The 72,089-nt window shown below is 42.1% G+C and overlaps 2 protein-coding genes across 8 annotated transcripts; both read right to left on the bottom strand.

Annotated features, from left to right (window-relative positions):
* Positions 1–2,526: 2,526 nt before the first annotated feature.
* On the bottom strand, positions 2,527–15,945 carry LOC112247068 (RNA-binding protein 5-like). 5 transcript variants are annotated; one of them, XM_024415726.2, is made up of 22 exons: positions 15,864–15,945; positions 15,090–15,158; positions 13,204–14,905; positions 12,954–13,043; positions 12,738–12,807; positions 11,602–11,675; positions 9,029–9,103; positions 8,478–8,793; positions 7,971–8,128; positions 7,727–7,827; positions 7,553–7,622; positions 7,400–7,463; positions 7,118–7,197; positions 6,856–6,985; positions 6,600–6,697; positions 6,101–6,469; positions 5,858–6,013; positions 5,697–5,759; positions 5,250–5,552; positions 4,939–5,073; positions 4,420–4,474; positions 3,433–3,567 (listed from the first exon to the last, which is right to left on the bottom strand). In XM_024415726.2, the coding sequence occupies exons 2-21, from the start codon at positions 15,137–15,139 to the stop codon at positions 4,454–4,456; spliced, it is 4,125 nt and encodes a 1,374-aa protein (XP_024271494.1). In that variant the 5' UTR covers positions 15,140–15,158; positions 15,864–15,945; the 3' UTR covers positions 3,433–3,567; positions 4,420–4,453. The 5 variants fall into 5 exon arrangements, with proteins under 5 accessions (XP_024271491.1, XP_024271492.1, XP_024271493.1 ...); XM_024415723.2 differs by lacking the exon at positions 4,420–4,474 and having other exon boundaries at positions 2,527–3,567; XM_024415724.2 differs by lacking the exon at positions 4,420–4,474 and having other exon boundaries at positions 2,527–3,567; positions 5,250–5,549.
* A 3,935-nt stretch (positions 15,946–19,880) lies between these two features.
* On the bottom strand, positions 19,881–56,412 carry LOC112247075 (caM kinase-like vesicle-associated protein). Of its 3 annotated transcripts, none has more exons than XM_024415733.2 (11): positions 56,143–56,412; positions 28,590–28,725; positions 28,322–28,453; positions 24,526–24,600; positions 24,079–24,217; positions 22,661–22,781; positions 22,420–22,495; positions 22,168–22,304; positions 21,716–21,794; positions 21,522–21,609; positions 19,881–21,339 (listed from the first exon to the last, which is right to left on the bottom strand). In XM_024415733.2, the coding sequence occupies exons 2-11, from the start codon at positions 28,682–28,684 to the stop codon at positions 21,022–21,024; spliced, it is 1,260 nt and encodes a 419-aa protein (XP_024271501.1). In that variant the 5' UTR covers positions 28,685–28,725; positions 56,143–56,412; the 3' UTR covers positions 19,881–21,021. The 3 variants fall into 3 exon arrangements, with proteins under 3 accessions (XP_024271501.1, XP_024271503.1, XP_024271502.1); XM_024415735.2 differs by having other exon boundaries at positions 28,590–28,697; XM_024415734.2 differs by lacking the exon at positions 56,143–56,412 and adding an exon at positions 45,122–45,267.
* Positions 56,413–72,089: the final 15,677 nt, after the last annotated feature.

Raw genomic sequence — 72,089 nt, 5'->3', positions numbered from 1 at the left:
TCTCCATCTATATGCAAATAAAGATAATGTATTAGAAGAGTACATGTGCAGCATTGAAAATATTCATTTGATCAGTGCCACTGGCTATATAACAAATGACTCTGAAGGGAAATGCAGATTGCTAAATGGGGGAATCTGCAGGGATGAGCAACCTGGGTGAATCAAAGAACCTGACCTTGAGAAGAACACAAACCTCCCTTAATAGAGAAATAACACGAGGACACCTCAGTATAATCCTTTTAATGTCCATGATGTATACGTGGTCAGTGGCGCTTTGGTGAGCATGAACATTACAGTTCAGTTAAACTAAGGATACATGCAGAGACATGCTCCACGGTGGTGTGCATCCATCATTTGACGAAGGAGAACTAATAAAGTACTGCACTCTTAGAAAACAAGGTGCTATTTGGAACCTAAAAGGGTTCTTCGGCTGTCCCCATACGAAGACCCTTTGAAGAACCCTTTTGGGTTCCCTTTCCCCAGAGGGTCCGACCCGGAACTAAAACGGGTTATTCTATGGGGACAGCTGAATGACCCTTTTGGAACCCTTTTTTCTTATGTTGTGTACTGAATAACTGACAGCCTATACGGACTCAAAATCACAACATTCGTTTTTTTTTTTACTGTAGGCCTACAGATGTTACACTGAATGTGCACTGACGGTGTCGATATCAGAGGGGAAACGGAACGGTTTCATGTATGTCTCCCTTCCTCTGTACTGCTGCAAAGGGCTATACTTGACACAGCACAGATCTCACTATTACAACGGGAGAAAAACCAGAACGATAAGAACAATGCTGTAACACTGTCTCACATCTAATTAAAATAGAAGTGTCAGCTCCCAAAAACCATATTTATAGACTAGTTTGTTGTGTAAGGAAAAGTTGAGTGCTTTGATTCAACAGACTGTGAATGTTGAACAGCACTCGGTGTTGGGCCCAACCGACCAACACTCAAGCATGAGCAGAAAACAGTCATGTAGCCGTCCCCTTTTCACAAAGCAGAGCATGGAGAGGGGGGTTCTCTGGTACAGAGGTTGATGAGAGAGCCATGGCAGGCCAGAGGACAGTGATTTATGATCAGCCTATGGTGGTGCAATGCTGGGATCACTCTGCAGCTCTGACTCCTGACAATGCCTACCATGGTGGGTTACCAATGATTGAGTATCTGTTGACCCAGCATGGCATCACCAATCATACCTTACCACCTCTACTTCAAACCAGCCACCAGAGGGGTATGGATTCTGTTCTGGCATCAGCACTGACATAATCAAACGCTTGGCTCGCCGTGAAAAAATAAATAATACTAAGGGATAAGAGCTGCAATTGGAAGTATGAAATTGCTGAATTACTGAACCATAGCACATTTAGGACACCAAAAACAAAAGTTGGATAGCAAGTCATGTGATTTCAAGCTGGTTTTTCTCCAAAACACATGCCCTTTAACCTGCCATTGTTGGTGGTAATGCTATGCACTTGCCTTGTTTCCCTGCCAAGACAGGCTTTCCACTGAGTTGTGCTGCTTCCTGGCCATGTGTCTGTCTCCAGACTTAAAGACTCCCCTCACTGAGAATGCCTCTGGTTAGAAACTGCATTAACCACTCTGTGTTGGATGCTTGAAAATAAAGGAGCAGGTTGGATGGGAGACAGCAAAGTTTGAGTCAAAGGTAACCTGCTGATGTGAACTAAAATCACAAATCAATGGGTCCATTTTCCCTTGAGTGGAGTCTTGTAAATGTAGAGTAAGACACAGCAACGTAAGGCTGTTCTGTTCTACATTGACTGACTGAAGGCCGGGGTCAAGAATCCATGGACACAGCGACTTCAGATATGACTCGAGGGTTAATTAGAGCAAGCTACACAACTTCAGGGGACAAATCAAATAAAAAGGAGCCATAAGCAGAGAGCTGGCATGTGGCTTGGAACCATTGACATTAACATCTGATATTTAGTCCCAGAGCAATAGCATCCGGTATCACAAGGTAATCCAATTACAGTCTCACAGCCGCTTTGCCCACTGTGTTCTGGCTCTGGCACAACCCATGTTTCTGGACCAATCAGATGGCCCCGAATGTGTTGGCATTCAGTGTAGGGTCAGGGGGGTACTCAGATCCAGACTTATTGCTGAGAAGAAACTAAGGGCTGTGGGCGTGGCAAGGAGTCTGGGTAGCCATGGCAATGCCAATGGACAGACAAGTCAGTTTTACAGCATCCTATTTCTCATCACTGTCAACAATACCCAAGACCAATGAGCAAAGACCATTGTGCAAATTCCATTAAAAATTATTATTTTTTTTAAATAAATGTTAAAAATCATAGGCGTATTCCAGTTCATTGCATTATCTGAATGGGTAACTATGTAACATTTCAGGTTCAGTGACTGTACATATCTCAAAAGAACACTGCTGCCACCCAATGGAGAGTTGCTGAACATCATTTGTCTGACAGAAACAGTCCATTATTGCACACCTTTCCAAACTAATATCACACACATTTCACAGAAATAAACCCCAGACTCAATTTCAAGTAGATTTGATATTTTACTTAAAAAAAGGTGCGCACACAATACAGAGTATAAATCAAACAAGGAAAGGAATAAGTCCATGTAAAAAGGCTGTGTTAAAATAAATGACAGTGTGTAGCTGAAACCGCCCAGTGGCGTACAACAAGTATTCTACAACGCCAGATCTGGCTGCAATAACACTACACATCAGCCACACACAACACATGGCAAAACAAAAAGCTACATCCCATAAAAGGATTGATTAGGAGGTCAAAGACAGCTTGCTATTTGGGTTGAGTCTGTAGAGCAACTTAGCACCAACTCCACTGCTTCTTCTCCCACTCACCTGCCATCTTGCTCACATTAATCCAGTCTCTCAGATCATCTGGCTCTGTCAGTACTGTGGGGTTGGGGGGTGGGTGAATGGCCCACCCAACAAGCATAGAGAACACTGCAGAAATGTGGAGGCCCTAACGGTCTCCCTACAGCTCCATTGTCTCAACAGCTACGGCTACGGACAGATTGCATTGCTGGTAGTACAGTGAGGTGGGCCCACAGATACAGTAAGGGGTGGGCTCAGTCCAAAAGATCCGCTAGGGTTTGGCAGGCACATTAATTCGAAAAATGTTCCCCATACATACAAACACTGGGACACAGTTGGGATTGGGTGATGTGGGGTGTGTTAAGCAGAACAGAACGATGTGCAACGTTTGATTCAAAGGAAACAGTGCTGCTATTAAGAATGTTGAGTATGGTGGTACGGAGGGCAATTGTGTATGGTGCACTGCATTAGTTTACCGATTTCAAAAGGTCACGCCAATATTGATCAGGTCACACCCACCAACAGCAAACAAAGCTCAAAGGCGGTTGAAGAACGTTGTGCACCGTTTGGGTAAATGTGTCACTCTGTACAAGTCTTCAGTGACTCATCCAATTTAGCAAAATGTTTAATAAACTGAAAAGGAGGAAAGGTCAGTCCAGTTCTTTGAAGCGTGCGAACATGGCCTTGCGCACCGCTTGTTTATAGGTGGCATGATTCCAGACAACAGACTCCTTTTTCTTCCTCTGTGGGAGATAAGATAGGAAGCACAAAGGGTTAAAATCAACAACAAGCTTTAAATAAGAAAAACGGGTTAAAATCACCAACTAGCTTTAAATAAGAAAAACGGGTTAAAATCACCAACTAGCTTTAAATAAGAAAAACGGGTTAAAATCACCAACTAGCTTTAAATAAGAAAAACGGGTTAAAATCACCAACTAGCTTTAAATAAGAAAAACGGGTTAAAATCACCAACTAGCTTTAAATAAGAAAAACGGGTTAAAATCACCAACTAGCTTTAAATAAGAAAAACAGGTTAAAATCACCAACTAGCTTTAAATAAGAAAAACGGGTTAAAATCACCAACTAGTTTTAATAGAACCTCGTTACGGTCGGACCCTTTTCTCTCTCCAATTTTTGCCTAAAAGGACATACCCAAATCTAACTGCCTGTAGCCCAGGACCTGAAGCAAGGATATGCATATTCTTGATACCATTTCAAATAAAACACTTTGAAGTTGGTGGAAATGTGAAATTAATGAAAGAGAACGTTAGATCTGGTAAACGATAATACAAAAGAAAAAAAACATGCACTCCCCCATCAACTTTGAAATGCTAGAGAAAGGCCATTTTATCACTTACGAGTCTTGGCACAATTTAGCAGTGCATGTGCAAAGTTTTAGACGGATCCAATGATCCATTGCATTACAGTTAAAAATGTTGTATTAAGTCTGCCCAAATGGTGAACTGATACATTTTCAAGTTCATAACTATAGAGAACACACAAAAATGATGTGGAAATAAAAAAAATCAGTTTACATAATCCCAGGAATGTCATAAATGATGGATAATTAGCTTCCCTACAGAAAAGACACTAACCTTCATACATCTAGATGGGGGACACAGCAGGGGTTCAAACTGTAGAACCCACCTCCTACATTTGAATATAAAAATGGATTTTATCAAACAAAACTATGCTACATTTTATCTCTGGGACCCTCAGGATGACAAATCAGAGCAAATTACTGAAGCACATTATTTAAACTTTAGAGGTATCAAACCAGTTGCCGTGATAAAAGTTGTTGTTGTGCACTCTCCAACAATAGCATGGTGTTTTTTTCACTGTAATAGTTAAATTGGACAGTGCAGTTAGATTAACAAAAATTTAAGCTTTCTGCCCATATAAGACATGTCTTTGTCCTGGGAAATTTTCCAGTTACTTACAAAATCATGCTAATCACATTAGCACACGTTAGCTCAACCCGTAGAGGTAAAAAAAAAAAAAAAACTGGGGTTAAAATGACCACCAAGATTTAAATAAAACCAAAAAACAACTGAAGTTAAAATCACCAAAAACCCCAACTTGAGAACAGACTGAAAAAAAATATGTTATAGTACCTCAACAGGCTCAGAACCTAACCCCGGCCTCTCGCTGCCTTTATGCATGTCCCTGGAGCCACCGACCCAGCTATTCTGGTGTTGATGTTTCCTTCTCTTCTGTTCAGGGGAGCCGTTGGACTCCCTAGCACTCAGCTATGGAACAGATTACAGACATCAATACATCGTTCATATAACATTTCAACAATACTTCCTGAACATAGCTGAATCGGAGGTTAGAGAGAGATTAAGGGAACTAAAATTAAACTTTTCACGACTATTGAACTGCTTTACGACTACTTATCAAATGTGTAAATCTAGCCTCCACTGACCTCTTTCTCCTGGTTCTCCAAAGCCTCCAGCTCTTTCTTTGATCTCTTGATCTTCATGTGGATCTCCATGTTTTGCTTGTGGAGGTCTGAGAGCTGCTGGTGGCGCACCAGGCCGTCCTTATTGGGGAACTGTCTCCTACACAGCAGGCACGCCATCTTCTTCCAGTCTGTCAGCTTGTCTTCCTTCTCCTGAGACTGACTCCTAGAGGCCTGAGGATCCTCATGCTGCACCACCTCCTCCTCCTCATCACTGCCTGTTGCTGCGTAGTCTGACGCTAGCAGGCCCAGAGAGCCAATGGACTGCTGGGAAGGGCGGGGAGCAGTTCAGAAACAACGTCACCGGGGAGGGAGGAAGGCACCCCACAGACATAATGGATTGGAATCAAATTCATCCCTTCTTTCCCCCTGATCATACACAACAGAACATTGTAGACCAATCAATCTCACCTTTGAGCCCTTCCCCTCTTTCTTGGGAGGAGCCATAGGCTTCTTGAAGAGGTCGTCTCCACCCTGTTCAGGGAAACAGAAGAGGGACAGTGAAAAAACTGATTTAATTCCACACCATTGCATTAAAGTGCATGAATGTCACAGAGTACCCCGGTACCCACCTTCCTCTCGAAGATGGTGAAGGCTGCATCAGCTGCCTTGGAGGACTTCCTGTCGTCCAGCCCGCCACCGGAGGTCTTGAGTACAGGGGACGGAACACGGACGCTGTCCTTCTGACGGTTCTGGATCTTAGCCCAGCGCTCCATATCCTTCATGATCTGAGACAGACATGCGTGTTAACCATCTATAAAAGGTGGTGTATTGTTCCTATAGCTTCATTATACTTGACTATATTGTAGGTTAACCTTGAAAGCAGCTAGGCTCCTGGGTTTCTCCTCTTTCTCTCCTGGTTTGTCTTTGTTGTCTTTCTTGTCTATGCGAGGTGCAGTGTCCTCCTCCTCTCTCCTCTCGGGGGAAGGGTTGGGGTTGGGGGCAGGAGTGGGGTTCAGGAGCTGGGGAGGGTCGAAGTGAGGGGTTGGCTCTGGTCTCTTCATGTCCAGCGGAGCGTCTGCTGCTGGATTAGCCAGAATGGCCTGTACGTCTGGTGCCAAGGCAACACCAGACTGGGCAATGGGGAGCTGGGTGTCTGTAGAGTGTCCTCCGGGAACGGGGATGTACGTCTTGGACACACTGTCCCAGTACAGGTACTCCTGGGTCTGGGCATTGTAGAAATACTGCACACACATGCGCGCGCACACACACACACACACACACGTTGGACATGAAGGACATAGAGTAGAACAGACACACCAAGGTAATTTGAAGAAAATGTATCACATATGAGCTACTGTGTAGAACTCTTACCCTAGAGGCAGGGTCATAGTACAGGGTAGTCTGGGGATCATAGTAGAACCCAGACGTGGCATCATACAGGTAGTTCGTCATGTCTGGAGTTTCAGTAGCTGGACAAATAAAAAAAACAGCTGTTACAAGAGTATGACAAGATGACAATAATTCATTTCCTGTCTATTCACATACTTTCCACAGATTCACAAGAGCGTCTGAAGCGGCATATTCCCCGATGTCTGAGGGGTGCACTTGGCCTACTGTTTGGCCTTACCATAGCTGTAGCCATCAGTGCCATGATCTCCTGTTGCTGCCACCCCCCCTGCTGCTGCAGCAGAGGAGACCTGGGGGTCCAGAGCCTGGTGGTAGGGATCAACTGGTGGAGGTTCAGCATAGCCACCTCCCTAGGATGTGGAAGAGAGAAGCATTGGTTAGAAGGGCATTTCACACTCACTCATGCATTTCCTCTGCTTAAACTGTCAATGTTTCTTTACTTTTGGATAAAGTGGTCTTATAATAGTCTGATGGTGTCTTACTGAAGTCATGCTGGAGTTCAAGTGCGAAACAGATGAATTGGAGAGAGGGTCTGAGCTTATCGGTCCACCCATATGATCGCCTAGGTAAAAATACAAATAATTTTCTTCCTGCTCATCCTCTACTCAACATGACCTGACAATTGAAGCATGCTGAGCTGAAAGACAGACAACCACAGCCCGACGCAATATTTGTTGTCTCTTCATGTACAGATCCTGGAGGGCATACATTTTCAGGGAGAAAAGTGTTTGAATGGGGATACTGACTAATGAGAGAGGTCTCACCTTGCATGTTAGGTGGGGGGCCTCCTGGTGGTTGGTTGGGAGGTTGGGATGAATAGTACTGCTGCTGCGATTAGAGTACAAAACAACACATTAGTTTTCTAACCAACACATTATCTCAACAAAACCAAAAATGATACCAAACACCTAACGTACCTCCGTCATACTGGCCTCAGGTGGGTACCCCAGGAGAGAAGTGTTTGATTTATCAAACTCTTTTCTGTAGCTGCCAGGAGAATAGAAAACATCAAATCATCAGTGGTAAAAAAAGAAATAACATCACCGGTCTTACACTGAAGAGCTTGGTTACATGATATAAGTGTCCCTCACTTTTGGTTCTTCAGTGGCTTAGCAACCTCAGCGTAAACCCTGACCCCGTCGATAGAGAGAGGCCTGGGCTTGGTGAGGAGCTCTACCAGACGGGTCACTTGCTAGGATGGAAGAAAGGCCACGTCATGACATCCAGACATAACATCCATTAAGCAGGGTACAACTCTCAGACATTCATACACATGGGAGTGCAATAAACCATGACAAAGTGGCCAACTGACATGTAATGGCAGCTATGTGATACCTCATGGGAGTCCATGTCTACGAAGCAAAAGCATTTGGCTCCCGGGGGTTTTCCTCTGACCAGACGAACGTTCCTCTCATCAAGGTAGGCGAAGGGGTCCAGGGATTTCAGAATGGTCTCCACTGTAGTGGTGGGCTTCACATTCTTTATGATCATGGCTGTGAGGAAACACGAACAATCACACTGATCTTGAAACAAACAAATGTTTTAAATAAACAATCACACCATCAACTCCTTACTAGGGTTCCCTACTCCCCAAAGATTCCATTTCTAAATACCCTACTCCCCAACTATTCCAATTCTAAATGCCATATTCCCTAACTATTCCAATTCTAAATTCCCCCCCATTCTAAATTCCCTAACGATTCCCAGTCTAAATTCCCTATTCCCCAACAATTCCCATTCTAAATTCCCTACTCCCCGACTATTCCAATTCTAAATTCCCTACTCCCCGACTATTCCAATTCTAAATTCCCAACTATTGCAATATTGCCCCAGCTCACTCACTCTTGCTCTCCTTAAAGATGGGGTCCATCTGATGTGGGCCAGGGCCTTGGCGGGGGGGGTTGCGGCTGGCCCAGGACTCTGCCTGCTGCTCAGCCTCCTGCTGTCTAAGTTGCTGGTCCACCTGCTGCTGCCAGGCCTCTGGGGTAAGGTCCGAGCTGCGCTGCCATGAGCCCTGCTGGGACAGTGGGTCAACTGGTGTCTTGGCTTGGGAGACATCCTGGCTGTGGTGCTCATTCTTGGCCTTGTCGACCAGGAGCTGGCCTGGGCATGGCAGTAGGGGTTCCTGGGTCGGGGGGCCTGCCTTGTGCCCTGGTTCCTGAAGCAGCAAGAGAAGGCATATCAGTTATTTAGTGGTGGTTGTCTCAACAATCTATGGCTTAACATAAGGAGCACAGGCAAATCAAGTCCAGCATGCATACAAATCTTGGGGTGGACATTACCAATAAGAAAAAATAACTATGCTACTAGCATGCTTAAAACAAGAACAAAAGGTAAAGGGAATAAATCACTTCCAACTACAAAAGGCCCTAACTGTGATATCCAACACTTACTAGAGCTTCCTTGCCAATTCTGTCCGGCTGGACGTATCGCATCAGAGCTGTTTTAGTGCCAACCTTCAGGGATCCCTGAAAAACAGGAAGAGAGTGAGCTAGATTCAAACTGAGGAATCTGCTTCCTTGCCAACCAAGTGACTCACAATTCTAAATGTTCCAAGAGAATAAGACTCCCATCATGCACTGTGGCAGGTTTAGTCCTCCTCTGTGGTGAGGGTAAAGGGGACGACCATTATAGTTCTGACAGGGAAATGGAACTTAGATCGACCAATACCTTCCAAGGTATTTCCTCCATGCTATAGCATTACTGTTTGCCAGGAGGTGGAAATTCTAGCTTTTCTCATGTACAGTACTTTGGAGAGGAGATTATGAATTTCATATTAGTGGTCTTACTAGATAAAGCTAGAAAGCTATATTCTTTGACAGTATAGGGCTCAAATATGTACTTAAAATGTGTACTTAATCCAACATGAAATTCAATATACCATTGTGTCGGCAGTGCTCTGTAAATGTATATGACACTAATCTGCATAAAGGCATGACTGCATGATTTGACATGCAAGCTGTAGGTTGGTAGACTCAAAATCTCCAGTTGAACTAAAATGGTGAGTGGCAGTTATATCTACAATAACCCATACTTGCTGAGTTCAGTATCGTTAACAGGGTTAGGATTGTAAGACCCAGGAACCAAGACGAGTGTATTTGAAACTTTTTATGTAATCGTTGATGGGTAAAGATACAGCTGACTACATGAAACAATTGTGAGGAAGCGCATGTTTCTAGAATCAATATCTTAGGTAACTAAATCATAACCATTGGATGGTAGACCCAAAACCATTGTAGCAACCAGCTACCCAATGGGGTAAATTAACATAGAAGACACATCAAAGGAACATGTAACACCTGTCACTGGTTCTGCTTCTTTCCAGCCTTGAGCAGAGCCAGATATGGCTGGCCTAGATGATGTTCTGTTGCTTAAGAATGTAGTGCATCACGATTCCCTCAATATGGGAACCAGAATAGGCCAATATGGTTGGGAGAATATCAGTTATCTATACCCTAAATCTATACCCATGGCGTGCACCACTGACATTCACCTGTGCTACCATGGCTAAACTTTACATGGCTCTATACCAATGGGACCAATAGAAAGGTCTCACAACAAAAGGAGAATGTGAGCCAAGAACGGTGGTCAAGAGAAAAGATTCCTCTGCTGTCAAGTGGATGGGCATCAAGAAGATGTATGCTTGTATTTAGCAGGTAAGAATAGATCTGATGTGGAGGATGCATTTAGAGATGGAGTCTATCCATTCAGCAATGCAAAGGAATAAAGTTACTATGATTGATGCACAGCTCTCTCTGTGTAGAGAAAGATGAATGAAATCGAACATTGTCCACTTGTTGAGATCAACGAATGAGTAAAACCCTCAAGCAAAACAGTCACAGAGTATTCTAGAACATATCTAGTAAGTACCCCCAAGACACAGGTAAAGTTGGCCTTGTGGATAGCCAAATGTGATGGCAGGATATTGCCAAGAAGGAATAAGTCAAAGGAAAAAGGATCACAGCAAACTGTAAACAGATCAACTTTCCAAAATTGCCACCAAAGGACCGTTGAAAGGATAATGGCCACCACCAAAATTAAAAGCAACTGTGTACGTTTAAAGTCTGTGTAAAGTTGAAAGGAAAAAAAACAAACTAATACGGACTTGAACGCCAGCTCAGAAATGGCTGCCTTACTCGTGTAAGCACAACCTATCCCAGAACAGCAGTCATTTTTTTTTTTTTATCTATTGAGCTTCAAGTTCCATAAATAACTTTATAACGGAATATGTAAATGATATTATATCTAAACTGAGTAGTCTGTGATCTGGAAAAGACCTTAGGATCCTTAATATATTATTCTGCAGGTAATAACCATAACACCAGTAACACCATAACACCTACTATTCCCAGCCTGATAAAAACAAAGTTAAAATGACGCAAGAAAACTAAAACATGAAGGATCTGACATTGCTATCTAAAAATGAACAGATATCACTGTAAAGAAAAGTATCCAACTAAGACCTGGATGGACAGAGGACCAAGAATCCAGGAACAAGACCCATTATGATAATATGCCTATGGGCTTAGACATACAACGTACCTTATTTCTTATTCCATGTATCCAAACATTTACCTCATTTATTGTTTTGAGACTACGTTATTTTTTTCTTTGTTTTCATTTCTAAATTCCTTCCGATTTAAGAGGATTATATTACAGCAAACAAATCTGGAGAATGTTGTTCGAAGTGGTTTCTCTTTTTCTTTCCTTTTCAATGCCAAGTGCATCACCAGAAGCACGCCTCCTCTTTGACCTCATTATTAAGCTATTGTTGTGCGAAGTCCCCTTGAACATACGCCAACGATGTCAATTCACACACCCACAGGTAGGGAGTAACTCCCATAAATTATCCCAAACCATAACCAACCCTGCTCCCACCTCTCCCCCTTCTAAAATGCCCGCCCCCAGCCCAAGCCTTCTTCCTGCCCGAAGGCACAGCCGATGTAGAGAGATGAGGATGGGCCACCTGGTTGGATTCCATGAAGTGGACTGCATCCTCGAGGTTTAAAAACTCCACATAGGCCGTATCGTAGCTGTAACCTGGGGACAGCATTTGAAATACAGATGGATTTGCGTTAGTCAATTCCAGTAAGGAAAGCAGTTCACGAAAGGAGATCACATTCAGCATTTTTGTGGTGATGGTGTAGCATTTCGATGAATACATTGGGGGAAATTGAACATTGTCCTAATTCTTCATTTTTTGACATGTATGCCAATCTCTCCATACCTTTGCAGCACAAAATGCATTCTAGTCATTTATCTTTAATATTTGAGTTGGCAATGTTGTCCTTAATTAAAAGCCAGTACCAACATCTTTTCCAGATTCAACTATGGATTGAATGTTGTCTGTAAACATACTCCCAAGTACACCAACTACAGCTTACTTAAAATGTCCCTCTTAAGGTAAATTCCTGCAAGCATAGCATAACCTAAGTGCTACTAAGGCATATGTGTACTGTGTACGATTTAAGTGCTACTAAGGCACAGGCCTACTTTGTATGAAAGAAAGTACAGATTGTCTTGCTGCATTTTAAACCTGCCATAATAGTTTGTCACTCAGAAACTTGGTATTGTAGCTTCTCAGGGATCCAAAATGTAACGTAGATGGCTGATGCAGTCCTACAATCAAATCATTGAGAAAACTTTAGTCTAAGCTGAGTGACGAGAAAAGCAACACCAAGAACCTGAAGTACTTACATAGTCTAATATAAACTTGCTGCCTATATTCTATCGTAATCAAATAGTTTTTTGTTTCAATAAAATAGAAAATGGTGTATAAGGAAAAGGTGTGAACAACATAAGAGATTGCGTGTCATAACAACTTTTGTGACTGATAGTCACTGTCAAAGACTGCTGCAATAAGGATGTTTGGACAGTCTTCCTACATTGTCAGGAATGAAAAACACTAATGGCTACATACTTAGAAAACTTGGCTGTAGAACTGATGAGCGATTGCATCAAGACCGAGAACATCGGAGGCAACAAAGACACTTTGAAAAGAATATGAGCGTATGATTCGAATAGCGAAACAGCGAAACAATTCGTAGGAGATTCGAGATATCGTTCGAGTTGAGCATGTCCACACGGGGACTTTTGTCTCACCTGGCACAACATTCTTGATTTTCATGCCCTGCATTGGAACACCATCGCGGACTGCAAAGGCACCAAGGATCTAAAAGATAATTAAATATTATTAGGCTCTATCCTTAACACACACACCTATAGGTAAAAACTAAACTTCTATCACCTAACTGCATGATTTTGTGCAATCAGAAAAGTATCAAGTCAAACGCTAAATGTCTGTGTTTTGATTCCTACCTGCTCCATTGTGGCCGTCTTAGGAATTCCAGTGATGCAAATTGTATGAGTAACCTTGTCCTTCACAGATGCACTCCGGTAATCCTGATCCTTTAGTTGACAATTTAAATAACAGGTTAAAGCAATTGAAATTCATATAAATTATAAAATGGACCACCAACAGATGTACAATAACATTTGTATGGAATTTGTATTTAAATAAATAAAAAACATTTACAATGGGTTTAGTCTAAATATTTGCTTTACTAACCTGGGAACCAGAGTCACTGAATTTTGGAGCCGGGACTGCTTTGGATTCTTTTAGAACTTTGTCAGGTCCTGGCAGCTCCTCATGTTTGTAGTCAAAGACTATCCCTGGACCTGTTCTGTAATCAATGTCCCTGTAGTCCTGGTCTTTGCCTTGGAAGTCTGGCCCTGGAACCAGCTTAACACTCCCTGGGCCTTGTTCAAGCAATGCATCCTTCGGCCCTTTAAATCGAGTTTTATCGTTTGGCCCATGGCCCAGTGGAGTTGGTGGAGTCTTCTCTAGGATGTATGGGGGTCTGTCCTTCTCCAAGAGGTATGGGGGCCTGTCAACTCGATTTGGTGCATTTTGATTCTGCTTGGGATCCCCATGTTCGGGCCAGCGCTTGCCGTCATTCTCTCTGTTCGGCATGTTTGGCAGGAGCCCAGGACCCATGGGTGGAAAGGCAGGGTCCTGAAGACTTCTACGCCCAAAAGGTGGCAGATCCATGCCAGGGATATCTGTGGGTGGCTTTTTATCCCAGTTCTGGGAACGTGGAGCTTCTCTGTTGGGGCGAGGGAAGTCAAAAGGAGGCCCATCTTTTTTCCCAGGGAATTCTGTAGATGGCATGTTCCTTTCTTTAAAGTTTGCCGGCTCTCCAAGAAGACTGCCTTCTCTGGACACTGGAGGGAATCGCTGTCCCTGAATCTCTTTGGAGAAAGGAGGAAGACCTCTGGTCATAGGGGATGGATGAGAGTCCTTCTCCTTCTTACGGTTCTTCCACTCCTCTGCAAGCGACACCTCTTCCATTTCTGGGAATTCTCTGTCTCTTAGGGTGCCTTCTGGATCTGTACCCACAAACTTGGGTCTGTTTGGGCCAACAAGATCTGGAGGGCCGCCAGGCCTTCCCCTGACATCCATTAGAGCCCCATCATTGTCGGCAAATCTTACGGGAGATCTATCCCTACCTCTGAATTCAGCTGGAGGTCCAACGCGGTTTCTGAAGTCTGTATCAGACTCAAATCTTTTCCTTGGATTCAATGGAGGAGCACCCCTCCTGTCAAAGTCCATCATTCCCCTGTCTCGATCTCGGTCTCGTGGAGGCATGTCCATATTAAACCCATCAATGTCATCCATGCCCATCGGGGGCCTGTCTATGGGTGGCCTGTCCCTATCACGCATGTCTCTGAACCCCTCATTTCTACCCATAGGCTCCATGGGAAATCCTCCTCGCCTTCCATCCATGTCTGGATTGTTGAAGCCTGGCATATCCTTGCGGAACATATCCCTGTCTCTCATGTCAATAAATCTGTCATTTGGCTCTCGTAGATCTCGTGGAGGCATGCCTCTCCCTCCCATGCCTCTCCCCCTCACATCTCTCCCCCCCATTCCTCTCCCTCCCATGCCTGGCCCAGGCCCCATGAAACCACCACCAGCAGCTGCATTAAGCAGCTTGTCCCTGATTGACATTTCATACTGCCTTCTGAGGCTGAAGTCTGGCTCTTCTCCAGGTCTCCCCAGGAAATCCCTAGGTGGTTCTCCTCTCCCTCGTATGTCATGTGGTTCCATATCACGGTCCCTCATATCAGGTGGACAGTCCATCCTCCTCATGTCCATAGGAGGCCCCCGATCCTGTGGTCCCCTGGGACCCATGTTCATTCCGTCTCTACCCCTGAAATCAGACATAGGGCCATCTCGGCCCCCAAACATTTCTCCACGATTGTCCCCACTGGAACAAAAAAAGTCAGAATTCATTCTTTGGGCTCTAAACATTTTTAAATTAAGTAGCTCTCAAATCAAGTAACCACCATAAGAATGTAAAATCATGAACTTTCTCTTGCAAGATAGTTTTTCTATTTCTCTTGCGAGATAGTTTTTCTATTTGCATACAGCAATTGCCACCATCTGCTTACCGAAAGGGTGGGCCCCCTTGTGGTCCTCTCCTGGGTCCGTCCCACATCATTTTCAAATAGCCAGCTTATCTGACAGAGCAAAAATATGTCATGTCAAATCCCAGACAGTAGTATAACTCCGATGCATTTTTTCCTTCACAGTATAAATACCCCTTCTGTAGGGAGATCGATAAGCATAATATTTAAGTAAACAAAAACAGTGTAGCTACTACAAAGCGAGATGGTATTGATACCATAGTCTGCATCAACCACCATCTTTATTTAGCCTCGTATGTTGTGCCAATGTATAGAGTCGTTAGCAAGCTAGATATGTGACATGGGTATTAAGATAGGGCTAATACTTGTGCTACTAACGTTAGCTAGCTAAATTGAGTAAGATAGTAGCTAGCTCCATTCAGTCAATATTTACCACACCATTTGTTGATCAGTTGAAACTAGCTAACATTAGCTTACTGTCTGGCTAGCTATCAAGTATGTTGATGAAAAACAAGCAAGGTATACGATGGCGTGCATTGCCAGTTAATGACGACGTTTCATCTAGCTAACTAACGTTATCCGTGCTGGCAACCATGTCTAGCTAGCTACAGTAACGCCAACGTTAAACTGCCTCCATCGGCTTTGTATTCCAAGCCACGAGCGAGCTCATACACTGGCAGGTACCCATCTGTTTTCAAAGAATACGCGATATGTTTTTATTTTACGCCAGATGTTGATATGAGCGTTACATAATCATATTTCATTAATTTCTACGTATTTTTCATAGGGGAGACTCACCTTGATATTTCTTCTGAGAAACAATCGGGGAATAAATGGAGACCGGAAATTTTAAGGAACCGATATTTCCGGGGAGCGTAACTTTTAAGTGGGAATTGTAGTCCTCTGACAGCGTGGGAACTACAGTATCCACTGATGGCAGCAAGTATACTAAGAAACGCCTTTTGACGTGTCAAATAATGGGCAGGCATAAGCTATGGACAACGAACACAATTGCATTTTTATCGATGGCAATTTGAATGCACAGAAATACTGTGATGAGATCCTGAGCACCATTGTTTTGCCATTCTGTACATAATTCCTGGAAGTTGAAAATGTCACAGTTCTTACATGGCCTGCATACTCACTAGACATTTCACAGGACAGCGTGTTCCAATTCCCACCAATATCAGGCTCCTGAGTGGTGCAGCGGTGTAAGGCATTGCATCAGAGTGCAAGAGGTGTCACTACAGACCCTGGTTTGATCCTGGGCTGTATCACAACCAGCTGTGACCGGCACTCCCATAGGGCGCTGCACAATTGCCCCAGAGTCATTTGGCTGGGGTAGGCCATCATTGTAAATAGGGTTTGGCTGGGGTAGGCCATCATTGTAAATAAGAATTTGTTCTTAACTGACTTGCCTGGTTAAATAAAAAAATATCCAGCAACTTCATACAGTCATTGAAGAGTAGACAATATTCCACAGGCCACAATAAACAGCCTGATCAACTCTATGTGATGGAGAGGTGTCGTGCTGCATGAGGCAAATGGTGGTCACACCAGCTACTGACTAGTTTTCTGATCCATGCCCCTACCTTTTTCTTAAGGTATCTGTGACCAACAGATGCATATCTGTATTCCCAGTCATGTGACATCCATACATTAGGGCCTAATGAATTTATTTTAATTGACTGAATTCTTTATATGAACTGTAACTCAGTAAAATCTTTGAAATTGTTGCATGTTGAGTGTATATATTTGTTCAGTATAATAAATAAATCCACACATAAAAAAGGTAAAGTACTCACTCAAATGAATGTATTTTCTCGACATATCTGTATGTTTTTAATTATGTATGTTTCATTTAATTATTCAAACTTTCATTAATTTTATTCATTTATATATTTATTAATGTATTTCTTTATCCCATATGGAAATGAGGGGGTGTCAAACGTCCATGGCTGGTATCTAACACACCATTGGTTGATCAATATTCAGGAAACAGCAGAGGGAACACCCCCCTATCCACATCGATGGAACAGTAGTGGAGAGGGTAGCAAGTTTTAAGTTCCTCGGCATACACATCTCAGACAAACTGAATTGGTCCACTCACACAGACAGCATCGTGAAGAAGGCGCAGCAGCGCCTCTTCAACCTCAGGAGGCTGAAGAAATTCGGCTTGTCACCAAAAGCACTCACAAACTTCTACAGATGCACAATCGAGAGCATCCTGTCGGGCTGTATCACCGCCTGGTACGGCAACTGCTCCGCCCACAACCGTAAGGCTCTCCAGAGGGTAGTGAGGTCTGCACAACGCATCACCGGGGGCAAACTACCTACCCTCCAGGACACCTACACCACCCGATGTTACAGGAAGGCCATAAAGATCATCAAGGACATCAACCACCCGAGCCACTGCCTGTTCACCCCGCTATCATCCAGAAGGCGAGGTCAGTACAGGTGCATCAAAGCTGGGACCGAGAGACTGAAAAACAGCTTCTATCTCAAGGCCATCAGACTGTTAAACAGCCACCACTAACATTGAGTGGCTGCTGCCAACACACTGACACTGACTCAACTCCAGCCACTTTAATAATGGGAATTGATGGGAAATGATGTAAATATATCACTAGCCACTTTAAACAATGCTACCTTATATAATGTTACTTACCCTACATTATTCATCTCATAGGCATACGTACATACTGTACTCTATATCATCGACTGCATCCTTATGTAATACATGTATCACTAGCCACTTTAACTATGCCACTTTGTTTACATACTCATCTCATATGTATATACTGTACTCGATACCATCTACTGTATCTTGCCTATGCTGCTCTGTACCATCACTCATTCATATATCCTTATGTACATATTCTTTATCCCCTTACATTGTGTATAAGACAGTAGTTTTGGAATTGTTAGTTAGATTACTTGTTGGTTATTACTGCATTGTCGGAACTAGAAGCACAAGCATTTCGCTACACTCGCATTAACATCTGCTAACCATGTGTATGTGACAAAATTTGATTTGATTTGAATAGCACGCCTTGACTGCATGACACCAAAGCAATTCTGAAGTTTAATACATCCACAGAGCAATTACAGCAAATTTGTATTTATTGGTAAATTAATTCATCATTGACTTCTGTTGATTTACTACAAATAGTCAAATCATGCCATATTTGGACTAGAATTAACAAGTTTGGAATGTTGTTATATAAATTGAACAAAACACAATTATTTAATTTTACCAAAAAAATAACAATCCGTTGAAATCGCACTGTGAATGTATTGGCTATGGTCCGTGAAATGTTCACACAAATATTGGCAACGTAGCTCTAATTGCAGGACTTTAACTGTGTTGAAATCAAGTCATTATTCAGCCTATTGTGTTTAATGACCATTCATATCTATGGATCTTACCTATGGATCTTGGGTCCATAAATCCAGAATCCAACTGTGAAGAGTTTAGAGAAATATTAGCATCATAGCGCAGGACTTTCAGACCACTGTGAAATGAGTAACATTTTATAATATTTATCAGTTAAGAACAAATTCTTATTTTCAATGACGGCCTAGGAACAGTGGGTTAACTGCCGATTCAGGGGCAGAAGGACAGATTTGTACCTTGTCAGCTCAGGGAACCTTCCAGTTGCAAGTCTACCGCTCTAACCACTGGGCTACCTGCCGCCCCGTCTAGTGTATATATAAATTATTGGTCAAAACCATAAACATAAATGCTAGAATTGATAAGTATATCAGTGCACTGGAAAACGGATTAAATTAACTTTACTCAAAAAACAATGCGCTAGATAAACTCAAGAAATGTTAACTTTTCTTGGATAAACTCGCTCGGCAAAGGTGTTCGAACGACGCAAGCTCTCGAGTGAGAACAGAGCAGGTAAAGTTAGTTGGCGCCATTTGACATTAGTTGCTGTTCCTTTCTACTAATCGGATGCTTGCAAACAAGGATGGAATTTAAGGGTTTTAGGTACTTGCCAGTTGGGCATTTGGAGACTGCAATTTCTACGAGGCCAGTAACATTCGGGTTGAAAATCTGTGCCATGGGATGTATGAAAAGATACAATTTCACTAGTTTTGCACTTTTTCTAATTGTCCAGTCAAAATAGTAGCCTTAGGCTAACAGGCTAGATTAATTTCCATCCCTGCTCGCAAGTTTCTGTAACAATCTAGATAGCAAGCCAACCAAAACTATTTTACCCTGTGGAGAAAGGGGCACTTGGATGAAGTGGAGCAGGAGGCCAGAAAAGAAATCTAATTCTACGAGTAAATGGAAACAACAACAAAAAGACTCATCGTTGTTACCAGCAACTTGCCAACTTGCAGCCAGGCTAACCCACCAGCCTCAGCATATCATGTTTTGTGACAAACCTGTAACCTTAGATAGCTAATGTAACAACCAAACACCACAGATGAATATGATTATATTAACATATGGAAAACGGTTTAAATTGGTTAGGGGCTCGTAAGCAAGCATTTCACTGTAAGGGCTACACCAGCTGTATTCGCCGCATGTGACTAATGCAATTTGATATATCTTATAACTTATGTTATATATTAAGTTAGTTATGTCTCAAAATTAAGTATATCAAACGTTAGTCAACTTTCTCAGTGCATCCAGTAAAGACAACCACATAACTCGCTTGCTAACTAGCTACATAGGCAATAAAATTCACTTTTTTTGTGTGTAATTTCAGCATCCCCGATGCAGGATGTGATGACAGGATTACTTTTCTGGAATGAAATGAGGATGATACATTGGTATACATTGTCCATCAAAAATATAACTTGTGAATCACCATTCATTTTATTATAGATTTCAGTCAAGGAATACAGAGACAAAATATGAGGGACGTTACTCAAAATACAAGAAAATGTTGTCGTTAAATGAACACATACTAATAGCATACATTAACCTTGTAGCACACTTGTAAATGTGTGAGGCTTGATAAAATCATTGCTTTGTTCTGTCACATACTTATGTGGTGGCTCCCATGATATGAAAAAGTGAATTAAGAATATATTTTTCAGCTTTACATGTATTCATGGGAAAAGAGGAAAAAAAACAATGTGTCAAGTGTATAAATCTGTAAATTACAAATATGTTCTACTGTCCCTAGCTGGTCATGGCATATGGGAGAAAAAACTCATACTGATCAGTCACAATTAAAGTGATTCAAAAAAGTCTGTTTTATACAGCAATACCAATATTGCTCAATTGATAGATTTACATAATACTTTGGCAACCCTTCAGCTAAAAGATGCTTAAAACATAGATACCACACCGTGTAACAGGCTTGACACTACCTTAAACTAATTACATACAACATGAGCTACTATTTGCTAAATCTTAATAAAAGCCTGTACATTACTTTATTGGGACCATGAATCAACCACACAGACGTTCTCACAGGTTTCTTTCGTCTTTTCATAAACGGGAGTATAAAGACAAAATATGCAGTTATTAGTTGCTTTGAGGATAATTTCTCACTAACATATCGACTAGGGTACAGTAGCAAACAGATTTAGAAATTGCCTCTCTAAGAGATGGAACCAAGGAGGCAGGACATTACAAACATATACTGTAGGTGTCTAAGAACTGCACTAAAAGGTGTGATTCAGATTCAAACAGATACATTTATAGAATTGAGATTTCCATGAAATTAAAAGTAATTAATTGAAGAGAAAGTTTGAGACTGAGACATTTCCTAGACCTGCTCAAAATAATTAGTATTCCTCACACACTTTGAACCATTTTCAAAAGGATGAGTATCCTTAAAACAATGCTTAATATAGACAGACCATCTCAAACAATCACAGATATAACAGACCGAGTGAGATGTTGCTGCACTAATGCTGCAAGAAGGAGGGTGGGGCGGAGTGTTATTGACAGGGTGTGTGTGGTGGGGTTGTACTGGTGCTGCTCTGTCTAGCCATTCTGATCGTCCTGTGTTTGTGGGGGTGTTTGGAGGGGCACTGCGGCGTCCCCGTTACACCGTTGCAGGGGATCTGCCTCTGGCTCATCAGGAGTGATGATGGCGGCTAAATTCTGTGAGTCAGGGACCTGGAGGGTGACCGAGGCCTCTGTGCTGACAGGGGTGCCCTCAGGAGCATCAGCTGAGGGTACTGGAGTGTTGCTGGAGGTGACAGGGCATGTAGAGCCCCCTGGAACCGGGCTGGAGGCCCCTGAGTCCCTCTGTTCTGGAGCTCGAAGCCTCTTCATCATTGTTGTGACCCGTACAGCTTTCTGTGGAAGAGGAAGACCATAGAAAGATATTTTTAGAATGCTATCATCTAAGTGAAGAATCTGCGCAGTGAATGAATAGAACTTCATATGCACAACATTCATACATTATGCAGTGCAGCCAAGTTACACAATGATTGTAAAAAGTACCAAAAAAAGGTTTGTTTGACAGAAAGGAAGAATACCTTCCACTTGGCTTTGGCAAAGTTCTTTTCAATTTGCCCACACACTCCATCCCTGATGTTCTTATTGGACGCTGCATTCCCAGAAATCCTGAAACAAGGGACAGGTAAACAGAAAACCAATCAAAACACATACACACACTGCAAACTTAAGAAGGAAAAATTGTTATGTATTTTAATCTTGGATCGATCCATACCATTCATGGTTGATGGCCTCCTGTGCAGTCAGTCTTTGATCCTGCTCCACTTCCATCAGACTTGCCACCAGGCTTTTCGCTGTACAACAAATAAAAAAATGGAATACAATTTTATTTGTCAAGTGCTGAAAACAACAAGTGTAGACCTTACTGTGATATGCTTACTTACAAGACCTTAACTAGCAATGGAGTTAAGAAACATATTTACTAAATAAACTAAAGTAAAAAAATAAAAGAGTAACAATAACGAGGCTATATACAGGGGGTACCGGTACCGAGTCACTCTGTGGGGGTACAGGTTAGTCAAGGTATTTGTACACATCTTCTCTTTCTCTCTTCTGGTGCAACAGAAGTAGACACTCCTAAAAACCTTCCTTTTCCCATCTACTGGTTCCTAAATGTGCTACGTAGTACTGCATTTTGATTTGATCTCGAATTATAGTGTTTTATACCTGAGTCAGAGATATCATCCCAGTACGGTGAGTCAAACTCATAGTCTCCTGACAGAATCTTGAGGAAAAGATTCTTGTCGTGATTATCATAGTCGTCATCTTCCATTTCGTCATAGAAAGGGGGGTTTCCAGACAGGCTGGAGAAAGAAAACAAGACATAGTTGATAGTCACCTGAGATGGACGATAACACGAGTACTGTATGGGCAAGACACTGTAAACTCTAGTGAACTGAGGTGATAGAGAACACTCACAGAATATACACAATGACCCCGATGGCCCAGCAGTCCACTGGCCTTCCATACCTCTGACGTCCCACCACCTCAGGAGCTGCAGTAAGACACACACAATCCAATATACATGAATAGAACATTGGAATGCTCAGGAGGTAGCAACATAGTATATAGCTCTCAAGTTGTCCAAACACCATTACTGTCATGTCAAACCCATTTGCCCCCATACGTCAATGATCTGCCCCATTCCCTAACAACTCACCAAGGTACTCTGGGGTTCCACAGGGGTCCTTGATGAGTCCTTTCTCCAGCTTGGCCAGGTGGAAGTCACTGATTACTATTTTGGAGTGCTTCAGGCGATTGAAGTACACCAAGTTCTCCAGCTGTGTGAAACAAAACAAAGTGTATGTCTGAATAGATATTTTTGGTATGTAGAAAGAATGACAAAAATATACATAATTGGCAATTACTCAGGGTGCCATATAATTAATGTTCTTTTAATGCAGAGGGAAAAGTAGCTACCGTAATTTCCGGACTATAAGCTGCTACTTTATTCCCAGGCTTTGAACCTCGCGGTTTATACAATGACGTGGCTAATTTATGGATTTTTCACGCTTTCATAAGATTCATGCCGCCAAAAAACTGAGCACTGTCACATAATGTGACGTAAATCGAGTGCGCTCAAACTTCCCATCATTCTGATTACGGTAGTAATTTTGTCACCCTCATCATGGCAAAGACACGGAGAAATGCATATGATGCAGCTTTCAAGTTGAAGGCGATCGATCTGGCTGTTGGAAAAGGAAATAGAGCTGCTGCATGGGAGCTTGGCCTTAATGAGTCGATGATAAGACGTTGGAAACAGCAGCGTGAGGAACTGACTCAGTGCAAAAAGACAACAAAAGCTTTCAGAGGGAAGAAAAGCAGATGGCCCAAAGTATTTGCAGCCACTCGACATCAGTGTAAATCGTGCATTTAAGGTGGCGCTCCGTGTTCAGTGGGAGGCTTGGATGACAAGTGGGGAGAAATCCTTCACTAAAACGGGCCGCATGCGAAGAGCAACTTGTGGTCAAGTCTGCGAGTGGGTCCTGACAGCGTGGAGCATTGTCAAAAAATCCACTATCATCAACGGGTTTCGAAAGGCTGGACTGCTGCGTGTTGAAGGGGCAGCAAGAGCTCAGCGGGGAATTTGCCTCCGGATGAAAGTGACAAGAGCGACAATGAAAACGATCCAACATCGGATGAAGCAATTCTGAGGCTATTCAACTCCGACACCGAAGGAGATGACTTCAGTGGTTTCAGTGCACAGGAGGAGGAAGATAGTGACCAATGACTTTCTTGGTAGGCTACTGTTTTAATTTTTGTTACAAGCCGTGTTTCGTTAAAGCATATTTATTTTTGTTACAAGCCGTGTTTCGTTTAAAGGCTGTGTAAAGTTCATTTGGTTCAATGTACCGGTAGGCACCTGCGGCTTATAGACATGTGCGGCTTATTTATGTACAAAATACATATTTTTTAATAATTCAGTGGGTGCGGCTTATATTCAGGTGCGCTTAATAGTCCAGAAATGACGGTACATTTCTTATTTCTAATGCTGTCACCCGATTGAGTGGCCTATGGTGTAATAACCTCTATGAAACACCAGATGGGAGCAGTGTGCTGTGTGTGTGCGCAGTATACCTTGAGGTTCCTGTGGACGATTCTCTGGGAGTGCAGATAGGCCACGGCTTCCAACACCTGTCTGACAACGTTGCTGGTGTCCCTCTCCGAGTAGTAGCCTTGGTCTAAGATCCAGTCAAAGACCTCTCTGCCTGTAGCTCTGCAGAGAAGAACATCCAGAGAAAACCACTCATGTGTCGTATTTCTAAATTGTACTCTAGGCCTCTCGCAACATTCAAGAAGTAAAAATCAACTCTCAGATGAGTTTACTAAAATTAGATTCTCCAGGAGAATATGGAAAATTGACATTTCACACAGGGGTTGAGAAAGAGAGTATGCATTGGCAAGTCTGCAGGACGTAGGTACACTCCCTAATGGTGTAATCATTGGAACGGAACCATGATGACTTCAAGATAACAAATAAAAAGCCCTAATCAATGTCACTCAATAACCTCCAATAACACTCACAGCTCCAGGAAGAGGAAGTATTCCTTCCTAGTTTCAAAGACATCAACCAGCTGGAGGATGTTATGATGTTTAACCCTGTGAAAGAGGGAGGGAGACACAGATGGAAACAGAAAAACAAAGTCATATATTGAGCAATTTTAAACCAAGATTAACTAGTAATAATTAAGACATAACATTTGATCAAATGTATTAGTAGTTTAATGATTTAATAACCATTAGAAAATTGGACCATTTCCCATTCAAGTAAAATTCAGATGAAATGCCTACTCATGCATTGAATAAAATCAGTATAGACAAAAATGGACATTACTTGTGATATTGTATGAGTGACTTGATGATATTTTGATCTGTATAGAAAGTGGACCATTTCCAATTCCCGTGAAATTTGGATGAATTAATTAAACCTAGAGATCGGTCTCATTACAGCAGCAAACTAACGTGTGCTAATAAGACATTTGATTTGGTCTTTCAAGGAATTTTGATTGGCATATTCTATTAAAAAATGTAAGTTAATGTCTAAATTAATTTAATCACCTAAGTATTTTAATTACATTTGAATATATATTTTTTTCAATTACAGATTGGGGTCTGTGACTCTTTCATTACAGGTCCTACTCCATGCTAATTTCAGACTGGACTGCTAAAGAGATATTGCGTTACTGTAACTAGAAAAGGTACATTTCCTTTGCTTGCTTCAAGTTTATGGTAGTCGAAGAACTTTCCATTGTTAAAGGCTAATGGAGAATTCAAACTGAACAGGAGTGGTGTTATGGGAACGTAATGGGGATGTTATGGGAACAGTATGTGTAACTTCAGTAATTAGTAACAGGTATTAGGTCATTTGTAGTTAACTACCTCTATGGTGTTTTTTCCATTTCTATTGCATAAATGTGAAATTTTAACAAAATGATTAATGCATTTTGTATCCTTTATGTTCTGCTAGCAAACGGGGAATTTTGGAGAATTATTTTTGTTGATGACCTACGCGGAACATTAATTAAACTACCAACAGGACATTCAAAACTGTAATATCTTGTGCTTCACGGAGTCGTGGCTGAACGACAACATTATCAACATACAGCTGGCTGGTTATACGCTGTATTGGCAGAATAGAACAGTGGCGCCTGGTAAAACAAGGGGCTGCGGACTATGTATTTTAGTAAATAACAGCTGGTGCACGATATCTAAGGAAATCTCAAGGTTTTGCTCGCCTGAGTTAGAGTATCTCATGATAAGCTGTAGACCGCACTATCTACCTAGAGAGTTATCTGTATTTTTCGTAGCTGTCTACATACCACCACAGACTGATGCAGGCACTAAGACCGCACTGAATGAGCTCTATTCCGCCATAAGCAAACAGGAAAAGCTCATCCAGAGGCGGCGCTCCTAGTAGCCGGGGACTTCAATGCAGGGAAACTTAAATCTGTCTCAGCAAATTTCTATCAGCATGTTAAATGTGCAACCAGAGGGAAAAAAACTTGACCACCTTTACTCCAGATACAGAGAAACATACAAAGTCAAATCAAATGTATTTAAATAGCCCTTTGTACATCAGCTGATATCTCAAAGTGCTGTACAAAAACCGAGCCTAAAACCCCAGACAGCAAGCAATGCAGGTGTAGAAGCAATCGGACACAAAGCTCTCCCTTGCCCTCCATGTGGCAAATCTGACCATAATTCTATCCTCCTGATTCCTGCTTACAAGCAAAAAAATTAAGCAGGAAGCACCAGTGACACGATCAATAAAAAATTAAGCAGATGCTAAGATACAGGACTGTTTTGCTAGCACAGACTGGAATATGTTCTGGGATTCCTCCTACGGCATTGAGGAGTACACCACATCAGTCATTGGCTTCATCAATAAGTGCCTTGATGACGTCATCCCCACAGTGACCGTACGTAATACCCAAACCAGAAGCCATGGATTACAGGCTACATCCGCACTGAGCTAAAGGCTAGAGCTGCCAGTTTTCAAGGAGCGGCACTCTAACCCGGAAGCTTATAAGAAGTCCCGCTATACCCTTCGACGAACCATCAAACAGGCAAAGCGTCAATACAGGACTGAGATCAAATCGTACTACACCGGCTCTGACACTCGTTGGATGTGGCAAGGCTTGCAAACCATTACAGACTACAAAGGGAAGCACAGCCGAGAGCTGCCCAGTGACACAAGCCTACCAGACGAGCTAAACTACTTCTATGCTCTCTTCAAGGCAAATAACACTGAAACACGCATGAGAGCATCAGCTGTTCCGGATGACTCTGTGATCATGCTCTCCGCAGCCGATGTGAGTAAGACCTTTAAACAGGTCAACATTCACAAGGCCGCAGGGCCAGACGGATTACCAGGACGTGTACTGCAAGCATGCACTCCCCAACTGGCAAGTGTCTTCACTGACATTTTCAACCTCTCCCTGTCCGCGTCTGTAATACCAACATGTTTTAAGCAGACCACAATAGTCCCTGTGCCCAAGAACACGAAGGTAACTTTCCTAAATGACTACCGACCCGTAGCACTCACATCTATAGCAATGAAGTGCTTTGAAAGGCTGGCCATGGCTCACATCAACATCATTATCCCAGAAACCTCCAATTTGCATACCGCCCTAACAGATCCACAGATGATGCAATCTCTATTGCACTCCACACTGACCTTTCTCAACTGGACAAAAGGAACACCTATATGAGAATGCTATTCATTGACTACAGCTCAGCGTTCAACATAGTGCCCTCAAAGCTCATCACTAAGCTAAGGACCCTGGTACTAAACACCTCCCTCTGTAACTGGAACCTGGAGTTCCTGACGGGCCGCCCCCAGGTGGGGGCGCCACGCTGATCCTCAATGCAGAGGCATCTCAGGGGTGCGTGCTCAGTCCCCTCCTGTACTCCCTGTTCACTCATGACTGCAAGGCCTGGCACGACTCCAACACCATCATTAAGTTTGCCAATGACACAACAGTGGTAGACCTGATCACCGACAACGACGAGACATCCTATAGGGAGGAGGTCAGAGACCTGGTCCCAGGACAACAACCTCTCCCTCAACGTGATCAAGACATCTCCTTTGATTTTGGACTACAGGAAAAAGAAGACAGAGCATGCCCCCATTCTCATCGACGGGGCTGTAGTGGAGCAGGTTGAGAGCTTCAAGTTCCTTGGTGTCCACATCAACAACAAACTAACATGGTCCAAACACACCAAGACAATCGTGAAGAGGGCACAATAAAACCTATTCCCCCTCAAGAGACTGAAAAGATTTGGCATGGGTCCTCAGGTCCTCAAAAGGTTCTACAGCTGCACAGTCGAGAGCATCATGATTGCATCATTCCCTGGTATGACAACTGCTCGGCCCCCACCCGCAAGGCACTACAGAGGGTAGTGCATATGGCCCACTACATCACTGGGGCCAAGCTTCCTTCCATCCAGGACCTCTACATCAGGCGGTGTCAGAGGAAGGCCTAAAAATGATCGAAGACTCCAGCCACCCTAGTCATAGACTGTTCTGTTGGTTACGTTGAGGGATAGGTTGCTATTCAGGCACCACACTGCTGTGTCGTCTATTGTTATTTTACTGCTGCTCTTTAATTACTTGTTACTTTTATGTCTTGTTCTTACTCATATTTTTTTTTAACTGCTTTGTTGGTTAGGCGCTCATAAGTAAGCATGTTACTGTAAGGTCTACACCTGTTGTATTCGGCACATGTGACTAATACAAATTGATTTGATTGCTGTGGCATTCCAGATGCCACGGGTAAAGCTCTGAAATAATGCATAAGCCAAACTGAATGTAACTTACATCTTCAAGATCAGGATCTCATTCTTGGCAGCTTTTCTCACTTTCCTCCCATCCTTTTTCAGAAACTTTTTACAGGTGAACATTTTGAGTGTGTTCTTGTCCTTTGCTCTGAATATCTCACAGAACTCCTCCCTAAACAAGGACCACACACAAGAGCAAACAAAATAAACATTTCACTAAAAGCTATACTGAATGGAAGAAGCATTCTTTTACTATTTAGTTAAAGTCTCAGACTACGGAATGTAAGTCATTGTGAAGGAATACTCACGATTTGACAATTTGTCCCAGGTCATATTTATCAGTCACCTCTGAGGGATTGTTGTAATCCTTCTTCTCCCCGAGTGTCAAACAGCCAAATGGCATGGCAGCTCCTCAGCTACACAGGGAGATCACACCAACACCACCTGTTACCAAGACATAGCATATTGTTGCTATAATAGTACACATTGTACAACAGTAGATACCAAGTTCCACCTCACTACTAAACAACTTAAGAGCACCATGACCTAAGCCTATTGAATATTACTTTGCTGTTCTTATACAGTATACAGCATGTATACAGCATATGCAATGCTATGACAAAGAATGTAGTTTATCATTACTAACAATTGCAGATTTTTTTTGTTTTTAAATCAATGCTTTCAATCCATGCACAAAATAGGCAGAGGAGCATCATGCACTTATCGTTTTCAAAATGTGTTTATCGAATAAGCCCGTCATATATGCCCGTCACTTTGGACTCAACATTATTCACAAGAACTCTCCTGCAAAAAGATTGAACGCTCCAGTAATCTGGAAGGCTGCTTTCTTTTCACTCAATAGTGAGTCAGACAGCCCTTTACCACCTTGGTCTGCTCTCTGTATCTCAGAGAGACTACTCTGAAAGGATGTAGCAGTGGGGAAAGATGCATGGAATAAAAGACAAGCTGGCAAATGTCTCAATGTAATAGAGATTTTTATGAATTTAGGATAACTTCCTGTTTTCATTTAGCTATTAGGCAGAATGGCAATTTACAACCTTTTAAAAATTACTTTTGGAACCGAATTGGTGTTCATAAATGTCCCTGGTCCAATACGTACACACTATTCAGCTTTGGACAAGTCATACCACCAGCAGCAGCAGTAGATTTGGTTCTTTCTGAACAGAGCATACAGTTCCCTGAATACATAAATATGATCCTCTCTGGATGGGTTTCTGGTTGCTGAACAACCCTGTTGATTTGGCAGTAGAAAGCAGAGTGAAATAAAGTGGGAGGATGAGGAGGAGAGTGCATTTGACTGAGGTGCCATCTCATTGGAGTGTCATCAGTCATGTCCCTATTAAGAGAAGAAAAATGATGCCGCATCTCTGGTGGAAAATCAATGCGAGTTTCACTCCGTGGTAGAGGAAAATAACACGTCCTTATGGAAGGATCACGAATACATGAGGAAACAATGGGAAAATGAATGATAAACAGGAAAGGCATTTGGCCTTTGTAACTGAACCATTATACCAAAGCTGCAGTAATATCTACTGTAAAGGCACATGATTTCAAATCAGTTCCAATCTTGTTGTATTAGGAGCAAAAAAATTGTTAGGTACAAGCAGTGGTGTAAAGTACTTAAGTAAAATTTATTTAAAGTACTACTTAAGTAGTTTTTTGGGGTATCTGTACTTAATAATTTATATTTTTGCCAACTTTTACTTCAATACATTCCTAAAGAAAATAATATACTGTTTACTCCATACATTTTCCCTGACACCCAAAAGTACATTTTGACAGGAAAATGGTCCAATTCACACACTTATCAAGATAACATCCCTGGTTATCCCTACTGCCTCTGATCTGAAGGACTCACTAAACACAAATGCTTTGTTTGTAAATTATGTCTGGGTGTTGGAGTGTGCCCCTGGCTATCAGTCAATAAAATAAAAAGATGAAAATTGTGCCGTCTGGTTGGCTTAATATAATATATTTTTACTTTTGATACTTAAGTACATTTTAGCAACTCCATTTACTTTTGATTCTTAAGTATATTTAAAACCCAAATACTTGTAGACTTTTACTCAAGTAGTATTTTACTGGGTGACTTTTACTTGAGTCATTTCCTATTAAGGTATCTTTACTTTTACTCAAGTATGACAATTTAGTACTTTTTCCGCCACTGGGTATAAGTACAGTGTATGCAATAAAAACGTAGTCCGTTATTTCAGCAATTTCAACATTTATCATCCCAAAAAAGTAGCCATTGTATAGAAAGCAACCGAAATGCAAAGATCTAGGTGAGTAATTGAATTGATAAAAAATCTCATTGGGTATACACGACAGTACACTAATTTTCTTCTGACAATACTCAGACCGATCATTCATGATCTATGAGGCATCTCCTATGCTCAGTGTGAACCTTCACTCACGGCTGGGAAGCAGGTAAATGTCTAAACTGACAGACAGGCAGAGGAGTCTATTGATTACGGTTCAAATCAGAAATGTGAGGACATCTCCTGTGTTTGTGACCTATTGTTAGCAGGAAATAATGTCTTGGAACAAGCTGATATTTAATAGCATGGGTGCCAGTCTGTTTCTGTTGTCTTGCAAACTCTTTATGGAATTGTCATGGCTTGACAATGGAATAGGCAAAAGCACAAAAAATCTGGGACCAGGCTAGAGATTTAATGGGCATTAGGTAAATCAAATCAAATCAAATTTTATTTGTCACATACACATGGTTAGCAGATGTTAATGCGAGTGTAGCGAAATGCTTGTGCTTCTAGTTCCGACAATGCAGTAATAACGAGCAAGTAATCTAACTAACAATTCCAAAAAAACTACTGTCTTATACACAGTGTAAGGGGATAAAGAATATGTACATAAGGATATATGAATGAGTGATGGTACAGAGCAGCATAGGCAAGATACAGTAGATGATATCGAGTACAGTATATACATATGAGATAAGTATGTAAACCAAGTGGCATAGTTAAAGTGGCTAGTGATACATGTATTACATAAGGATGCAGTCGATGATATAGAGTACAGTATCAACGTATGCATATGAGATGAACAATGTAGGGTAAGTAACATTATATAAGGTAGCATTGTTTAAAGTGGCTAGTGATATATTTACATAATTTCCCATCAATTCCCATGATTAAAGTGGCTGGAGTAGAGTCAGTGTCATTGACAGTGTGTTGGCAGTAGCCACTCAATGTTGGTGGTGGCTGTTTAACAGTCTGATGGCCTTGAGATAGAAGCTGTTTTTCAGTCTCTCGGTCCCAGCTTTGATGCACCTGTACTGACCTCGCCTTCTGGATGACAGCGGGGTGAACAGGCAGTGGCTCGGGTGGTTGATGTCCTTGATGATCTTTATGGCCTTCCTGTAGCATCGGGTGGTGTAGGTGTCCTGGAGGGCAGGTAGTTTGCCCCCGGTGATGCGTTGTGCAGACCTCACTACCCTCTGGAGAGCCTTACGGTTGAGGGCGGTGCAGTTGCCATACCAGGCGGTGATACAGCCCGCCAGGATGCTCTCGATTGTGCATCTGTAGAAGTTTGTGAGTGCTTTTGGTGACAAGCCGAATTTCTTCAGCCTCCTGAGGTTGAAGAGGCGCTGCTGCGCCTTCCTCACGATGCTGTCTGTGTGAGTGGACCAATTCAGTTTGTCTGTGATGTGTATGCCGAGGAACTTAAAACTTGCTACCCTCTCCACTACTGTTCCATCGATGTGGATGGGGGGTGTTCCCTCTGCTGTTTCCTGAAGTCCACAATCATCTCCTTAGTTTTGTTGACGTTGAGTGTGAGGTTATTTTCCTGACACCACACTCCGAGGGCCCTCACCTCCTCCCTGTAGGCCGTCTCGTCGTTGTTGGTAATCAAGCCTACCACTGTTGTGTCGTCCGCAAACTTGATGATTGAGTTGGAGGCGTGCATGGCCACGCAGTCGTGGGTGAACAGGGAGTACAGGAGGGGGCTCAGAACGCACCCTTGTGGGGCCCCAGTGTTGAGGATCAGCGGGGAGGAGATGTTGTTGCCTACCCTCACCACCTGGGGCGGCCCGTCAGGAAGTCCAGTACCCAGTTGCACAGGGCGGGGTCGAGACCCAGGGTCTCGAGCTTGATGACGAGCTTGGAGGGTACTATGGTGTTGAATGCCGAGCTGTAGTCGATGAACAGCATTCTCACATAGGTATTCCTCTTGTCCAGATGGGTTAGGGCAGTGTGCAGTGTGGTTGAGATTGCATCGTCTGTGGACCTATTTGGGCGGTAAGCAAATTGGAGTGGGTCAAGGGTGTCAGGTAGGGTGGAGGTGATATGGTCCTTGACTAGTCTCTCAAAGCACTTCATGATGACGGATGTGAGTGCTACGGGGCGGTAGTCGTTTAGCTCAGTTACCTTAGCTTTCTTGGGAACAGGAACAATGGTGGCCCTCTTGAAGCATGTGGGAACAGCAGACTGGTATAGGGATTGGTTGAATATGTCCGTAAACACACCGGCCAGCTGGTCTGCGCATGCTCTGAGGGCGCGGCTGGGGATGCCGTCTGGGCCTGCAGCCTTGCGAGGGTTAACACGTTTAAATGTCTTACTCACTTCGGCTGCAGTGAAGGAGAGACCGCATGATTCCGTTGCAGGCCGTGTCAGTGGCACTGTATTGTCCTCAAAGCGGGCAAAAAGTTATTTAGTCTGCCTGGGAGCAAGACATCCTGGTCCGTGACTGGGCTGGGTTTCTTCCTGTAGTCCGTGATTGACTGTAGACCCTGCCACATACCTCTTGTGTCTGAGCCGTTGAATTGAGATTCTACTTTGTCTCTGTACTGGCGCTTAGCTTGTTTGATAGCCTTGCGGAGGGAATAGCTGCACTGTTTGTATTCAGCCATGTTACCAGACACCTTGCCCTGATTAAAAGCAGTGGTTCGTGCCTTCAGTTTCACACGAATGCTGCCATCAATCCACGGTTTCTGGTTAGGGAATGTTTTAATCGTTGCTATGGGAACGACATCTTCAACGCACGTTCTAATGAACTCGCACACCGTATCAGCGTATTCGTCAATGTTGTTGTCTGACGCAACACGAAACATCTCCCAGTCCACGTGATGGAAGCAGTCTTGGAGTGTGGAGTCAGCTTGGTCGGACCAGCGTTGGACAGACCTCAGCGTGGGAGCTTCTTGTTTTAGTTTCTGTCTGTAGGCAGGGATCAACAAAATGGAGTCGTGGTCAGCTTTTCCGAAAGGGGGCGGGGCAGGGCCTTATATGCGTCGCGGAAGTTAGAGTAACAATGATCCAGGGTCTTTCCACCCCTGGTTGCGCAATCAATATGCTGATAAAATTTAGGGAGTCTTGTTTTCAGATTAGCCTTGTTAAAATCCCGGCTACAATGAATGCAGCCTCCGGATAAATCGTTTCCAGTTTGCAGAGAGTTAAATAAAGTTCGTTCAGAGCCATCGATGTGTCTGCTTGGGGGATATATACGGCTGTGATTATAATCGAAGAGAATTCTCTTGGTAGATAATGCGGTCTACATTTGATTGTGAGGAATTCTAAATCAGGTGAACAGAAGGATTTGAGTTCCTGTATGTTTCCTTCATCACACCATGTCACGTTGGCCATAAGACATACGCCCCCGCCCGTCTTCTTACCGGAGAGATGTTTGTTTCTGTCGGCGCGATGCGTGGAGAAACCAGCTGGCTGCACCGCTCGGATTGCGTCTCTCCAGTGAGCCATGTTTCCGTGAAGCAGAGAACGTTACAGTCTCTGATGTCCCTCTGGAATGCTACCCTTGCTCGGATTTCATCAACCTTGTTGTCAAGAGACTGGACATTGGCAAGAAGAATGCTGGGGAGTGGTGCACGATGTGCCCGTCTCCGGAGTCTGACCAGAAGACCGCTTCGTTTCCCTCTTTTTCTGAGTCGTTTTTTTTTTTTTTGGTCGCTGCATGTGATCCACTCGGTTACACTGGTTGTAAGGCAGAACTCAGGATCCGCATCGCGGAAAACATATTCTTGGTCGTACTGATGGTGAGTTGACGCTGATCTTATATTCAGTAGTTCTTGTCGGCTGTATGTAAAGAAACCTAAGATGACCTGGGGTACTAGTGTAAGAAATAACACGTAAAAAAAACAAAAAACTGCATAGTTTCCTAGGAACGCGAAGCGAGGCGGCCATCTCTGTCGGCGCCGGAAGTCGGACGTTAACCTGGGTCTGAAGCTCTGAACCATGGGACCCGAAGGAATAACTCTCTCTAAATGGAAGACCCCTAACCATTTGAGATTTTCAAGCAACTCGAGAAAGTGCTTTATTAGAACACGGCTGAGCAAAAGCCTGCTTTTCCACTGAAAAGCGGGCCAAAACCGGGCTGCGAGTGATTGTTTTGCCCCCCCAAGATTTTTGCAAAAACGACCAAAATCACTATGAATTAAGCTTAAAATTATTTTAATTTAGGAAATCTGTTCCCAAGTATTCCCACAAATAAAAAGAGAGACATGCGATCGTATCTCAATCAGGGCTGTAGTGGAGGGTAAACACACGTAAACGCCATATACGTAACTTTCTATTCGTGAAATAGCGTTTACTCACCTTTTTATTTAGTTAGTTATCGTTATTATTGCGTTCCCAATGTTGATTAAACCTCAGAATGCTAATATTCTTGATCTGAGTTCTAATCGCGCCTGCCTATCTGAACGAGTGGAATCATGATTCAGGTATGCTCCTTATGTTTGCATGCTCCTTATGTTTGCATGCTCCCCCCGGATTTGCCTTGTTAGCAGAGCATTCACTACTCTGTCCAATGGCAAACTTCACCCACGGCACAGGCCGAGACGGGAAACATACTACCTCAGTCCACATCAACGCTGGTAAGTACAGACGCCGCAAACGGTGGGTTTGTGAGATGCTTGACATAAATACATTTTTTAAACATCCCTCGACTCCTATTGTGTCAACAGACACAAAACATACTCTTTGTGAACAACTTGTAAAAATAGTTGCTGATAGTTCAGTCAGGTGGCCAGCTAACTCGTTAGTTCAAGCCAAGGGCTCTCGCTACATATAGCTAGCTAAGTGGCTAGAAGTTATAAATTAACGTTAAACAAAGCTTGACCTCAGGAGGAGCAGTTTACTGAAATTAAGCTAGCTATAATCTTAACAAAATATAGGCTACTATAAGTTCTCATAACAAAATAACGTTGCTTTACAGAGTACTGAGAAAGACAGTGGTGAGGCAGGTTGCAACGCAGGAGGCAAAGGAGACGCGGAGAGAAGTAAGCAGAGAGATGTTAGTAGTACAGTGGTTCCCAAACTACAGGTCAGGGATCAATGTGGGTTCCCCTGAGAGAATCTGTAATCTTATCAAAAGCATTTACAACTTGTTTCTCTTCAAATGGGTCTAGAATACAACATTTTAGAGTAAACTAAGGGCCTTTTACACTGTTAGAATTTACTTGTATATAATTGTGTTGGGACAGCCTGTGGTACCTAAAATGTAGTGAATTATAAAGACAATTTAAATATAAAGGAAATGTAATATTATTCTCATGTATATAAAAATCTATTTTTAAAATAGCTTTACAGAGTGTAGTGATGAGCCAGACAGTGGTGAGGCTGAAGCAGGCTGCAATGCAGGAGGAGACAGAGAGAGAGAAAGCAAGTAGACAGAGAGGCTGTTGAGTAAAGCAATAACTTCACTAAAAAAAGATAATCTGTGCAATCAAACAATACAGTTCTAAAAATGTTAGATGTGTTGGTTTATATCGGTGGTCGTTCAGCCCCAATCGCCCACTGGAGTTGATAGTTTACCCACTTTTTTTACCACTACATCACCGGTCTCAATGTAATCAAGGTATGTTTTGGCTCAACTGTGGTCATTTGCAAATGATTATACTTATAGTATGATCAAGCCCCCCAACCATCCACTCTTGACAAAAATCATCCTGCGGCTGAATCTACACTGAACAAAAAAATGTACGCAATGTGTAAAGTTTTGTTCCCATGTTTCATGAGTTGAAATAAAAGATAACAGAAATGTTCCATATGCACAAAAAGCATATTTCTCTTAAATTTGTTTAAATTGTTGTTTGTGAGAAAGTCTCCTTTGCCAAGATAGTCCATATACCTGAAAGGTGTGGCTTATCAAGAAGCTGATTAAACAGCATGAACATTACACAGGTGCCCCTTATGCTGGAGACAATAGAAGGTCACTTGAAAATGTGCAGTTCTGTCACTCACCACAATACTAGAGATGTCAAGTTGAGGGAGCATGTAATTGGCATGCTGACTACAGGAATGTCCATCAGAGCTTTTGCTAGAGAATTTGATGTTCATTTCTCTACCATAAGCCACCAGAGTGGCCCTTAGTGGAGGTGGGGTTATGGTATGGGCAGGCATAAGCTAGGATCTGTACACAATTCCTGGAAGCTGAAAACATCCCAGTTCTTCCATGTCCTGCATACTCACCAGCATGTCACCCATTGAGTATGTTTGGGATGCTCTGGATCGACAGTGTGTTCCAGTTCCCGCCAATATTCAGCCACTTCAAAAAGCTATTGAAGAGGAGTGGGACAATACTTCACAGCCTGATCAACTCTATGCGAAGGAGATGTGTCGCGCTGCATGAGGTAAATGGTGGTCACACCAGATACTGACTGACTGGTTTTCTGATCCACCCCCTACCTTTTTTTAAAGGTATCTATAACCAACAGATCCATATCTGTATTCCCAGTCATGTGAAATCCATAGCTTAGGGCCTAATGAATTTATTTCAATTGACTGATTTCCTTTTAAGAAGTGTAAGTTGTTGCATATTGCGTTTATATTTTTGTTCAGTGTCGTTGCCTATCCCTGGACTAGACCATGTAAAGAACACTCCATTGTCTAGAGGAGCCCATCTCCCAGAATAGCACTCTGGGCCAGGAGAGAAGACTGAAGTATCATTTCAGAGCCAGAATGATTGCATCCAGAATTGTTTTTCTTTCTAATAAACTCACAAAAAGCCAGAGCCATTAGCTATCTACAGTCTACACTCTGGCAGAGAAGTCTGTTTTTTTTGGCTGTTCATTACAAGAGCTTTCAAAGCAGTAATTAAATTCCATGTACCCATGGTGCTTCAACTCTAGCAGCAGCCCTGTCCGCGTTGGTTCGGAGCGGAGCAGGCAATATCTCCATCTGACTGGTAGACTGATAGTAATCAGCCAGGAGAGGGAAATAACAAACCCTTTGCAGCAAGAGAGAAGAGCGCATAGTTCTGTTTCAGGTTGTGAATCAATCATCTGCACGGGAAGGAGAGAATGAGTTCCTGGAACGAAGACAGAGGAAAGGAGAAGAGGAGGATGAGTGTAGTGTGGGCCACAGTGGGACTCATTACTATATAACTACAGGATCAGGGCTCCAGAGATGCATACTGCCTGACTCGTTGACTGAACAGCACAGTGAAGCTGATAAACTGTAAATCAGCCTCACCTCATGCAATTCTACTACTGCAACTGGTAAAAATACATGGGCCATTTGTTCTATGTTGTCATATCTCCTGCAGCTATACTAATATAATTTCTGTTTGATACTGTATATCTATTTTCCATTCATAAAGAGAGTGGTACTAGTCCATTGTGTATGCTGATCCGGACCCACTCCACAAGAGAGACAAACCCATTCCACGACAGAAGTCATCTACACTGATTCTACAGTACCTCTAGTAAATGTAGCCTACTGTAAATGTATCCTACTGTAAAATCGACAACAAAAGAGTTTAGAATTAGAAAACAACGGGGATGATGACATATGATAGTCATGTCCATCTAGTTTTTAGTTGTACATTTGATAGTCAGCTCTGTAATGGACAACACTATAGATCTTTAAGTGGGTCAAGTCTGTCAAAACCTTAGTCCATAGGTTTTGGATTACCTTATATTCGACATCACTCCCCAAATATTTGTCTTAAAGGCATTAGCTTCATGAACTTCTTATTTTGTGGCTATCCTTTGGCAGCAACACCTGCAGCGGTATGTTTGTGCCTGTAATCCTCTGTCAGCTTGCAGCACATTGCATTTATATTCCATAGTCTAGGTGGTTGTATAACAGAGATAATATAAGAGCGGTGCCAGCAGGTTTGCCAGCACATTTTCATAAGCCGCTTGTGTGCGAGTACACACATTTTTGTTTTTACCCTTTACCCCTTCCATACATACACTAAAATAAGCCTCTGAAAATGTGTTTCTGGTTGCTCTATAGTTTCCCTCGTCCTGCAAAGAGCCTAGTTGAATAAAAGGTTAAATAAAAATGTTTAAAAACATTTGTTTAGGTGGCTCATTGCAGAAGCCTCTGTAGCCCAGCATCCTTGATCAACCAACCCTAAACTATTTGGTTTCACCAAAACAAAGTTTCCCGTCCACAGAGACATATTCAATATCTCTAGGAACAATACCATTTTCCGCCTGTGGGCTGCCATTCTAGACCACGCCGTCACTTGAGAGTAATCACTCACGTGGTCACCCACTTCTACAGGTGGAAAATGAGAGACCCTGTGTAAAAACATATTTTAAAACGCTTATTTGATTGGGAAGGACAGATTAAATCCGACAAATCGTAAGCGGTTGTTCCTAGAGATATTGTATATTAATGAGAAATGCTATTTTGGTGAAACCGAATAGTTTAGGTTTGGTTGATCAAGGATGCCAGGCTAAGGAAGCTTCCACAACGAGCAATCTGTAAACAATGGCAGTATGATGAGGCCAGCACAACACCTGCTGTTCTTCCATAATGAGTTTTGAACTCCTAGCGAATTACCACTAAACCCCACTTTTACATCATCAGCACCTCCTCGTCACAGGGAAAAATGCATGGCCAGGAAACAGGTAAACCAGGAGGGCTGGGCTGTTTCTGGGGAGGGCCTAGATAACTGGGAACATTAGGGAGTTGGAGCTGATAGGGCAGGCCACAGGTATCCTTTACACTTATCCCTTTCTCCTAAACTGGATCATAGTTTTAAAATCGCTCCCCTCCCAGTGGGGGAGTATCTGTGTATTATCTAATGAATATTTCAGTACTGCGTCCTCAGCACTATATCGTACACAATAGGAAAAATGTTAGATGGGAGATATTTCATGTAGCCCCTCCTGCACTCTCCTTTAAATCCAGGTAAAAGAAGGCAGGTGTAAGAGTATAGCCAAATACATACACGCTAACATAATGTGTAATAATTTACAATACTTGTGTTATTCATAATGTTTAGTCTGTACATGTGTGTGTGTATATATATATATATACTAACTACAGTTTGCACCTCCTTTATCTTGCACCTGAAAGCTGCAGAGCTCAGCATCACTAACTGGTGATTTGTGAGTGGTTTGAAGTCCAAAGTACAGTGTGCCAATCTTCTCCTGCTGAGCCCCCTTCCTTAGCATGGATCCTGGGGGAATGGTCCCTACAACTGCTGCCTGCCTGTCTCTGTATTACAGCATCTACTATTTTCTCACACACGCACACCAAATGACCTTATATAACTGCTTCGTAATGACATGCTGCCTTGTGACACTTAGTTCTAAAATCCCATTACGGTTTCGCTATGCGCCTCTTGTTCTAATAGTGAAGTGTCGGCTCAGTGGTCACTTTTGAAATTGGTTTTATGTCTGGTAAACCCCTTGTTGGCTTGTTATTATATTATTTTGTTTTCCTAGCAAAGCAACAATTAAAATCCGTTTCAGCAAACAAAATGATTGCGAGACACAGCATGAATCAGTGGGTATGATACAGCTAACAGAGATAATGCTTAGCATAATGCAAAAACATTCATAATACTTTGCTGTATTGCCTGAGCCTCTGTGCTAACTCAATCCTGAATACGAAGAAGTATTGTCACAACACCACGGAGACAAACAAGTTAGACATTGTTCTTTGTCAAAGACTCTGCCTTACAGCAATATCAACAGTCTGGAACAAAGTCTATTTAGGACTATAATTCAGGATGCAACAACCACAAAACTACAGCATAAACAAATGCTAAATATACACTGAGTATACAAAAAGTATTCAAAACTTTAAGCTTTTTCCATGACAAATTGATCAGGTGAATCCAGGTGAAAGCTATAATCCCTTATTGATGTCATTTGTTAACAGGTTAAAGAAGGATTTTTGAGAAAATTGAGACATGGATTGTGTATGTGTGCCATTAAGAGGGTGAATGGGTAAGACAAAAGATTTAAGTGGCTTTGAATGGGGTATGGTAGTAGGTGCCAGGTGCACCTGTTTGGGTCAAGAACTGCAGCGCTGCTGTTTTTCATGCTCAACAGTTTCCAGTGTGCATCAAGAATGGTCCACCACCCAAAAGAACATCCCCAGCCAAGTTGACACAATTGTGGGAAGCATTGGAGTCAACGGGTGTGAAATAGGACAAATAAGCACCCAGCACATTATTATCATTGTTAAAAGATCGATAGATGACCAGAAAGAGGAAACAAATCATTAGCACTGGAATAAATGCTCATCTGAAATTAAACAAGGTCAATTTCTATGTTTCTTCTTGTTTGTATTTTAATCATGGGAAGGGAATGAAACATCATTCATTACATACTGTAGCATAATGCCACAAGGTCAATGCTCCCAACATCCAAAACCATTTCCTCCCCATTTAGTGTATTACCATCCTGTTTGGATGGTCATTGTCGGGAATTAATTCACTTTAGAAATTGTGGTCCATTCAGGTCTTTCATTGCTTGAATGGGTCACGTAAACAATAAAAAAACTACGTTAGGACACAAAGCATTCAAATGAATTGAAAATGGATGGACATTGGCACAATAGCAAAGATTAGGTCTAGGATAATAAGATTGTCAGTCTGTTGACTGTGACAGACAAGGAAAACTGTCAGTGCATATTCTGTTTAAAGGAGACACACAATGTCCCTTTTATGAAATGTATGGAAGCAAAAATAGACTGGGTTCTCACCTAACTTGCTGAAGATAATAAAAAGCCACTTATTACCCCTCAGTAGAAAATATCCAGCTTTTTCAATAGAATCAATCATTTCAATATGATAAAATATTCCTCTCCTTTTCAGGATGGGGAAGCCCTTCACTGTTGCTGATTCAGAAGGCTGGTCTTCTTTTGCTATTGAAATCATTTCAAACTGAGCGAAGGCAGAGAACGCACCATTGCGTCCTAAGGCAAACCCTTGGCCACCAATTGGCATTGGCCAGAGGGAAATATGGGCAGTCCCATGATAACATAAATACCTATGAGGATGCTTAAGAGAACTAACCAAGTAACATGGAAAATAGTCAGAAAAAAATAAATTGTAACAATAGATAATATTAATAGAAATAATAAAACGGCACAATCTTATAAATGCATGGTCTTATTTGAAAGTCCTAGCAAGGCTATAAGCATGTCAGCCCAGCCTGCTCAGTTCATTGGATTCAATTGTTCAACAAAAAAAACAAAAAGAATTGAGAAAACAACCTAAATATAACGCAAGACAAGTCCTTTTTTAAAATGTCCATTACATGCAAGACATACTTCATGTAGTCCTCATTATATCCTGTTATAATCCAACAAAGAAAGGAAGAAAAAATGAACAGTCTAACGCCGCTTATGATTGCAAGTCAAAATTTGTCTTAGGCATCACAGTCTATCCTGCTGTATTCCTGTTGTATCGTGACATGGAATTTGTTCTTAACTGACTTGCCTAGTTAAATAAAGGTTACACAGAAACACACACTGACCAAAAAGTTATTTTGTTGTCATTTACGTATGTCCCCATTACCAGTAAACATAATCAAAACCTATTTCTTTCACTTACTTGCTGTTTGGTTGTTCATTTGTTCAGTCGTTTCATTCTCAACCAGGATTTCATCATGCATGTCAAGCAGTGAAGTTTCAGCTGTCTGTTTGTGGCCTCTCTTCCTCGGTGCGCACTGTCACTGTGTCCATTTCCATTCCTTGTTCACAGCCTCAAGTACTTTTGTATGTTTTAACCCCCACCGTCTGTGTCGGCAGTTTTTGTTGAGCAGGCGTGTCACTGCCATGACAGAGGGAATCACGTCTGATGCAGATGCAGTTGATGAGCTTATTTCTCAAGTCATTTGTTCAAATGGCGCTAGGAGTATGTTCATGTTTCCAAGTTTCAAACAGGTTCTCAAATGCCATTGAAATTGCAGCAGCGGAATGAGAACCAGCACATTCTTGAACATGCAATACGGCTTTCCTCAGTACAAAATCCTCGTCGACCCACTGTGCTGTCAGACTCAGCATGCTCATGGGCTGACATCGCTGGTCCAAATGTCAGCCGTGAAGCTAATAGCAGTGACGCCCATAGCAACTAGCTCGTAGATGTGCATTTCAACAACACTGTGTACAACAATTGAAAAATAGCGCCTACTTGGTAGTGTGTACCTGGGCTCGAGGTGCTCGATCAGTCGGTGAAAGCCAACTTCATCCACGACAGAGAACGGTTGATTGTCAAGGGCAATGAATTCCATTATCTTGGCGTTAATGGATTTCGCCTTTGAGTTGTCTTGCTGAAAACGTCTTACTCCTTCAAATGAGTGCTCGACTTGAACTTGTTTAGTTGTTGGAAGTGTGAGCTTAATATTTTTCTGGTTTTGTTCTCTTGTAGTGTGTTTTTTTCGTGGCGTCATTATGTAATCTACTTACGTTATATAGGTATGCACGTCAGCTTTGACATCGGTTTTGCATATCGGCGCTAAACTAGACAGACATCGGGCCGATGCCAATGTTGCCATTTTTAGCTAATATCATCCGATTCTGATATGCTCACTGATATATCGTGCATCCCTAGTTGTTTCCATCGCTCATTTCATACACCGAACAAAAATATAAAACACAACATGTAAAGTGTTGGTCCTATGTTTCATGAGCTGAAATAAAAGATATCAGAAATTTTCCATGTGCACAAAAGCGTGTTTACATCTCTGTTATAGTGAGCATTTATTTATATTTTTCCAAGTTAATCCATCGACCTGACAGGTGTGGCATATCAAGAAGCTGATTAAACAGCATGATCATTACACAGGTTCACCTTGTGCTGGGGACTATAAAAGGCCACTCTAAAATGTGCAGTTGTGTTGCACAACACAATGCCACAGATGTCTCAGGTTGAAGGAGCCTGCAACTGGCACACAGAATACAGGACTGTCCACTAGAGCTGTTGCCAGATAATGCAATGTTACTCTACCATAAGCCGTCTCCAACATCATTTTAGATAATTTGGCAGTACATCCAACTGCCCTCCCGAGTACCCATGCCAGGACCTCCACATCTGGGTTCTTCACCTGCGGGATCGTTTGAAATCAGCCATCCGGACAGCTGATGAACCTGTGGGTTTGCACAATTGAAGAATTTCTGCACAAACAGTCAAACTGTCTCAGGGAAGCTCATCTGCGTGCTCTTTGTCCTCACCAGGGTCTAGACCGGACTGCAGTTTGGCATCATAACAGACTTCAAATACTCACCTTCAATGGCCACTGGCATGCTGGAAAAGTGCGCTCTTCACAAATGAATTCTGGTTTCAAATGTCCCGGGCAGATGGCAGACAGAGTGTATGGCGTCTGGTGGGCGAGCGGTTTGCGGACGTCAACGTTGCGAAGAGAGTGCCCCATGGTGGTGGTGGTGGGGTTATGGTATGGGCAGGGATACCATGACGTCAATGCACAGAGATACCGTGACAAGATCCTGAGGCCGATTGTCGTGCAATTCATCCACAGCCATCACCACATGTTTCTGCATGATAATGCACGGTCCCATGTCACAAGGATCTGTACACAATTCCTGGAAGCTGAAAATGTCCCAGTTCTTCAATGGCCTGCATACTCACCAGACATGTCACTTATTGAGTATGTTTGGGATCAATGTATATGACAGCGTGTCCCAGTTCCCGCCAATATCCAGCAACTTTGCACAGCCATTGAAGAGGAGTGGGACAACATTCCACATGCCACAATCAACAGCCTGATCAACTCGATGCAAAGGAGATGTGTTGCACTGCATGAGGAAAATGGTGGTTACACCGGATACTGACTGGTTTTCTGATCCACACCCAACCTTTTTTTAAGGTCTCTGTGACCAACAGATGCATATCTGTATTCCCAGTCTTGTAAAATCCATAGATTAGGGCCTAATGAATTTATTTCAAATTACTGATTTCCTTATACATTTTTTTACTTGTTGCGTTTATATATTTTTTCAGTGTAATATACAGCTTCATAATACTACTGTAAGTACCATACAATAACCAGGTAGTTTAGCGGTTAAGAGCACTGGGCCAGTAACTGAAAGGTCACTGGTTTGAATCCCCGAGCCAACTAGGTGAAAAATGTGTCGATGTGCCTCTGAGCAAAGCACTTAACCCGAATAACTCATATAAGTTGCTCTGCATAAGAGCGTCTGCTAAATGACTAAAATGTCAATTCTTCTCCCAGGTCTGACGCAGGTCGGTGCTTGGCCACCAGCCACAGACATGCCCCTGATTCCTGGCATGAGCTTGGAACTTTCAAAGGTTAATTCTTGTGAAGCACTGGTGACAGGGAACAGATGGTCATGCACAACACCAAGCTAGGAAACAGACGTTGCCTTTCAGAACGCTATGACCATTGCATGTATTTCATCCCCCACTTGGTGGACTTTAATTAAATCAACCTCAATGCACACTAGATTTAGTATAAAACAAAAACATAGATTGGTACCATCAGCACCTAGGACAACAGAAAACCAAACACGTCTGATCATTACACAACAGCAAGGAAATCCTAAAACGGCATGAAATCACTGGTGAGAAGAGAACAGCGAGAGATCTCTGCATCAAGCAGGTGTGTGAAGCTCCTCTTTACCTGTTTGATCTGCTGTTGATAGGATGGAAGCTTCTGACTTATTGTTTTAAGTCAGAGATCTTTATTCCCTCTTCTTCACGCTTTACCGTCTGATCTGACCATTCTGTTCAGATGTTGTTTGTTGCCGTGGTTACCAAGTCCTACATAAGCGTCAGGGGTACAGTGAGGAGGGGGAGATAGACGCATTGCCCGTCCACACTGTGTTGTACAGGAACAGAGCTAAATTTAGTGGTTGGCTAGTCTCGTCATGCACGCCTCACTGGGTTTGGATGCAGTACAAAAACATTTTTGGTCTCGCATCAAAAGATCAAAATAGGACTTCATGGAATGATTTTAGTGCCTTCAAATATATTTAATAGTGAGTCCTCATCAGCTATAACCCAATTTAAAATGTATTTTTATCTACAAGCACATGAAGTATGACGTGAACAATTTTTTTCTTGTTCACTGTTATTTCTATGAATGTAAACACTTTACTGTAAAACCAGGACACTAATTAGCTATTGTGGTTTAACCTTATCAGACCAGGTTCCATGGAAGGTAAACTGATAGTTGTCTGTAGTCTTTCACAGCTCTCTGTAGTTATCCAATGGCAATCAATGACTAGTTGAAGATTTAGATACAGTGCATTCGGAAAGTATTCAGACCCCTTCCCTTTCTCCAATTTTTTTAAAGTTACAGCTCAATTCAAATTGTTTTCCCCCCTCAACCTAGTGAAAACAGGTTGTCAGAATTCTTTGCAAATGTATCAAAAAAAAGTTTTTACATAAGTATTCAGACACTTTGCTATGAGACTGGAGACTCGAAATGGAGCTCAGGTGCACCCTGCTTCCATTGATCGTCCTTCAGATGTTTCTACAACTTGATTGAAGTAAATTCAACCTGTCTACATAAAAGGTCCAACAGTTGACAGCGCATGTCAGAGCAAAAACCAAGCCATGTCGACTGAATTATCCGTAAACCTCCGAGACAGGATTGTGTCGAGGCACAGATCTGTAGCATTTCTGTAGCAAAAAATGTCTGTAGCATTGAAGGTACCCAAGAAGACAGTGGCCTCCATCATTCTTAAATGGAAGAAGTTTAGAACCACAAAGACTTCTTAGAGCTGGCCGCCCAGCCAAACTGAGCAATCGGGGGAGAAGGGCCTTTGTCAGGGAGGTGACCAAGAACCTGATGGTCATGCTGACAGAGCTCCAGAATTCCTCTGTGCAGATGGGAGAATCTTCCAGAGGGACAATGATCTCTAAAGCACTCCACCACTCCACTCCATCAGGCCTTTGTGGTAGTTTCAGACGGAAGCCACTCCTCAGTAAAAGGGACATGACAGCCCGCTTGGAGTTTGACAAAAGGCACCTAAAGACTCTCAGACCATGAGAAACAAGATTCTCTGGTCTGATGAAACCAAGATTGAACTCTTTGCCTGAATGCCAAACGTCACATCTGGAGGAAACCTGGCACCATTCCTAAGGTGAAGCATGGTGGTGGCACAATCATGCTGTGGGGATGTTATTCAGTGGCAGGGACTGGTAGACTAGACAAGATCGAGGGAAAGATGAACAGAGCAAAGTACAAAGAGATTCTTGATGAAAACCTGCTCAAGAACGCTCAGGACCTCAGACTGGGGGCGAAAGTCCACCTTCCAACAGGACAACAACCCTAAACACATAGCCAAGACAACAAAGCAGTGTCTTCGGGACAAGTCTCAATGTCCTTGAGTGGCCCAGCCAGAGCCCAGACTTGAACCCAATCAAACTTCTCTGGAGAGACCTGGAAATAGCTGTGCAGAGAGGGTCTGCAGAAAAGAATGTGAGAAACTCACTAAATACAGGTGCCAAACTTGTAGCATCATACACAAGAAGCTGTAATCGCTGCCAAAGGCATGTCAACAAAGTACTGAGTAAAGGGTCTGAATACTTATGCAAAATGTGATATTTCAATTTAATATTTTTAATAAATATGCTTTGTCATTATGTAGTATTGTGTGTAGATTGAGGGAAAAAAACTATTTAATCAATTTTAGAATAAGGCTGTAACGTAACAACATGTGGAAATAGTCAAGGGATTCTGACTACTTTCCGAATGCACTGTATCTAGCAAAATACAGCATGTTTAAGGTGGAATTAAACACAAATTGCCATCATTTGAAGTTCCCCTTAAAACTTGAGCATTTTGTACACTGAACAAAAATAAACGGCACATGCAATTTCAAGGATTTTACTGAGTTACAGTTCATGTAAGGAAATCAGTCAATTGAAATACATTAATTAGGCCCTAATCTATCAATTTCACATGACTGGTATCTGTTTGTCACAGATACCTTAAAAAAGTAGGGGTATGGATCAGAAAAGCAGTCAGTATCTGGTGTGACAATCATTTGCCTCATGCAGTGCGACACATCTCCTTCGCATAGAATTGTGGCTTCTGGAATGTTGTCCCACTCCTCTTCAATGGCTGACATGTCTGGTGGGTATGTAGGCCATGGAAGAACTGGACAATTTTTAGCTTCCAGGAATTGTGTACAGATTCTTGCTACATAGGGCTGTGCATTATCATGCTGAAAGATTGGGTGATAGTGGCGCATGAATGGCATGACAATGGGCCTCAGGATCTCATCACGGTCTCTCTGTGCATTCAAATTGCCATCGATAAAATGCAATTGTGTTCGTTGTTCGTGGCTTATGCCTGCCCATACCATAACCCCACTGCCACCATGGGGCACTCTGTTCACAACGCTCGCCCTCACAACCCCATACAGTTCCCGATACAGTTGAAACCAGGACTCATCCGTGAAGTGCACACTTCTAAAGCGTGCCAGGGGCCACTTAACTTCTTATGGCTGCAGGGGCAGTATTGAGTAGCTTGGATGAAAGGTGCCCAGAGTAAACGGCCTGCTCCTCAGTCCCAGTTGCTAATATATGCATATTATTAATAGTATTGGATAGACGACACTCTGAAGTTTCTAAAACTGTTTGAATTATGTCTGTGAGTATAACAGAACTCATATGGCAGGCAAGAACCTGAGAAGAAATCTAAACAGGAAGTGCGAAATCTGAGGTTGGTCGATTTTCAACCCAGCCCCTATTGAATACACAGTGGGATATTGGTTATGTTGCACTTCCTAAGGCTTCCACTAGATGTCAACCGTCTTTAGAAACTTGAATGAGGCTTCTACTGTGATGTGGAGCCGGATGGGAGCTGTTTGAGTCAGTGCATTTCACATGATAGCGACCTGCGTTCCATGGCTTTTCTACAGACAATGGAATTCTCCGGTTGGAACGTTATTGAAGATTTATGATAACAACATCCTAAAGATTGATTCTATACTTAGTTTGAAATGTTTCTAAGACCTGTAATATAACTTTTTGAACTTTTCGTCCTACGTTTGTCTGGACCTGCACGAGCGTTTGGATTTGTGTACTAAACGCCCGAACAAAAGAACCTACTTGGACATAAATAATTTACATTATCGAACAAAACAAACATTTATTGTTGAACTAGGATTCCTGGGAGTGCATTCTCATGAAGATCATCAAAGTTAAGGGAATATTTATAATGTTATTTCTGACTTCTGTTGACTCCAACATGGCAGATTTTCTTTCTTTTTTTCTGAGCGCCGTGTCAGATTATTGCATGGTTTGCTTTTTCCGTAAAGTTTTTTAAAAATCTGACAGCGGTTGCATTAGGGAGAGGTATATCGTACAAAAAACGTACAAAAAATGTCAACATTTTGGCATAATATATGTGCAAACTGTTCTGAAGTGGGAAGCAGGCTCCTGCAGCATGGGACGCCCACAGTAGGAAGAAACTGTCCTTTCTTGTTGCCAATTGGTTAATAGGCCTGCCACTCTCTTGATACCAGGCCACATTGTTGTGGGAGGTGACACACTGCTCTGCTCCCATCTCTCCCTCCGACTCCTCTTTCCTCTCGTACATTTTATCCCGCTGTCGCTCCTATTTCCATGTCTAACAATTGTATTTATTGACATTGATAGTATTTCTGTAAAATGATGTGGCTGTCTGCAATATCACCGGATGTTTTTGGAACTAGTGAACATAACGCGCCAATGTATACTGAGATTTTTAAAATATAAATATGAACTTTATCCGACAAAACATACATGTATTGTGTAACATGAAGTCCAATGAGTGTCATCTGATGAAGATCATCAAAGCTTAGTGATTAATTTTCTCTATTTCTGCTTTTTGTGGCTCCTCACTTTGGCTGGAAAAATGGCTGAATTTTTCTGTGAGTTGGTGGTGACCTAACATAATCGTTTGTGGTGCTTTCGCTGTAAAGCCTATTTGAAATCGGACACTGTGGTGGGATTAACAACAAGATTACCTTTAAAAACGGTATAAAATACATATGTTTGAGGAATTGTAATTGAGATTTCTGTTGTTTTGAATTTGGCGCACTGCACTTTCACTGGCTGTTGTCATATCGATCCCGTTAACTTCTTAAGGTAAAGGGGGCAGCATTTTCATTTTTGGATAAATAGCGTGCCCAATTTCAACTTCCTGCTACTCATGCCAAGAATATAAGATATGCATATTATTAGTAGATTCGGATAGACAACACTCTGAAGTTTCTAAAACTGTTTGAATCATGTCTGTGAATATAACAGAACTTATGTAGCAGGCAAAACCCTGAGGACTAACCGTCCAGATTCTTTTTTTTAGGTCTCTGTCTGTTCAGTGAGTTCTCATTGGGAAACGATATTTCTTAGGCACTTGTTTTCAGTTCCTCCCACTTCCCCTGGATGTCACCAGTCTTTGGAATTTGGTTGAGGTTATTCCTTTGTGCAATTAAGAAGTACGGCCATCTAGGAACTGGGTAACACTGTTGAGAGTTGCGCAAGACTTGAAAAGTAGCGTTGGTTTGTTGTCTTCCTGTATTGATCACAGATAGACCCGTCTTCAATTTGATCGATTATTAACGTTTAAAAATACCTAAAGTTGTACTACAAAAGTAGTTTGAAATGTTTTGGCAAAGTTTACAGGCAAATTTTGAAATATTTTGTAGTGACGTTGCGCAAATTGGAAGCTGTTTTTTCTGGATCAAACGCGCCAAATAAATGGACATTTGGATATAAATGGACAGAATCGAACTAAAGGACCAAGTGTGATGTTTATGGGACATATTGGAGTGCCAACAAAAGAAGCTCGTCAAAGGTAAGGCATGTTTTATATTTTATTTCTGCGTTTTGTGTAGCGCCTGCAGGGTTGAAATATGCTACTCTTTGTTTACTTTTTACTTCTTCTTATGCTTTCGCCGAAAAGCCTTTTTAAAATCTGACACGTTGGCTGGATTCACAACGAGTGTAGCTTTAATTTAGTATCTTACATGTGTGATTTAATGAAAGTTTGATTTTTATATAATTTTATTTGAATTTGCCGGGCTGCATTTTTCCTGGCTTTTGGCCAAGTGGGACCCTATCCTAGAGAGGTTAACGGGATTGCAGCCCTAAGAAGTTGTTAAGGTGAGCATTTGCCCACTGAAACCGGTTCTGATGCCGAACTGCAGTCATGTCAAGACCCTAGTGAGGACAACGAACACGCAGATGAGCTTCCCTGAGACCGTTTTTGACAGTTTGTGCAGAAATTCTTTGATTGTGCAAATCCACAGTTTCATCAGCTGTCTGGGTGGCTGGTCTCAGACGATCCTGCAAGTGAAGAAGCTGGATGTGGAGGTCTTGGGCTGGCGAGGATACACATGGTCTGCCGTTGTGAGGCCGGTTGGACGTACTGCCAAATTCTCTAAAATGACATTTTAGTGAAATTAACATTAAATTCTCTGGCAAAAGCTCTGGTGGACATTCCTTTAGTTAGCATGCCAATTGCATGCTCCCTCAAAACTTGAGCCATCTGTGGCATTGTGTTGTGTGACAAAACTGCACATTTTAGAGTGGCCTTTCATTGTCCCCAGTACAATGTGCACCTGTGTAATTGTAATGGATGTGAAATGGCTAGCTTAGTTAGCGGTGCGCGCTAAATAGCGTTTCAATCGGTGACGTCACTTGCTCTGAGACCTTGAAGTAGTGGTTCCCCTTGCTCTGCAAGGGCCGTGGCTTTTGTGGAGCGATGGGTAACGATGCTTCGTGGGTGACTGTTGTTGATGTGTGCAGAGGGTCCCTGGTTCGCACCTGGGTATGGGCGAGGGGATGGTCTAAACTTATACTGTTACATAATGATCATACTGTTTAATCAGCTTCTTGATATGTCACACCTATCAGGCGGAGAGGTTATGTTGGGGAAGGAGAAATGGTCACTAACAGGGATGTAAACAAATTTGTGCACCAAATTTGAGACAAATACGCTTTTTGTGAGTATGTAAATTCTCTGGGATATTTTTACATGTTGTGTTTATATTTTTGTTCAGTATAGATTCACTCATCTTGACTCAGATCTCTGCAACACTTTCAGTAGGGTGTGAGGATTTACTTAGACGTCAGTATTTTCTCATTTTATTGCCGGTAAAAAGGGCTTTAAGTTTGTGTTCTTTGATTGGCTAAGGACCTCTTTCCTCAAAATTGTATTGCAGTGCTCTCCAGTCTCTCCCCTGTGTGAATAGAACTTCTATAAGATATTATTTCCACTCCAATTGCCTTACGCTGATCCCTTGTTTTCTGGATTTTCCCTCAAGTAAAGTACAGACATTTGAATATGTTAGCCTAAATATATTTTAAGTAAATATCACACACACACACACACACACACACACACAAGCATACGCACACCAATAATGACCCAGAATATGCTTCCCAGAAGAAGCTGTTATTACAGACATTACAGTATGGTGACAGTAAGTGACTTTCGGCAAATGTGCACTTATGTTGATGGGACATTACTTCATGAATCCAATGTAACAAATCTCATTTAACTTAATATTAAAATGTGAATAGCTGTTGCCATGTTGCGCAGTCAAGGGCCTTCAACCCTCATACATAACCAGGCTGGTGTTTGGCTACACATGCTTTAACAATAGGCTACATTATGATTTCCATGCCATTAATTGTCACCCATGGGAATATTGATCAAACTGACCTTGGCAGTGGTGTTATTGGGGAGATGTGATTTCCCTAACAGCCATTTAGCAAAGGGAATAAGTGATTGCTTCTCTCCATATTCTCTGATTGAGTCTGTACAGAGGCACTGCCAGTAATACTATATACCCTGGTTTGGTAAAGGAACGGTATGAAGGTATGAAAATCGGAATACTGCCCAACCTTAGTTGAAAATATAGCCGACATATGTCAAGAGAGCAAGAACAGCTGATGCGGGAGTCGATCCGTGGACCGTGCGAAGTCTAGTTCCTAAAGACCTGTGCCAAAAAAGCTAAATACATATACATTGCTTTTAATAAGATAGTTGTGGGGGTGGGGTTTCAAAATCATTACATAGATCAGTAATTCACACCTATGTTTGCTAGAGACTACTACTTGAGATTTTGGTCGTTCTGAAATATAGCCTTTACATTCGAAGTTAATTAAGAAAAAACAAAAGCCTCTCTCCCTTCTCGTGTCTGACACATTAAGCTTGAATGTTACATAATGTCGGCTGGACACATTAAAACACAACCACTACGCAGCCATCATGGAAACAAACACAAAGCATGCTACATGTACAGGGGGGACAGAACAGAAGGCAGTGTCCGCCTCTCTATTGAAGTGTTTTTTAAACATTATCTTCATCACAAAACACTTACAGATCCGCTATGTTAATTGGACCAGTTTCTCACAGCAGGGAAATAATCCTGCAGCAGCAGGAAATGTGGATTATAATTAATGGTACATTTTTCATTCTGACAAATCAAGTCTGAAGTTAAGTGGAAATTACAAAAACTTTAGACGCCTTTTTATACCTCAAATACACCACAGTGGTGCGTCCTTTAAAAGTTGCAGCGTACTGCTGTACAGCTTGCATGGTACAATTAATGCTAGTTAGTGCTAGTTTGACCACCAGAAGGCATCTTTGAGAAGCATTTGACAGCCTTCAATAGTGGCTGTACAAGAGAATTTAAAACCTTTTTTGTAAGAACATAGTATATGGGACTGATTTGAAAAATGTTTGTTTAATTAATTTGATTAATATTATTGTGTTTATATTCCTAGAAAAACAAAAAACCCTCTGGGTTTCTGTTAGGATTGAACGGAAATTATGGCGCTGTACAACTTGGCGGTCAGGAGAAGGCTACAGTACTTAGCTATTTAGCTAAAGAATCCCTGTGTTATGCGGGCACGTGGGAGACTGGGGTTCAATTCCCCGATGGGGAGGAAGAAGTAGCTAGTCCTTGTAAATAAGAATTTGTTCTTAACTGACTTGCCTCGTTAAATAAAAGGTTACTCTAAGAGAATAACATTTCTACACCCTAATTGTAGGTCTAATGAATACCCAAACGGAGACTCAGTGAAAATAAAAATCTCATTGATTTATCAAGACGAGTCCCCATGCTTGTCTCAGAGCAGCACAAAACGGTGCTAAAATAGTTGTAGGCTTTGCTTCAAATCCTATTGCTTCTAACTTCAATATGCTCTTTAAATAGATACAGTGGGGCAAAAAAGTATTTAGTCAGCCACCAATTGTGCAAGTTCTCCTGCTTAAAAAGATGAGAGAGGCCTGTAAATTTCATCATAGGTACACTTCAACTATGACAGACAAAATTAGGAAAAAAATCCAGAAAATCACATTGTAGGATTTTTAATGAATTTATTTGCAAATGATGGTGGAAAATAAGTATTTGGTCAATAACAAAAGTTTATCTCAATACTTTGTCATTGCCAACAAAGGGTATATAACAGAGGTCAAACGTTTTCTGTAAGTCTTCACAAGGTTGGCAAATCTTTTAGTGGAGCAACCACTGTACAAGTGTGCATTTCCTAAAGCTGAGGAAAATAATCTGTGTCATTAAGGACTAAAGATCAAGACTCCGAGGAGAGGCAGATGATGCAAATCAAATGTACTATTCTTCTGACAGGCCAGAAAATTTCTGATCTGAAAACCTGGATAAAGAATACCATTCTCCTACATTTACAGTTGTATGGAACAATAGATACTATTATTAACAGGGTTATTATTAAAAACTATATTAACAATAGAAACTCTATTAAACAGGGTTAGTGATAAGCAATGGCTCCATCCAAGCCACTGACCCACCACTGTCATAAAGTTCCTGCTCTGTGACTGCATATACAATGCATTCGGAAAGTATTAAGACCCCTTGAAACAAGATTCTCTGGTCTGATGAAACCAAGATTGAACTCTTTGACCTGAATGCTAAGTGTCACTTCTGGAGGAAACCTGGAACCATCCCTACGGTGAAGCATGGTGGGGGCAGCATCATGCTGTAGGGATGTTTTCCAGCAGCAGGGACTGGGAGGTCTAGTCAGGATCGAGAGAAAGATGAACAGAGTAAAGCACAGAGAGATCCTTGATGCAAACCTGCTCTAGAGAGCTCAGGACCTCAGACTGGGGTGAAGTCTGAGGACAACGGGACAACAACCCTAAGCAAAGACACTGCAGGAGTGGCTTTGGGACAAGTCTCTGAATGTCCTTGAGTGGCCCAGCCAGAGCCTGTGCTTGAACCCGATCGAACATCTCTGGAGAGACCTGAAAATAGCTGTGTAGCGACGCTCCCCATCCATCCTGACAGATCTTGAGAGGATCTGCAGAGAAGAATAGGAGAAACTCTCCAACTACAAGTGTGCCAACCTTGTAGCGTTATACCCAAGACTTGAGGCTGTAATCGCTGCCAAAGGGTGCTTCAACAAAGTACTGAGTAACAGGCCACACAAGCAAGTTCTTGTGGCACAGTTGATGGTACACTGGGCTACGGGACAGAAGGTTGTGGGTTCAAATACCACTGCAGTAAGCTCACTATCCTTGCCAGTTTTGTTACACTGGTGTTGGGAGTGGTCAGTTCAAAGTCTTATTTTAATTTACATTTGGATGAGTTGTTAAATAACGTGAATTCAATGTGAATTTAACAAAAAAATAAACAATATCATTGGTTTTTCATTAAAAGTTGGGTTACAAAAATATGAAATGCACTTATGATGATGACTTTTTGCAAATCCAATTAGCTTGCCAAGTTGATTTAACGTCATCATAGATTTTTTGTTGAAATGATGTGGAAACAATGTTTTTTCAAGCAGTTTTTGCACAGTGGGTTACATCCACAAGCGTGCGTAGGCTTGACATCCACGAGCATGTGAGGACATGCTCTTTGGGGCGGAGGGTGCCGTCTGATACCCAACAGTGCGGTATTGCTATATCAGAAGTAATCTGACTCCTTTTAGACAGTAAAATCACTTGAGAGGGTAACAATGACATTATCTGAACAACAAGTGGAGGGGTGCAACCTGAATAGCAGCAAGTCTACATGTGGAATCAAGAATGAGGAGGAATCACTCTGATGATAAGTGAGAAGGGTGTTATATGATATGTTAATCTGCTGGATAAAGTGACAGGGACACAGGGAGACTGTTATAACCTGCAGAGTTGAGGGAGATGCTGCAGCATTAGATGCTGTGCCTTAAACTTTGACTAGGGAAAGGAAAAGTGCACATGGTCATAATATGACGTCACCAGTGTCATTTCCAATAGTCATGCATTATTAATGGTTTTGGCTTGAATGTAGTTATTAATTAGTTGTTTGATACGCAATCAAATCTAATATATCTATTTTCATCCGATTCCTGTATTTTTTTTCAAATTCTATAATCCTTTCAAACGTCTCAGACAATTATAAAACGGTTCACTTTCATGTGTTCACATTAAATAGAATTGTTAATTAAATTGCTTTTTGAAATTCGCCATTCTTGTAACTCAAATTAACCTTCTTTTTGAAACCTGCAACATGCAGTGGAGAATGTCCATCAAGAAAGCCATTCAAATTGTAGTGAAACCCAACAAAATGACACCAAAAAAATGTCTAGGTTTTTTATTCAGAAAATGCTTGAGATATCGTAGTTAACGTTTGACATTATAACATGTCCAATGTGCGCGCTGCGCTGCTCACTCACCTGAAATTACTCTGTCAAAATTGTGTCCGCTTTCTCAGTTATTTTCTTTCTTTACGTGTGCTTTGTGGTAGAAATAACTTGATGAGCGGTAGGTTTTCGTGCGTTAGTTAGCAGTGTATACTTTCATTCCCTGTTAAATAAAAAAGGTAGATCCTGGCTCATCTGCTTCATCCACTGCTTCTTTACGAGAGCAGCACCGCGAGAACATGAACATCGGTGGTAGGCAGCCTACTCTACTAACCAACGTGCAGGCATGGTAGGCGTGGTGTGCGTGTGCATATACGTGCGAGTGGGGGACGGGCAAAATTAAATCAACCATTCTTTCCATTGATGTTAACCACATTTATAAAAAAAAATATTTGTATGAGCATATTGAGAAAATCATTTATCATATTTTCTCCCATCAACAGCAAAATCTATCTATTTGTTGGTTCAAATAGATGAGTTTAGCAATCCAGATTTAAATGTAAAAACGTAAAATGAAATAGAAGACTGCTTTCCACATGCAGTGTATGAACTGTTCAACATGACTGGTAATAGGGTGACCACATGTCCCGGATTGTGCTAGACAGTCCTGCATGTTGGCCCTTTGACCGGCAACCAAACAATCATGTCCAGCATTTTATCAACAAATTGAAACACCACTAATTTATATATATATAAAAGGTAGATTTGTCAACATCCTGTATTTCAGTCAGACATTCCAACCTATCTCTTGCAGTCACTTCACGTTTATGAAAATATAGGCCTGTTTATCATAAGGATTAAGGATGTGGTGGCCTAAGCATACTGTTGATGTTGAAGATCTGAATTCTGATATTATGCGCAGTGCAAAACAAGAGTGGGCGATGTCATAGACATAGGCCTATCTTCACCCAATCATATTTCACCAATCCTTTCAGGGAGAATTCCAGCTAAATTTGTGAAGGACAGTTAGGCCTAACTACTTACAAAAAGCGTGCTTCTGATGAAGAGCTACAAAAGTAATTAAATAGCAATATTAGACAGAAAAATATAAGATACTCTCTCATGCTCATTAGTTTCTCATTCAACATATTTGCTGCTTCTTCACTCAATCCCGTTTTAAGTCTCGCTTCCTAAATGTTTTACATTCCCTGAGAAAAACCAGAAATGTTTCCTTGGCCAAATATTCCCAGATTTAAATTATACAGCCACACATGGTCTCATTTCTGCATCACCAAATTTTGCACGAGACAAAAGAGTAGACTTGAATTGCTCATTCTGTGCAGCGGACTGCAGGGGTCAAATCAAATCAAATGTATTTATATATCCCTTCGTACATCAGCTGATATCTCAAAGTGCTGTACAGAAACCCAGCCTAAAACCCCAAACAGCTAGCAATGCAGGTGTAGAAGCACGGTGGCTAGGAAAAACTTCCTAGAAAGGCCAAAACCTAGGAAGAAACCTAGAGAGGAACCAGGCTATGTGGGGTGGCCAGTCCTCTTCTGGCTGTGCCGGGTGGAGATTATAACAGAACATGGCCAAGATGTTCAAATGTTCATAAATGACCATCATGGTCCAATAATAATAAGGCAGAACAGTTGAAACTGGAGCAGCAGCACGGCCAGGTGGACTGAGGACAGCAAGGAGTCATCATGCCAGGTACTCCTGGAGGCATGGTCCTAGGGCTCAGGTCCTCCGAGAGAGAGAAAGAAAGAGAGAATTAGAGAGAGCATGCTTAAATTCACACAGGACACTGGATAAGACAGGAGAAGTACTCCAGATATAACAAACTGACCCTAGCCCCCCGACACATAAACTACTGCAGCATAAATACTGGAGGCTGAGACAGGAGGGGTCAGGAGACACTGTGACCCCATCAGATGATACCCCCGGACAGGGCCAGACAGGAAGGATATAACTCCACCCACTTTGCCAAAGCACAGCCCCCACACCACTAGAGGGATATCTTCAACCACCAACTTATCATCCTGAGACAAGGCCGAGTAGGGGCACAGGGGTGTAGTGCTGCCAGAGCTCAAAATGGTGCTCCTTGAGTAAAGTTAGTTCAATGCTGAATTAATGTCTTGGAAGATCACATAATGATTAATTAGTATTTTCTACATAACAGAAAACAGGGGTGAAACTTTCACTGGGGACGGGGGACATGCCCCCCCCCCACATTCTGAAATTGCATTTTTGTCCCCCATAGTTTTAACCATTGGAATGTGATTCAAAACGATGCAATGGTGTGCTTTAGGGCCATGCAGACGCCTCCTAGCGGTCGTGTAGGCTGTTTGGAATGTTTATCGCTTCTAAAACCAAAGTTGTGCCCCTGACAGAAACAAACATAATAGCATGGTATAAATAACATCACTGTTACACCAAAAACACTACCTCATTTCTTATGAGATTTTAGGACTGTTAGCTGAATAGTAAAAAATAAAATCCCATGTGGACAAAACTCAAGTGTGCACCACTAGACAGAATGTGCTTTTAAGTTTTCCCCACAAAAGGGCTTTATGACAGGCAGAAATACTCTTCAGTTTCATCAACTGTCCGGTTGGCTGGTCTCAGATGAGCCCTCCTGTGAAGAAGTAGGATGTGGAGGTTTTGGGCTGGCGTGGTTATGCGTGGTCTGCGGTTGTGAGGCCAGTTGGACGTACTGCCAAATTCTCTAAAACGACGTTGGAGTTGGCTGAAATGAACATTAAATTCTCTGGTGGACATTCCTTCAGTCAGCTTTCCAATTGCATGCTCCCTCAAAACTTGAGACATCTGTGGCATTGTGTTGTGTGACAAAACTGCACATTTTAGAGTGGCCTTTTGTTGTCCCCAGCACAAGGTGCACCTGTGTAATGATCTTGCTGTTTAATCAGCTTCTTGATATGCCATACCTGTCAGGTGGATGGATTATCTTGACAAAGCAGAGATGCTCAATAACAGGGATGTAAACAAATTTGTTCACAACATTTGAGAGAAATAAGCTTTTTTTGTGTGTATGGACATTTTTATTTCAGCTCATGTTGCGTTTGTATTTTTGTTCAGTATATTTTGTTAACACCATTTGCTCTCATTTGCTCACAAAACAGTAATTCAAGAAGATCTAAATGCATATTTACGTGAAACTGATTGAGATCAAACGATTGGCATGCAGACAAATTTTGGACATTTCACTGGTAAAATGTTCACGATTGACAGTGATGATGCCATGGCCTATTTTGAAATGAGGTATGCCTATTTTGGTGTTTGAGGATATTAAAAATAGAACATTTTCTTGAGACAATATATGTGGGCATATGTGGACTTTGTAATTGGAGGATGCATTTTAAGCAAATTCTATAATGATATTCAATAGGCTACATCTGTCGGTACAAACTCTGAGGAATTATGTCATTACATTTTTTTATTGCTCTCTGGCGCCTAAAACATTTGCACAACACCATAAGGGGGGATTTGTGTGTGTGTGGGAGGTGCCTGTCCCACAAACTTTAAATGTGGTCACCCGAACTGGTAATGATCATCTCGTGTGGTTTATGTGATCTTCGAACCCACTGGATTCATCTTCAGTGTTGTGCAGCATCAGGATGATACAGTCTGCTGTGTGAGAGGACCCTTGGGCCAATGTGTCTGTCTGAATCAGATGCTTGCCTGTCCCTACCAGGGCGCTCTTATGTTGCAGAGGAGGCGTGGGTGCTCCATAAGGTAGGCAACAACAAAGAGATGCCATAAGAACAAGAACAAGCCGTGATGCATTGTACTGTATGTAACATCTATCATATCTACATGCAGGTTTAATTGTCAATTTGAAGTCAGTAGGCCAGGTAATGTTATAATATGCATTGAATCTGTCTTTCACTCTACCTTTTTTACTATCTTGTTATTTTCTCCTTTAACCCTCTTGGTAGTTCCATACCTGGCATGTGCACAGGTAGAGGTCTAGGGGTGCCTGAGCACCTGGCCTTCTGCCCTCCTATGAGAAAAGTGCACTTTTAGATCGGTGGCATTTTTAAATTATGACATTTTTATTAGATTTTAGTCTATTTTCTGCCGCTTTAGTTAAATGAATTAGCCTTCAAATAAATATCAATATTTTGTATCTTGGAAAATTACCCCTCCCCTGCTCCCACCTGAGCATGCACTGCATTCCTCCTGCAGCACTGCCTTCCTCCTGCAGGCAGAAGCCACCGGCACCGAATGGTAGTGTAGAAGTGGTTCCCTTTTCAGTTGCATGTGTCAGCTCATGGTCAGGAACAGGGAAGGCTTCAATTCTACTGTTTGTTCGTAGAAATAAGAGGCACATGTCAGCAGCAGAACAAACTCCAATCACAGGTAAAGACTAGTTAGATTGTTTCAACAGCATAGCTAGCTAGCTGACAAGGTGATTTGCATAACCTACAGTTGAAGTCGGAAGTTTACATACACCTTAGCCAACTACATTTAAACTCTGTTTTTCACAATTCCTGACATTAAATCCTAGTAAATATTCCCTGTCTTAGGTCAGTTAGGATTACCACTTTATTTTAAGAATGTGAAATGTCAGAATAATAGTAGGGAAAATTATTTATTTCAGCTTTTATTTCTTTCATCACATTCCCAGTGGGTCAGAAGTTTACATAAACTCAATTAGTATTTGGTAGCATTGACTTTTAAATTGTTTAAGTTGGGTCAAATGTTTCGGGTAGCCTTCCACAAGCTTCCCACAATAAGTTAGGTGAATTTTGGCACATTCCTCCTGACAGAGCTGGTGTAACTGAGTCAGATTTGTAGTCCTCCTTGCTCGCGCACGCTTCCTTCAGTTCTGCCCACAAATATTCTATAGCATTGAGGTCAGGGCTTTGTGATGGCCACTCCAATACCTTGACTTTGTTGTCTTTAAGCCATTTTGCCACAACTTTGGAAGTATGCTTGGGGTCATTGTCCATTTGGAAGACCCATTTGCGACCAAGATCTAACTTCCTGACTGTTGTCTTGAGATGTTGCTTCAATATATCCACATAATTTTCGTTCCTCGTGATGCCATCTATTTTGTGAAGTGCACCAGTCCCTCCTGCAGCAAAGCACCCCCACAACATGATGCTGCCACCCGCGTGCTTCACGGTTGAGATGGTGTTCTTCGGCTTGCAAGCCTCCCCCTTTTTCCTCCAAACATAACGACGGTCATTATGGCCAAACAGTTCTATTTTTGTTTCATCAGACCAGAGGACATTTCTCCAAAAATTACAATCTTTGTCCCTATGTGCAGTTGCAAACCATATTCTGGCTTTTTTATGGCGGTTTTGGATCAGTGGCTTCTTCCTTGCTGAGAGGCCTTTCAGACTATGTCACTATAGGACTCGTTTGATATACTTTTGTATCTGTTTCCTCCAGCATGTTCACAAGGTCCTTTGCTGTTGTTCTGGGATTGATTTGCACTTTTCACACCAAGGTACGTTCATCTCTTGGAACACGTCTCCTTCCTGAGCGGTATGACAGCTGCGTGGTCCCATGGTGTTTATACTTGCGCGTACTATTGTTTGTACAGATGAACGTGGTACCTTCAGGCATTTGGAAACTGCTTCCAAGGATGAACCAGACTTGTGGAGGTCTACAATTTTTTTTCTGAGATCTTGGCTGATGTCTTTTGATTGATTTTCCCATGATGTCAAGCAAAGAAGAACTGAGTTTGAAGGTAGACCTTGAAATACATCCACAGGTGCACCTCCAATTGACTCAAATTATGTCAATTATGTCAATCAGAAGCTTCTAAAGCCATGCCTGTTTGGCCCTGTCTGGGGGTATCGTCGGATGGGATCAGTGTCTCCTGACCCATCCTGTCTCAGCCTCCAGTATTTATGCTGCAGTATTTTACGGGGCAGCAGGGTAGCCTAGTGGTTAGACTAGTAACTGAAAGGTTGCAAGTTCAAATCCCCAAGCTGACAAGGTAAAAATCTGTTGATGTCACGACTTCCGCCGAATTTGGCTCCTCTGCCTGTTCGGGTGGTGCTCGGCGGTCGTCGTCACCGTCCTACTAGCCACTACCGATCCCTTTTTCGTTTGTCTGTTGGTTTTGTCTTATTAGTTTCACCTGTGTGTATTTTAGTTTAATTAGTGTCCTTATATATAGTAGGTTGTCCCGCCCTTGTTTTGTGCGGGATTGTTTTTGTTACTCTGTTGTATGGTGGTTTTTTCGTGTGGTTATTCTCCGGACTATTTTGGTCCTGTGTTTGGGCTGGTCTATTGTATGCACCCTGTGTGTTGGCGTGACCGTTTTTGTGCGCCGGAGAATAAATTGACAATCTACTGAACCCTGCTCTCTGCACCTGATTCCACCCACCACTCCTAGTAAATCGTGACAGTTGATCTGCTCCTAAACAGGCAGTTAACCCACTGTTCCTAGGCTGTCATTGAAAATAAGAATTTGTTCTTAACTGACTTGCGTAGTTAAAATTATTTTTTATATATATTTTTTTTAAATGTGTCGGGTGGCTAGGGTCAGTCTGTTATATCTGGAGTATTTCTCCTGTCTTATTCGGTGTCCTGTGTGAATTTTAAGTATGCTCTCTCTAATTCTCTCTCTTTTTCTCTCTTTCTTTCTCTCTCTTGGATGACCTGTGTCCTAGGACCATGCCTCAGAACTACCTGGCCTGATGACTCCTTGCTTTTCCCAGTCCACCTGTCCGTGCTGCTGCTCCAGTTTCAACTGTTCTGCCTGCGGCTATGGAACCCTGACCTTTTCACCCTGACCTGCGGCTATGGAACCCTGACCTGCTGTTTTCAACTCTCTAGAGACAGCAGGATACTCTGAATGATCGGCTATGAAGAGCCAACTGACATTTACTCCTGAGGTGCTGGCCTGTTGCACCCTCGACATCCACTGTGATTATTATTATTTGACCCTGCTGATCATCTATGAACATTTGAACATCTTGGCCATGTTCTGTTATAATCTCCACGCAGCACAGCCAGAAGAGGACTGGCCACCCCTCATAGCCTGGTTCCTCTCTAGGTTTATTCCTATGTTCTGGCCTTTCTAGGGAGTTTTTCCTAGCCACCGAGCTTCTACACCTGCATTGCTTGCTGTTTGGGGTTTTAGGCTGGGTTTCTGTACAGCACTTTGAGATATCAGATGATGTAAGAAGGGCTTTATAAATCAATTTGATTTGATGACAGAATTTTCTGGAATTTTCCAAGCTGTTTAAATGCACAGTCAACTTAGTGTATGTAAACTTCTGACCCACTGGAATTGTGATACAGTGAATTATAAGTGAAATAATCTGCCTGTAAACAATTGTTGGAAAAATGACTTGCGTCATGCACAATGTAGATGTCCTAACCGACTTGCCAGAACTGTAGTTTGTTAACAACAAATTTGTGGAGTGGTTGAAAAACACGTTTTAATGACTCCAACCTAAGTATATGTAAACTTCCGACTTCACCTGTATATGCAGTGCATTTGTAAAGTATTCAGACTCCTTTACTTTTTCCACATTTTGTTATGTTACGACCTTATTCTAAAATGCATTAAATAAATATTTTTCTTCCTTAATCTACACACAATACCCCATAATAACAAAGTGAAAACAGGTTTTTATAAATTTTAGCAAATTTATAAAAACACAAAAAACAGAAATACCTTATTTACGTAAGTATTCAGACCCTTTGCTATGAGACTTGAAATTGAGCTCAGGTAAATCCTGTTTCCATTGATCATCCTTTCTACAACTTGATTGGAGTCCACCTGTGGTAAATTCAATTGACTGGACATGATTTGGAAAGTCACACACCTGTCTATATAAGGTCCCACAGTTGACAGTACAAGCCATGATGTCGAAGGAATTGTCCGGAGACCTCCGAGACAGGATTGTTTATTTTTTATTTATTTTTTATTTCACCTTTATTTAACCAGGTAGGCTAGTTGAGAACAAGTTCTCATTTGCAACTGCGACCTGGCCAAGATAAAGCATAGCAGTGTGAACAGACAACACAGAGTTACACATGGAGTAAACAATTAACAAGTCAATAACACAGTAGAATTTTTTTTTAAAGAGTCTATATACATTGTGTGCAAAAGGCATGAGGAGGTAGGCGAATAATTACAATTTTGCAGATTAACACTGGAGTGATAAATGATCAGATGGTCATGTACAGGTAGATATATAGGTGTGCAAAAGAGCAGAAAAGTAAATAGATAAAAACAGTATGGGGATGAGGTAGGTAAAAATGGGTGGGCTATTTACCGATAGACTATGTACAGCTGCAGCGATCGGTTAGCTGCTCAGATAGTTGATGTCTGAAGTTGGTGAGGGAGATAAAAGTCTCCAACTTCAGTGATTTTTGCAATTCGTTCCAGTCACAGGCAGCAGAGAACTGGAACGAAAGGCGGCCAAATGAGGTGTTGGCTTTAGGGATGATCAGTGAGATACACCTGCTGGAGCGCGTGCTACGGGTGGGTGTTGCCATCGTGACCAGTGAACTGAGATAAGGCGGAGCTTTACCTAGCATGGACTTGTAGATGACCTGGAGCCAGTGGGTCTGGCGACGAATATGTAGCGAGGGCCAGCTGACTAGAGCATACAGGTGGCAGTGGTGGGTGGTATAAGGTGCTTTAGTGACAAAACGGATGGCACTGTGATAAACTGCATCCAGTTTGCTGAGTAGAGTGTTGGAAGCTATTTTGTAGATAACATCGCCGAAGTCGAGGATCGGTAGGATAGTCAGTTTTACTAGGGTAAGTTTGGCAGCGTGAGTGAAGGAGGCTTTGTTGCGGAATAGAAAGCCAACTCTAGATTTGATTTTCGATTGGAGATGTTTGATATGAGTCTGGAAGGAGAGTTTACAGTCTAGCCAGACACCTAGGTACTTATAGATGTCCACATATTCAAGGTCGGAACCATCCAGGGTGGTGATGCTAGTCGGGCGTGCGGGTGCAGGCAGCGAACAGTTGAAAAGCATGCATTTGGTTTTACTAGCGTTTAAGAGCAGTTGGAGGCCACGGAAGGAGTGTTGTATGGCATTGAAGCTCGTTTGGAGGTTAGATAGGACAGTGTCCAAGGACAGGCCGGAAGTATACAGAATGGTGTCGTCTACGTAGAGGTGGATCAGGGAATCGCCCGCAGCAAGAGCAACATCATTGATATATACAGAGAAAAGAGTCGGCCCGAGAATTGAACCCTGTGGCACCCCCATAGAGACTGCCAGAGGACCGGACAGCATGCCCTCCGATTTGACACACTGAACTCTGTCTGCAAAGTAGTTGGTGAACCAGGCAAGGCAGTCATCAGAAAAACCGAGGCTACTGAGTCTGCCGATAAGAATATGGTGATTGACAGAGTCGAAAGCCTTGGCAAGGTCGATGAAGACGGCTGCACAGTACTGTCTTTTATCGATGGCGGTTATGATATCGTTTAGTACCTTGAGCGTGGCTGAGGTGCACCCGTGACCGGCTCGGAAACCAGATTGCACAGATTGTGTTCGAGGCACATACCTTGGGAAGAACACCAAAACATTTCTGCAGCATTGAAGGTCCCCAGGAATACAGTGACCTCCTCCATTCTTAAATGGAAGGACTTTGGAACCACCAAGACTCTTTCTAGAGCTGGCCACCCGACCAAACTAAGCAATCGGGAGAGAAAGGCCTTTGTCAGGGAGGTCATCAACTCAAATTGTATTTGTCACATACACGTGTTTAAGAAGACTCAAGGCTGTAATTGCTGCCGGAGGTGCTTCAACAAAGTACTGAGTAAAGGATCTGAATACTTATGTAAATGTGATATTTCAGCTTTTTATTTTGAACAACTTAGCTAAAATAAATAAAAAACTGTTTTTGCTTTGTCATTTTGGGGTATTGTTTATAGATTGATAAGGGAATTTTTTTATTTAGAAAAAGCCTGTAATGTAACAAAATGTGGAAAGTCAAGGGGTCTACACTGTATATGACAACAGATAAATGATGTGGGGAATATTAGCTTCCATCAACGTACCCTTTTCCTCAAGGATTCTATTTTAAACTTCTTTCTGACTTCCCTGAGTTCATCTGTCAAAACTCACACTCATCAATTCTCTTTGCATAGTAAATAAATGAATAATGCTGAATGATGTAGTGCAAATTGTACTCCATCCGAGGCCAGTTAGACTGGGACCAATAGGGAACTTTCATTGTTCCTTTGACGACAGCTACAGTATACACTACTGTTCAACAGTTTGGGGTCACTTAGAAATGTCCTTGTTCTGGAAAGAAAAGCATTTCTTTTTGTCCATTTTTAAAATAACATCAAATTGATCAGAAATACAGTGTAGACATGTTTAATGTTGTAAATGACTATTGTAGCTGGAAACGGCTGATGGAATATCTACAGAGGTGTACGGAGGCCCATTGTCAGCAATCATCACTACTGTTTTCCAATGGCACGTTGTGTTAGCTAATTCAAGTTTTTAATTTATAATTTTAAAAGGCTAATTGATCATTAGAAAACCCTTTCGCAGTTATGTTAGCACAGCTGAAAACTGTTATCCTGATTAATAAAGAAGCAATAAAACTGTCCTTCTTTAGACTAGTTGAGTATCTGGAGCATCAGCATTTGTAGGTGTGATTACAGGCTCAAAATGTCTTTCTTTCTTTCCATGGAAAACATTGGGCAGTAATAATACTACTGATACTACAATACACTTTGCAACACAACACAAGCTGACATACTGTTTTACGAAATTACTGAGCCACAGTAACAAAATAGCATAATAACTAAGTGGATGAAATATATGGTCTAACAAAAAGCTGTTGCATAATCTCTTTCTGGAATTCGGTGGACCTATTTCGAGGACCATTTTCACTGAGACCCCTCTGTATGTAAGTGGTTGATTCGTCAGTGGGGGTCAAAGCAGGCCCCAAGTGTGACAGGAAAATGGATGTGAGCATTCACAGCACCCTGCAATTATGTGGAGGTAGATAGAGAGAGAGGGCCAAGGCTGATGTCAGACAGGCAGGCATGTAGACAGACAGACAGACAGAAAGGCAGACTCTATCTGGAGCATTAGCTTATATAACAATGAGTGTCTCTCTCCCAAAATGAGTCATCCTGCTGAAGCACTGTTGAGATGACAGGAGAGAGTGGCGGAGCACCCTCGACCTGCTCCCCGCCCATCACCAGGTGCCTCCTACTCTCTCCGTCCTCTGACTTCCAGCCTCACCTAACCCCCTCTGACTGTTGTGGTTACCGCAGAAACGACCGGGAGTGGCATTGTTTTGTTGCACATTGTTTGGTTACACATTCTTTCACTATCCTCATTTACACCCCCCTCCTTGTCCCACCACAACAGTACCCACTCAATAAGTTCTGGGACAAGATGAGTGGACTTGCTACAAGTGTCCCTATTTGTGGTAGTTACTGTAAATGATGAAGCATAGCAATATTTAGAATTCGCTAAATGTTTCACTGCAGATACAACAACCCACCTCTCCTTCCTAAAGTCCAACACCTACAAGAGACTGTTTCATTTTACTTCAATGTATGACAGTACTAACACCAATTCCCTTATGTCAGCTATGGGCCATAGATAGTCTCCCAACTTATTGTGGAGTCTGTTTTCATTTTAAGTGAGTCACCTCTCTGTTGTTATGCAATTGTAAAAAACTCCAGGTACGATCTGTCTTTCCCCTGCTAATTGTCAAGGTTGTTGAAGGAACTGGACCAAGGTGCAGTGTGGTGAGCGTACATTTTCTCTTTATAAACTCAAAATGACACAGACAAAACAAACCGTGACGCTTCAGGCTATGTGCCATCAAACAAAGTTATCTTCCCACAAACACAGGTGGGAAAAGGGTACCTACTAAGTATGGTTCCCAATCAGAGACAACGATAGACAGCTATCCCTGATTGAGAACCATACCCGGCCAAAACATAGAAATAGAAAATCATAGAAAAACGAAACAGAATGCCCACCCCAACTCACGTCCTGACCAAACCAAAATAGAGACATAAAAAGGATCTCTAAGGTCAGGGCGTGACAATAATAAGGAACTGTCCTAAATCTCTTTAATTTAACCCCCAAAAAGCAGTGGCCCTCAAAATGCAATCCCGAAGATAGTTATCAATGACAGCTCATACTCAACATGCAATTATAGAGATCACCATCCCCTTAGCTATTCAAACAGATGTACCACTATAATTACAACATTATCTTCTGAAGGAGAAGCATTCAATGCATGACAGGTGAATTTATCAGTTTCAATAAACCCAGCTCTCCCTTTGATAAAGTACATGCTGTGTCATCTTTTGTTCAGAGTTGACACAGGCAGGCAGAATATCATTAGTATACTCTATCTTCTCAATAGAGTTCATTCTAGTTGTTCTATCACGTATAGCATAACTATGATAACCCTGACCATCTGGGTCAAATTGAATGTAAGAATAAGATCTCAAGTCAAAGCAGAGGACTCTCTTGATGGTTTCTCTTAGAAAAACAGGTACTATCTAGAACCTGAAAGGGTTATTCGGCTGTCCCTGTAAGAGAACCCTTTGAAAAAACCCTTTTGGTTCCAAGTAGAACCATTTTGCATTCCTTGTAGAATATTTTACATAAGAGGGTTCTACAAGGAACCCAAAAGAGTCATACCTGGAACCAAAAAGGGTTATCCTATGAGGGAAAACGAAGAACCCTTTTGGAACCCTTTTTTAAGAGTGTAGGTGGCCCACCTCCCACTCCCCACTCTAACAAGCATGGTCAGAAAACCCTGCATACCAAAACAACTACATCAATAGTAAACATGTCATTGTTCAAAGACCTTTACATGTCGTATCAGGGCACTTACAGTGCATTCGGAAAGTATTCAGACCCCTTGACTTTATCCACATTTTGTTATGTTACAGCATTATTCTAAAATTGATTCATTTGTATTTTTTCCTCATCAATCTGCACACAATATCCCATAATGACAAAGCAAAAAAATGTTTTTAGGAATAATAAATTCATTAAACAGAAATATCACATTTACATAAGTATTCAGACTCTTTGTTGAACTCAGTACTTTGTTGAAGCACCTTTGGCAGCGATTACAGCCTTGAATCTTCTTGGGTATGACACTACAAGCTTGGCACACCTGTATTTGGGGCATTTCTCCCATTTTTCTCTGCAGATACTCTCAATCTCTGTCAGGTTGGATGGGGAGTGTCGCTGCACAGCTATTTTCAGGTCTCTCCAAAGATGTTCGATCGGGTTCAAGTCTGGGCTCTGTCTGGGTCACTCAAGGGCATTCAGAGGCTTGTCCCGAAGCCACTCCTGCATTGTCTTGGCTGTGTGCTTAGGGTCGTTGTCCTGTTGGAAGATGAAACCTAGCCCCAGTCTGAGGTCCTGAGTGCTCTGGAGCAGGTTTTCATCAAGGATCTCTCTATAATTTGCTCCGTTCATCTTCCCCTCAATCCTGACGAGTCTCCGAGTCCCTGCTGCTGAAACACATTCCCACAGCAAGATGCTGCCACCACCATGCTTCACAGTAGGTATGGTGCCAGGTTTCCTACAGAAGTGACGCTTGGCATTCAAGCCATAGAGCTCATTATTGGTTTCATCAGACCAGAGAATCTTGTTTCTCGTGGTATGAGAGTCTTTAGGTGCCTTTTGTCAAACTCCAAGTGGGCTGTCATGTGCCTTTTACTGAGCAGTGGCTTCCGTCTGGCCACTCTACCGTAAAGGCCTGATTTGGTGGAGTGCTGCATAGATGTTTGTCCTTCTGGAATGTTCTCCCATCTCCACACATGAACTCTGGAGCTCTGTAAGTGTGACCATCAGGTTCTTGGTCACCTCCCTGACCAAGGCCCTTCTCCCCCTGATTGCTTAGTTTGGCCGGGTGGCCAGCTCTAGGAAGAGTCTTGGTTCCAAACTTCTTCCATTTAAGAATGATGGAGGCCACTGTGTTCTTGGGGACCTTCAAAGCTGCAGAAATGTTTGGTACCGTTCCCCAGATCTGTGCCTCGATACAATTCTCTCTCGGAGCTCTACGGACAATTCCTTCTACCTCATGGCTTAATTTTTGCTCTGACATGCACTGTCAAATGTGGAACCTTATATAAACAGGTGTGTGCCTTTCCAAATAATGTCCAATCAATTGAAATTACCACAGATGACTCCAATCAAGTTGTAGAAACATCTTAAGGATGATCAATGTAAACAGGATGCATCTGAGCTCAATTTCTTGTCTCATTGCAAAGGGTCTGAACTTGTGTAAATAAGGTATTTCTTTTTTTTTAAATTTTATGAATTAGTTTTCACTTTGTCATTATGGGGTATTGTGTGAAGATTGACGAAGAAAATGTTTTATTTAATCAATTTTAGAAAAAGGCTGTAACTTAAAACTTGTTTGGGATAGGGGGCAGCATTTTCCCTATTTCAATGACAAAGCAATTACTTGTGAAATGTCCTCCTAAATGGTGCAAAAAATGCTCCTTTTCTGGACAAGAAATAGACAGGCAGAGGGTTCAAGAAAAGCACTTGCTCCTGGTGAGGCTCGAACTCACAAACTCATCATTGCTTCACTGCATACTGCTGTATAAGTACCACACACTAACCGACTGCACCACTGGAGATATGTAAAGCACTCTCACTGATCACCATATTTTGCACAAACATAGCTGTACGATATTCAGTCCAAGTCAGTACTACAATTGACCTGCCTGGCAAGCTCAGGCGTTTGAGCATGAGCCTCTTAATCTCAGAATCGTAGGGTCGATACCACAAATGGGGTGATTCTTGTCTGAGCCGAAGCACCAACTCACTTTGCAAACAGCCATTCACCTGGACTTTCGAGCAGGCTTGTCACCCTGCATTGCTGACGTGTCAGGCATAGCTGGTGATACAGAAGACTATGGATTTGACTTCTAGCTGTGCCTGCACTCTGACCTGTTATCTCAATAACATACCAATTAATTATGAAACGTCCTCCTAAGTGTATTGAATTAATGCTCCTTTTCTGGACAAGAAATAGACAGGGAGAGGGTTCAAGAGGAAGACTTGCTCCTGGTGGAGCTTGAACGCACAACCTTGTCATCTAATTGCTGTATAAGTACAACAGGCTAACAGATTGCACCACAGGATCCATCAACAACACTCTCACTAATCACCATATTTTGCACAAACGGAGCTGTACGATATTCGGACCAAGTCAAAATTACCGTTGAGGTGCCTAGCTAGCTCAGTCGATAGAGCATGATACTCTTAATCTCAGCGTTGTGGGTTCGAGCCCCATGTTGGGTGATTTTTTTTCTCTGCCGAAGTACCAACTCACTTTGAAAACGGCCAAACGCTTGGACTTTCGAGCAGGCTTGCCACCCTGCATTGCTGACGTGTCAGGCATAGCTGGTGATACAGAAGACTATGGATTTGAATCCTAGTTGTGCCTGCACTCTGACCTGTTATCTCAATAACATACCAATTAATTATGAAACGTCCTCCTAAGTGTATTGAATTAATGCTCCTTTTCTGGACAAGAAATAGACAGGGAGAGGGTTCAAGAGGAATACTTGCTCCTGGTCGAGCTTGAACGCACAGCCTTGTCATCTAATTGCTGTATACTGCTGTATAAGTACAACAGGCTAACAGATTGCATCACAGGATCCATCAACAACACTCTCACTAATCACCATATTTTGCACAAACGGAGCTGTACGATATTCGGACCAAGTCAAAATTACCGTTGAGGTACCTAGCTAGCTCAGTCGGTAGCGCAGGATACTCTTAAGCTCAGCGTTGTGGGTTCGAGCCCCATGTTGGGTGATTATTTTCTCTGCCGAAGTACCAACTCACTTCGCGAACAGCCAACCGCTTGGATTTTCGAGCAGGCTTGCCACCCTGCATTGCTGATGTGTCAGGCATTGCTGGTAATGCAGAAGACTATGCATTTGAATCGTAGCTGTGCCTGCACTCTGACCTGTTATCTCAATGACATACCAACTACTTATGAAATAGATTGAATAAATTATCCTTTTCTGGACAAGAAATAGACAGGCAGAGGGTTCAAG

This window comes from Oncorhynchus tshawytscha, linkage group LG02 (genome assembly GCF_018296145.1).
Source record: "Oncorhynchus tshawytscha isolate Ot180627B linkage group LG02, Otsh_v2.0, whole genome shotgun sequence".
Lineage (NCBI taxonomy): Eukaryota > Metazoa > Chordata > Actinopteri > Salmoniformes > Salmonidae > Oncorhynchus > Oncorhynchus tshawytscha.
This window is presented reverse-complemented; position numbering and strand designations above follow the sequence as displayed.

Coding starts and splice junctions, on each gene's coding strand:
- LOC112247075 (XM_024415733.2), bottom strand. CDS start 28,684: ATGCCATTTGGCTGTTTGACACTCGGGGAGAAGAAGGATTACAACAAT. Junction 24,601..28,321: donor GAGATCCTGATCTTGAAGAT/GTAAGTTACATT, acceptor CCTCTTTCACAG/GGTTAAACATCATAACATCC. Junction 21,340..21,521: donor TTGCCAAAGCCAAGTGGAAG/GTATTCTTCCTT, acceptor CCTCTTCCACAG/AAAGCTGTACGGGTCACAAC.
- LOC112247068 (XM_024415723.2), bottom strand. CDS start 15,139: ATGATGTGGGACGGACCCAGGAGAGGACCACAAGGGGGCCCACCCTTT. Junction 12,808..12,953: donor AGACGGCCACAATGGAGCAG/GTAGGAATCAAA, acceptor ATTATCTTTTAG/ATCCTTGGTGCCTTTGCAGT. Junction 6,698..6,855: donor CACTGATGGCTACAGCTATG/GTAAGGCCAAAC, acceptor TTATTTGTCCAG/CTACTGAAACTCCAGACATG.